The 68,863-nt window shown below is 45.2% G+C and overlaps 1 protein-coding gene across 2 annotated transcripts; it reads left to right on the top strand.

Annotated features, from left to right (window-relative positions):
• The first annotated feature begins 8,564 nt into the window (after positions 1-8,564).
• Positions 8,565-55,329, top strand: LOC126534659 (uncharacterized). 2 transcript variants are annotated; one of them, XM_055072532.2, is made up of 6 exons: positions 8,565-8,693; positions 24,539-24,574; positions 25,600-25,642; positions 38,083-38,160; positions 38,599-38,937; positions 55,004-55,329. In XM_055072532.2, the coding sequence occupies exons 4-6, from the start codon at positions 38,085-38,087 to the stop codon at positions 55,300-55,302; spliced, it is 714 nt and encodes a 237-aa protein (XP_054928507.1). In that variant the 5' UTR covers positions 8,565-8,693; positions 24,539-24,574; positions 25,600-25,642; positions 38,083-38,084; the 3' UTR covers positions 55,303-55,329. The 2 variants fall into 2 exon arrangements, with proteins under 2 accessions (XP_054928507.1, XP_054928506.1); XM_055072531.2 differs by lacking the exons at positions 24,539-24,574; positions 25,600-25,642.
• The last annotated feature ends 13,534 nt before the right edge of the window (positions 55,330-68,863 follow it).

Genomic DNA, 68,863 nt, shown 5'->3' with positions numbered 1-68,863 from the left:
ATCACTGTACCTGTAAACAGGGCCGCATACGTAAAACTATTCTATTCAGGGGCGGAATTCACAAAGCATTTCTTTCATAAATGCTGTTTTTCATTCGCTGATCGCCTTCGCTGTAGTATGTCCTGGCATAATGGCACGGACGCCATTAGCCTAAGCACTTTCTGTGAACGCGGGCCCTGGTTTTGTCCTAATCTTCTGACGTCCGATTTACTTGACCGCCAGCGCAAGCACCAGGTAGTGACCCGCAACGTTTTTTGAACCGCCAGAACAAACACTATCCTCGTTTATCCCTTCTCCTTGGTTTCAAAGCGAATAGCAGTGAATACCTTAATACGTTTTTCTAACATGACTGTCTGACAAGAGGCGAGGAGCGCGCAGTAATGGAGAGGGCTTGGGTGGGGCTGAGCTAGCGTAGTGAATGTTTATAATCAGATGAGGAGGATGGTGTCTGCGTGTGCAATTGCTCCACTTTCTAATTGCTTAGCTTGCGGTAGCTCGCCGACGATCGCAGCGGCGTGCAACGAAGGTTAAAAAATGCAGCTAAAGCATCTTCTGAGCTAAGAAGAGTTGGCAGAGCAATTTCATATACCTGACGAAAGAACTCGAAAATTTTAGACTGCTTCACTAGCTTCGAGCAGCTAGTGTCAGAGCGATAGGCGGGTAGTCATTTGATATATATTTCCTGGTGTAGTGCCAGGCTGCTTCGAATGAAAAGCAGTTTTGTTCGGCATATTAATGCATTAAGGCTTGCGTTGGGGACAATTCGGATGTTATACTTAACTAATTGGCGTAATTGCCCACAGTGCTCACTCCCTCTATGTTTCAATGAACATTTGATAGATGCGCTTCGTCTGTGCAGTTATGGTCCCTGTGTCGCCCCTGTGTGTAACAAGGAAGCATCACGCGGAATCCCTAACACCGTACAACGCTAGAGACAATGTTTTTAAATACTCTTCCTTTCCGCGCACAATAACTCAATGGAATTTACTCCCGACTGATCTACTAGCCAGTATTGATGCCTCTGACAGAATTGCTTATGGAGAGTTGCAGATTTATTGTTTCCTGTTCCTCCTACGTGTCATTCTTTATATATTCTGTTTACTGCAATGTAATTTGCTGTGCTCTTGTAGTTGTTATTGTTGCCTTCTTGTGTTGCCCCTCCTTGTAGGACCCATTTAGGGTCTGCAGTATGCTGTAAATAAATAAAATAATAATAAACATTGCAGTGCTGCTTAATTAGTAGAAGCACACTAATGCATCTTTCGTGTGTACACGTCTCAATGAATTGGTGTGTTTCCGCGGTTTTATATGTATTTCCTCGCTTTATGCAAAAATTATGAGGCATTTAACTCTGTTAAGGTGGTTGACCAGCGAAGCTGTTTAGCACACGACACGGAGGTGACATAATTTTGAAGAAAGGTACGAACTCATTTATTGTTTTGACGGGTGGTCATTGTGACGAAAGGTACGCATACACATTTATCGTCTTGATCGGTGTTCAATATTTCACTCGCAACTGCGATCGCATTCTTCGATAATGTCAAATTCATGCCCATGATGCCGCTGGGTGGTCGGTTGGGCCGGATAGGTGTGGAATCATAAGGGATATGTCTGCAACAAGGAACGCGTAAACCGCTCTCTTTTCGGTACCGACACACCCACATTGAAATCACCGGCGACCACAGCAGGGGTAGTGTCATCGCAGCTAATTCACGCAAAGTGAGTAGCCATGAACCTGACGGGACTATGAGTCACTGCATCTTTTGCTTGCTTACGGGTTATGAGCCATAGCTAACTGTTGTAAGAGCCATTGCTCGCGGGGGTATGAGCCAGTGATGATGAACGTTTTTGACATGCCGTTTTGTATGTTGTATGCGTGATTAGAAGGAATTCAAGCACTGTTCACTTCACTTTGCTGAGTGCTTGTAGCCTCTGCCTTACGAGCCTATGAGCCATTGCATTTTTTGCTTGCTTACGGGAGCATGAATGCTTGATTGAACCATTGATTACGATAGTTTTTGTTCCCGGAGAACAAAGATGCACGGAACCCAAGCCATATACAGCTAGCTGTAATGACTTACATGCGTATAAAAATAATTTACATGGCCTATAAATAAATTCAAAGAAGAGTACTGAAAATAGGTGGATGGAAAAATTCACAAGCTTGTACAGTAAGATGTGATCCTCATATATTTGCCAGTTTTAAAGGGGCCAGAACCACCACTCTGGCTTGGTGAAATAACATAGTGCGCGGGTGAACATCTCAGCCAACCTTTGCTGTCGTTCTGGGCGCGTGGAGCTCGCGAGCGGATCGCGAAGTCACCTTTCTCTCAAACGCTCTCTTTTCAACAGATGGCCCTGTCCTCATTCTCTTCTAGAAGCACTATTTCGTCAGCGGACGCACTATTTCGCCGTTCCCGTAGACGGCTGCTATTGGCGGATAGCTGACATCAAGCTGCGCTCGGCTACATGGCGTAGATACCGCGGCCATCGCGGGGTGCCGCCACGGGCCCACTGGCTAAGCGCACTGCGGCTCGCTGAGGACCTCGTTTGGCTCATGTTAAGCGCTTCCTAGGCACCAAAGGCGATAGTCGTAGGGTCTACGTTAACATCCAAATGAAATTTGAACCGCTTGCCTCAGTTACATTTAGAAGGCGGAGCGTTGTGGTCCCGCCCCACTGCGCAGTAGCCTTCGCATGCAAGGCACTGAATAAGGAAGGAAGCACAGGGGATGCCGTGTTTGATTTCCAATAACTCCGCTTCTGCTGAATGCGGTGGAGTACTTTTTGCGGCACGGTATTTCTGAAAGAGCCTATTTTCACTTCAATTGCCTTTCTCCCAGTGCAAGGCACTGAATAAGGAAGGAAGCACAGGGGATGCCGTGTTTGATTGCCAATAACTCTGCTTCTGCTGAATGCGTTGGAGTACTTTTTGCGGCAAGGTATTTCTGAAAGAGCCTGTTTTCACTTCAAATGCCTTTCTCCCAGTGCAAGGCGCTGAATAAGGAAGGAAGCACAGGGGATGCCGTGTTTGATTGCCAATAACTCTGCTTCTGCTGAATGCGTTGGAGTACTTCTTGCGGCAAGGTATTTCTGAAAGAGCCTGTTTTCACTTCAAATGCCTTTCTCCCAGTGCAAGGCGCTGAATAAGGAAGGAAGCACAGGGGATGCCGTGTTTGATTGCCAATAACTCTGCTTCTGCTGAATGCGTTGGAGTACTTTTTGCGGCAAGGTATTTCTGAAAGAGCCTGTTTTCACTTCAAATGCCTTTCTCCCAGTGCAAGGCGCTGAATAAGGAAGGAAGCACAGGGGATGCCGTGTTTGATTGCCAATAACTCCGCTTCTGCTGAATGCGTTGGAGTACTTTTTGAGGCACGGTATTTCTGAAAGAACCTATTTTCACTTCAAATGCCTTTCTCCAGTTCGATAAAAAGTGGTTCAGGGCCCCTTTAAACTGACTTGTACGTAACGAACTACATGTAATTTGTTACTTTTAATGAATTACTTCTTATGGTGATATTGTAGTTTAGCCATTACATATGTTAGTCAGTAAGGCTCACTGTATTTAAGTTACTTTTTCCAGTAATCTATTACATGTAATTTGCCACTTTATCGCCCAGACAAGCTGTAACACGTGATGCACTTTTGGAAAGCTCAATTTGGCGCGGACTACAGTAGAGCGTCCGAGATTTTTCATCCAGCCACCAGTTCAGACTGGCAAACCCTGTAGCTCAATATTACTGTCATCTTGTTCACGCTCCACCAGATGCTGGCTGAGTAATCAAACCGGGGCTGGTATGCCTCGATATCACTGAAGGTCCCTGAGAACGTTAATGCCAGGATGTCATCTACGGATCATTTTTACAGGTTGCCATTGGCCCAACCAGGAGCGTCCTCTTCAAGTCCCAGCAGCAAAGAAGCGCTGCGCTTCACAGAGGACCCAGATACTGAGTAACGACAATCATGTGCGGAAATGGTCCGTACGCTTCAACACCACTCTGCTCAGAGCAATGAGTATTGCATTGAATGCTGAGTAAAAAGTTACGCGTAAGTGGTGTGCCAAGACACAGCCTGTGCGATACAGTGTTTAGTTTTCCCTCTACTTATTCTGTCAAGGTGCAGCAAAGTCGCAAAACTTCTGTTGTCGCTTAACCTTGGCGCAAATGACAACTTAATGTCAAGGCCTCTAAAGCATTACTTTGAGCGCTTTGACTACTTCTGATCAAACCAGGTGTTTGTACTAAGTATACAGGATACCTATCGCAGGAGCACTCGGATTTCGTGGTAGGTAAGAGGAAGTTATGATATTTTCATTGTCGTGCACTTGTTCTGTGGCAGCATGTGCTGTAGTGTTTCCAGGGATAATGCAATGTCCCATTATCCACTGGTACAAAGGGATTTCTTGCCCTGACTAATTGGCCTTCCTTGACTATTGGCCTTCCTTCCTTGGCGGGTAATTTTAGGAACTTTTGCTTACAAACATTCCACTGTGTTACATGTCGCTTCCAAGTTATCGCTTCTCACATTCCTGTTGTTGAATAGTTCAATAAGCAAGCCTGTGTTTATTCAAAGAAGCTGAAACTAACCGTAAATTTCGGGCACTTTTCAAAACCGACTAATACTGTTTTCTGTAGGTGTGATTAGATAATGCAAAGCACACTTTACGCAGACAACGTGCGTGCTATCAAAATGGACGTCCTTGTTTTCTTACTAAGACCTAGTCGGTGGTGTTAGTTAACTCGGCCAGGAAGTTGCCACATTTGGCGAGAGTTTAGTCACCTCAAACCACCAACTTTGCCTTTTTTGTAGGCTTAAGGTTTTTGTCAGGGACATTTTACTTAGCAGCTAGCGCTTCCGGCAAAATTTTTCGGGTAAGTGCTTCTCGGATCATCCATGAAGTTGACAGCAGAAGCAGCTACACAGCGAGGTCTACGGCGAGCCTCCAGTACGCTCTTTGAGTATGCATGCGATGAAAAGCTGCGCTTTCTGCCCGACGAATCCTCATAAAATAAGGAGTGGTACATTCACCCCTTGTCGTGCACTTCTGAATTTTGCGTGAATAGTGACGACTTTAGCTAAAGTGATGTTATGCTTATGTCTTTAATAAGGTAATGGTAGTAATATGGTTAATCACACGATGCTCAAGTAACCAGTAGACCGCCACAAAAAGTTAACTTTGATTCAATGCATCCCTATCGGGCATGAGCGTAGCAGAAGCACCGTTCACCCGTGAGTTCCGCCTGTGCTTTGCAGCTGAAGCCCGGAACAGTGAATTCCAAAAAGACAACTGGCTTGGTCGACAACGAATACACGGATCAACTATTAAGTCTCGAAAAAGAAGCGTTGCTATCGGTTTCTGCTAACCAATCTGCCCAAAGTGCAGCACGGAAGAAGCAGGAATTGATTCCTTCCGTCTCTGGAGTGAGTGAATCACTGTGAATAATTTTCAGGTGTTGTCACGTCCATGTCTGTCATATTACGGCAAGAAACCTCACTCACCTGTTTGTCCGAGTTAAACACGGCTTCGAAATAGCATGCTTTACAGGTGCTGCTAGTCTTCCATATAGAATCCCACGTGAAGATTACCAGGCAGGCTGGGTACATTGTAGCAACCGCAATTTCAAGGAAATAATAAAATACCACTACAACACTATAAAAGAGGGGAAAGATTGACTGGGATTCACCTTCTGGTACGGCTATATAAGGACCAGAATTTGTGAGTCCTTCTTGTTTTAGAATCGCTATATATTCAATCTACTGCACGTGCAATAAATAGAACGAGCGGAACCCCTTTTTGATATTCATTCACAAGCAATTAAATACAGTAGAATATCATTCTAATAAAAACGATGAAGGAGGACGTGGGTAAAGATGCCTCTAAGAGCAGCTTGACAGGAACCCACAGCCCCCTCAGTACAATGCGATCGGCGATTGCAGCATGTGCGAGACGCCCTACGATATGTGGAAACGCATATCAACCAGCTCCCAATAAAATAAAAGTAACGAAACAGAATAAAGTCACTTGAAGTGCGTAGACTAAAAATAAAGAAAACTCACGTACGTCAAAAGAAGGAAAAGTAACGGGGCGATGCGTTACTACTTAAATTGAAATGATTTATATAGACAGAAAAAAAAATACATTTTAAAAGTTCGTTGTGTAGCTGTTGAAATTAGAATTCCACTTCTGTTGAGTGTATTCAAATGTGTAGTGATGTATTGGACAATTTTCCTTTTGAGTAATTCGCTTTGAAGCTACCACCATTGAAATATCTTTATGTCGAGTGACACACAACGTCACGTTGTGTTGAAGCACGGTAAGGTTGGTCATACATCTACGATTTTCCTTGAATTCTCTTTTGAAAGCCATGAAAGTAACAGCGGTAGTAGATCTGCCTGTGGGAATAGGTCAGATGTACGACAGTCATGCAAAATATTAAACACTGCTTTATAAACTTTTTTTGAGGAGGAAATATTTTTAGCATGTTTGTGAATGTCATAGTACCTCATACTATGAGGCAGTACGCGTAGAATAGAGAATTTTAAATAAGAGTTTTTACTCGGAATGTGAGTAATTTGTTCACCGACGCGCCTTGCCAAAGACGCGGGTGAATTTCAATTAACCTTATGTAATTCAGTGCATATACAATTGTGGTTGTTGCGCACTGTGCTGTCAAGGGCGCTAGGACGTTCCTACTTGTTTGATTTTGCAATGGAAAGTATGTGTTTTTCTACTGTGATGTTTCCTGAAGTGCGATTTTTCATTGAAAACCTTACAGGATATTGCCAGCAAGCTGCCCTGGTAAAGTCCCCCAGGAACTTTAGACAGACTCAATGCTTCGCCACCATCCTATTCTATGGAGAATGTGCGCTTCCAGTTGTCGCTATTTCTGAAGGCACGCTGAATACTTTATTAGGGAGCCATCAGGGTACATCAAGCTGCTCTTCCAGGCAAACCAAAGTATTGAAATGTGATGCTGTTTTAGAAAAGCGGGTTTTTTTCTTGATTAAGATGTAAAACTAAGTAAGTTGGTAGGCCTTCATGTTGAATTTGTAGCGCGCTCACAATGCAACGAAAGACAAAAAGTACACAAGACAAGCGCTCACTCTGAATTGACTTTTGCTCGGAAGCACACCACGGAAGAAAAATAACAGCACGTAGCTAGAGAACATCACGAAAAACCAGAACATTTAAAAATTTGAAAGCTCCCTATCAAAAGTTACGCACACCAGTGGCACTCTATATTTTTTTTTTCGTTTCGCATACCGACCATCCACTGACCTCCGCAGAATGGCAGCTTAGGGTTACAGTGTAAAAAAAAAAAAACTAATAAAATAACTATTAATGTGACATCTATGAGTAAACAAAAAGTCGCAGTTTCTCCCGAAAGGCGAAGTACCGATTGCGATTCAAATTATTGGACAGATATACGATGTGCGGATAGTAGTTTTATTGTCCTTATAAACTTGTATACATGGGCATAGTAACGAAATAAACAAGCATGGTGTCACGCACGCACAAGCAAACATGAACACATCTCACTCAATGACTGCGGAAACTCGCTGTCAAAATGCTGCAGTGAGCAAGCGCTGAAGCAGCAGTGAGAACTGATCTTCGTGCTACTGCTCGAATCAATGCGAACTAAGCTAAGAAAACACAGCGCATCGTGGATTCCGTACCCATCGCAGATGGCCTTCAAGATACAGCGGCCCGGGCGGGTGCGTGTGCCTGCCCGGGCCTCTCGCACAAACGCGCGCACATACAGCATACGACGTGTGGGAACGATTTTATCGCCCTTGGGCTCTATACGAAACCTCACGGCGACCCCGACGGCAGAAATTGCGAATGGAGTGCCCATGTAATCGCTATCGCAATAGTAAACGAATCCAAAACATCAAATATAGAAAATTCCGAGGAAGTCATTGCTAACACGTAGCTACTTCTCGCTAAGAACTGAGGCCCCCCGTATTCAGTAAAATTTTCTTACAGTAGAACCGTTTGTAAAAGCCAATTACAACCAATCCTGGCGCTGGAAATAACATTAGCGATGGTGGCCAGCCCAATGTCAAAGAGCACTTACGAACAAACAGCTTTGCGAATTCTATACGCCGCGTGTTTTCGGCGGCCACCTGGCGACCTTATCAAAGAAATAGATGGCGCTGGATCTAGTACCGAAAAATATAGGAACCCTGGCTCAGCAATGTATCTGAGAGGACTCGTTCTCGCAATTTCTCTAGCATCTCACGCGTATGAGCGCAAAGACAACTGCCACCTGAGCCACAGACACTTTTCGGGACGATTGATGTCTCTCACGGACCCGGCGTTCTCGCAAGTAATAAAGGTATGCGATGCAGCTGCTCCCATATTGCGTTTGCGCGGGATCGGTTCAGCGCTCGAGTGACGTGTGAATAAAAACAGCGAACGCAGTGGAGGCGTGAATAATAACGCCTTGAAACTTGAAGTGTTTCCCAATCAATGGGTTCGTACACACAATAAGCAGCACGAATGCGTTCTCTTGTTTTTCTTGGAGCCAAGTCGTCCCTTTTTTTCTCGTTGAGCTGCGCACGCAACAGTACAGCTAACTGAGCGCATTACGCCGAAAAGCTGCAACTTGTGAGAGCGCGTAACGGCCGCATCTTGCGGCATTTCCGCACGTTATGTTAAACGACTGCAATCGTCGAAGGGGTCCAGGGAAGGTGAGCCGGCGTGGTCGTTACAATAATGTGGCCAGCGATTTAAAGTCTACAGCAAGAGTGCGTTAAAATAGCTACACAGGAGAAAACTCGTTACGGTCCGGCACAACCGCCAGCAGAGAGCCATACTCGTTATCGCAGGCAGGGGGGACAACTGTGCTTTCACAATTGAGGCAATTTCTAGTAGATGCATGCGTGTGCCATAGGAAGACGAGTGTAGCTCTGTTTCTTTGAGGGGTAGGGTTGCTTCTCAAGGTTTCAGGATGACTGTAAGTGCAGTTACGGCTCCAAGCAACGCAGTTACCTGCAAGTGACCGAAATAAATCTAGTAGGTTCAACATTATGGATGGCGTAGAAGTGCGAAAGGCTTCTTAGAAAGAAGTAGATTTCACACCCAGTGCGCGTATGCGTAACATGTTTTCCTTTCGTCCGAAAACGCTGCTCTACCACTCCTAACGACAAGTGACCTTGCTCATACTACTAGTACTACTACTACTACTACTACTACTACTACTACTACTACTACTACTACTACTACTACTACTACTACTACTACTACTACTACTAATAATAATAATAATAATAATAATGTTTATTTCCCATCAAGAAAGATGGAGCAGGCGGCAGGTAAAAGCTGCACGAACAAACGGCAGCTTGACAGGGGGCCGCAGCCCCCTCTACAAGGCAGCAGTAAAAAGGTTACAGGAAAGAACATCGAAAACATACATAAGCACCGAAATGGACACTTGGAATGAACACAATAATCATCCATTGAGAAAGACTAGATACTTTATACATAGTATTGCCGTATTGCAGCATTAGTTATTTTTGGAATATCAGTGGTAGTTTTGTTGTAAATATAATTAGCATAATGTAATTAGTATACGCCTCCAATTCCTCAGCTACCAGTCACTACCGCTTACCGTCGGTGCGGCGAGAAGTCAAGTGACGCAGAAAACGTGTGCAGGCGCCATCATACTTAGCCCGAACACGCCTTAAGCGTTGTTTTGATTGTACGGCTGGGGTGCTAGTGATTTACCTGAATTTCTTAGCCTAATGCGTGTTCTTTCCAAAAAATTTATTATTTGATATTTACAAACAGTGTTTGACCAAGTTAAACTGATCGAAATATGTATGAAATGTATAATAAGTCTGACGGCAGCTATATATGCATAATACGCAGTGATAATTGCTGGTAAGCAACACATAGTTACAGACTTGCGCGAAATAAACATGACATGACATGACATGACATGACAAACGTTCATAGTCCGATGCAGGCTTGGAGTGATGAACCGTGGTCGACCAAGGGAGGCCTATGAAGCCATCGTTTCGAGAAGACGATTTGTCTTCGTCAGGGACCGGTGAAGACAGGTCCGCTTCTCAAAACGTTGGCTCTACAGTTGTTTTGTTTGACCGCTGTTGGCTATGCCGTTGTGATTACTAGAGTAGAAATATGTTAGGCAGAACTGAACTTTATTGACCGACCTTGAACTTCGTGGGGCAAAATCATCTTAAAACAGGTGCTTGGGCACAAAAAAAAAAAAACGCCTTGAGAGGAGCGGCCCCATCACTCACGTGACAGAACATAGGTCCGGCGCAATCATTTGTCGACGCATTATCAGGTCGCTAGTCACCATCATTCGAATTCGCAGCAATGCCGTGACTCAGAAGCTTTATAGGTGGTCGATCTTGCACCATTTACCAGTTGTGTCAATCGATCTTGTCTCTCTCTCTTTCGCTCTCTTTTTAGACATGCCCGTAAAAAAACTGTAGAATATGTTCGGGCTGAATCAAACGGCAAGGTTTGCCAGTATTGAAGGTACATGTAGCTCAGATACCATCTTGACATACTCTTTTTGGGGTATCTTGCACCTGTGTCATGGCACATTCAACGAAACCTGTAGACGTGTCCCATTTTTCGATACATCGATTGAAGTATTGTGCATCTTAAGATACGAGATAGACCTATTAAAAAATCGACGAAGACGCCCAGAGTCCCTGAAAGTGAGCAAATGATGCCAATTATACTTATTATAAAGGTCACTATTTTTTTCTTAAGTCACGTTTGTAATAAACACTTCAGCAAAACAGTGCATCCAAGAAACTATGGACTTTTTACCTTTAACGAATGGCGAGGGGCTGCCTGCCTCCAATTTCTTGAGATAATAGGATATCGCACGTGGCTATTATGTCCGAAACGAGAAAAGCGGTTAACTGAAACTAAAAGCTATCGTTACCATTACCCAGGGGAATATATGATAGAATAGCTTCAGTTTCGAATCACACGGTCTATAGGGATAGCGAACAAAAGGGACCAATTAGTCAGCCAGTAGTCGGAGCAGACTCAAAGCTATTTTACTATAAACCTCGTGCGTTGGGCAAGTTTCGCGAAAGAGGTTTTGAAAATGTATCGTGAAAGAATTGCTCTTCAGGTGACTGCTTTCAATTTTCCAATGAAGTCGCATTATGTGGAAGAGCAATGCAACACTGAATGCTGCTAACTGTTATTTCTTAGTGCCAGTTTTTGTTTGTCACTGCTAAAATACCCGGAAAGACTCTCCGCTCTTGATGTTGGAAATGCAAAAGCCGGCACCAAACACCACATCGGTTTTATTGCATTTGCACCGCTAGACGCGGTTACACGTTTTCCCGCGCACTGCCACGAAGTATAAGTTCACGATCCAAAGGGACGTGGTATCATTCCGCAGTAGCTACATCGAGTTTACTCATCAATTCCCTATCTCGTATGATCTGGGTACAGAGGGTCATAAATTGGAGGCCCTCAGGCTTTGCCAGCAGTGTGAGCACGTGCACAAGAGAACTTTCACTCTAAAATCCGTGTATTAACTGCACGACTTCAGCCGCCTTTTACTATTCTCCACCGCCAAGTCTATGCACTTCTTTCCTATTTTCGTGAAAAACCAAGGCCGTGGACATGGCTCCTCGTTTATCTCAGGATGGTTACTTCAAATTCCTAACACAGGACCAGTAGTTTCTCCACTATTTCCCCACACTACGTACGAAAAGTCGTTACCGGTAAATTTTCACTCATGACACCGCTTTCTCATGGTCACTTATACCATGATCTGAATTCGTGCGTTGATACTGGGCGCTTTGAACTGCCATACTTTTTATCTGAATTTCGTTCTTTACTGTTTCATCTAGCTGTGCAGTGTGCCTATCTAGTATGCAGTTTCCCCATTTCTGACTTTGGGTCATGGCGATACAGTAATATTTAAAGGATAGCGTCATGGCTAATTTTCTGTACACTGAGTCAGCCTTGTTCCACGTTTCTGTCAATGCCTTCGAAGGAGAAAGGGAAGACACTGTATATTAAAGATATGGCTGTGGATAAAGGTACGTAAGATGTTTGCCGTCAACTTTGATTACTGGTGCGTTAGACGGATCCGTTAGTGTTTTTATAAAAGTACATCCGATGTATTTCCTTTGTTGTTGGATGCGTCACGTTAGGATGCGTCGGACACTGACTAGCTAAATACGTGTTTTCCCCGCGCCAGCGCTTATTCTGTGCGTGTTCCGGTGCAGCGTCTCTGAGTCCCACGCAAAGCGACGTTTTCATCATTGCTGCAACGACTGCCGCATTCCTTTCCGTAGCTTTGACGCGCGCTTGCACAGCAAGAAAAAAAATTACTGCAATTCCATTTGATGCCTCTTGACACTATACTATGGAAACGCAAGTTTGTCGCAAATATGCTAATACTGCAATTCTGGCGTGCTAGCAATGCGCTAAATAGATTAGCGCAAATGGGACCGTGTTCTAGCATTCCGCAATTACTAACTAACCTGTGGAAGCCGAAAGTGTGATGCACAAATCAACAGAAACGGTAACTAATTACCCGAAGGCGAGAACCGCAGCTCTTTTCCAAACAGCTAACTCTGCTGACGGCCCTTGGTGCAGCCTTCAATTTTGGCTCGCGAATAGGCACGAGTGACCCTTGTCGTATGGTTTGCTCTGTCGCCCAAATCAGTGCTTTCTTGACGTTTTTTTAAAGAAAAACTGCTTCAATGATACTGCTACGCAGACCAATAATATCAGCTTAAAAATTGGTAGCGCGAGTTACGGCGACGCTTGAGACGCCCTAGTTCTGCATACGTTTAAAGACATTTTCGGCCGTATGAGCTGCTTATACCCTTGTACTTTGATGCTGTTTAGTGTACTTGAAGCAATGAATGCTGTGTAACGTGGTTCTGCAGAAACGTGATTGAAAACAAACATGCAAATGCAATAGCTCACTTCGATTGTAATCAGTGCTAGCGAGCGTGAGAGCTCACTTTTCTGATGAAATATGCTGTGGCTGTTTGAATTCAATACGTTACAAACAGAAAGGTTCGAGTAGAACGTAGGCAAAACGCACAATGATTAGTTTTTAAGAACGCCGAAATTAACAAGAACTATACGGCAATCACTTGAACAATTAGTACTCAGTGGTTAATCTTACAAATACAGAAATGACCAGAATTCGCTTCTTTAAATAGTGTTGCGGTAAAATTTGTCATTGCGGCACTGGGCACCTCGGCTGGACAGAAATTCAGGTGCTTTTTCCATTTCTCTTTTGTGGGCGGTAGTTTGCCTGACGTGGCGAAAATCTTTTTCGCCACTTACACCTCCCAAGGCAAGACGACAGAAAACAGTGCGTCCTCCCCGCAGTCTAATAAAAGTTGAAAAATCGGGCAAAAGAAGCACGAGCGTCCAGATGCCAAATCGATTCGGGAACGGGATCAAAGGTTTCAACCGCCCTACGCACGTGAGCAGCCTCTTTTTGAAAGACACACCTTCTCGAGCGAGGTGGCTCGGCATGTCTGTCGATCATACGACTTCTCCATAATGAATGAAGGCCCAATAACATAAACAAATCACACGGGTTACTACTGATTGTCTCTTTCAAAGGGACGAAACGGATACCGTGAGATGTGAAAGGAAGTTACTTCTGGACAGTTCTTTGTAAAATGACCCAAACATAAAACGAGTCACGACAAAGAATGGAGCGATGTTCTATTGCCTCAGATTGATTGCAAAATCTACAATTTGTATTCCAGGGTACATACAGCTCAACGCTGAACCTTGCGGCATCGGTTTTTCTTTAGTATTTATATTAACCACTGCCTCAAAGCTGTTCGAGCGTTACTCGCTCTTTTTTTTATTGATTCTGGCGTTTAAAACGCCAATTAGTGTGCACTGTGGGGTACATTCTGCTCTACCCTTTCGCGCTATAATGTTTTTACCACCTACAGCTGCTTCTAAACGACTTTTCCGTTAGAATAGTCATGCCTCCGCCGCGTTAGCACTGATTACTGTGAAACTGTACTATGGCTCGTAGATTTTGCCACTTGTTTACGCAGGGTTCCAGCTAGCACGTTAAACTGGAGGAATGTATGCATGTATGATAAGCAGCTCTGTGCGTGTTCTAAAGAGTGTACTTTCAAGGCAGCGCGAATATTGGTGGAATGTGGTTGCGGAGGAGCTTTCTCCTTATGGATCCTAACACGACATAGTGGACTGCTCGCGTGTACGTCTGACGTAGGCTGAGACACTTCGTATTAATATGGTACTCCTTACGAATGCTCCCAATCCGTGCTACCTGCTGCACCATGTGCGAAGCCATTTCCTGGAAATTTCTACCGAAGGGGTCAGCATGGCTGCTGCTAATTGTCACGACATCTTAGATAGCGAATCATATGCGGTTACACGGTCCTGCGCTTTTTTTCGTCTGAAGTAGAGACCCAGCAAACCACAAATATCCTTTGGACGTACCACAAAAGGCCAAATAACCAGGAAATTTAAACACGTCTAGTTCACACCTACAAAATGTTCCACTAGTGCATGGCAGTCAAGGGTCATCCAAAGGACGTCGAATGTCTGTGATTTGAACCTCTCTCGCAGATTAAAAGCTCTCGCTCATTGATTGCACATTGTGCGTTGTGGTTAGGTGAACGCACGATGCCGCAGAAATAGGAGCAAATTGCCTCTAATGCCTCACAATGAGATGCTGAGAGAGGAAAGTCGCGCCGTTGCCTGTTCCAGCCCTGTGGCGGAACAGGCAACTTAGTTTTTCCTCATCATGTACGCACATGTTCGAGATCCTACGAGAGGAAGAATGTGTTCCTCAATTGCAACACATCCATTTGTTCATTTTGAAAAGACTCAGTTTGAAGTATTAAAGCCCGGAATTTCAGTTATGGCCCCATTTATGTTTTTGCAACGTGGTTATGAGCAGCAATCTTGCACGACCTCTGCACGCACTGTTGGACACCGCGCGTCAAAAGCGACAACTTTCGGTTTCGGTTACGTCATTTTTTTCTCATATACAAACTCTCGTTTTGAGTTATATCTGTTAAAAACGCATATTTTTTAACTTGCTGAAATACTAGGACATATTATAATGAAAAAAGCTTGATTTTGCAATATCTTCGAATTCACACCGTCACTGATATCAATTCAGCGGGCGCCTCGACGCAAGTAAAATGACCTAAACGCAAACGCAGGATAATTTACCGCTCGCGAGCAGCATGAAATGTGCTTCATAGGTGTGTCTTTTCGAATTTTGTTCGGTTGACCATGGCCCACGTACGTATATACTAGGCAGAACTGTACAGTTGCGTACTGAAAGATATAGCAGTGCTTCTAACTGCTATTTGTTCGGCTTGTGGAGTGCTTGTAGAAATGTCCCAAGGACACCGTATTGGTGATTCATTTACAGACATATTTGCATAGCTTGGTTTCTCGAGCTCCTCTTTAAGTGTAAGGGATAGTTCTCATTTGCAAACCTTATTTCTAAGTATCTTTCCGCGTTATGTGTTTGGCACTTTTGTGGTGTCACAAGATGTCTCAACAAGTTGCCTGTCAAGATGAGCATTCCATCTTAGGATTGTGCTTGTGTGAATTTTCTTTTACAATGTTTTATTTCGAATCTCGTTGCCCCAGAAGCAGTTCCTAGCATGCAGGCTATGTTGGTTTGGTCATTCATGAGTATGTGATATTATTACCTCCTACTAATCAGTTGTAATATTTTTAAATGTTATTGTGGCATTTTGACTGCATTTTCTGAGTGTTCTGACCCTTTTTTCATTATTTTAGTTTTAGTGAAGCTGAATCTTGAAGAACCATTTTTTAATGAAGTTCTTGATTTTTTTCACTTTTAACCTGTTTCTATACATTTAGAACTTGCAATGAATGTTTTCATACATGCGCCTGGCTGGGGCCAATCATTTTGTAATAAAGCTTTATCAATTGCGTAAAATGAAAAAGTGACGTTGATATGACATTGTTAGTCTCAGTTGTGTGCTTCACCTAGCGTTTCGTGAGCTCACTTTTTTTGATGTAGCCATCGTAGGATTTGTAATAATTCATAATGATCAAAATGCAGATCTACGATTTTGTGAGCCTAGTTTTCACATATTGATGAGCGCTAGAACTATACATGATAAGAAAGACACGTTTCAATTTATATTTTGACACTTACACGTTTGCAAGTTAACAAAACATTTCGAACAAGATCATCAGCTACTTGCCAACCATCGTGGTAACTGGCGTTAGTGTGCCTCAGCAGATGTACCATCGTGGACAAATGAAATGCAAGCAGTGGGGCGCCTGGCCGAAGGACAACTAGAGGTACAGTGCGCACCGTCGGCCAGTCATTATGCACATGTGTGAGCCTGCGGGTCTCGCACTGAGGGCAGCGCTGCTTCACCTACTGCGAGAAGCGTCACCCGTATTTTGTTCGAAAGTCGTTATGTCATCCTGCCACAGTGGTGCCATTCCCACATGGCAGTGCACTGTCATGGTGGCTAGCACCATCACCGCATCTCTAGCACGATATAGTTAGCACGCGCCCAGTTTCCTAACATCTGTTGCTTGGCTTTTGTTTCCACCGTTAAAGCTGCCAGTGTCTAATCGTAATTTGAATAGCGCCAAAAATGCATTACACTGGAGGAGCAACAGCAGTGCTAGCCACCTTGACAGCAATTCCATATGTGCGATTGCACGGCAGTGGCCCTGCACGACAATGCAGTGTACATGGTGAGAATACAAGCTTCAAACAAGATACAGGTGACGTAGTCGCACTATAGGGCAAGCAGCACCACACTCCGAGTCGAAACCACATGCACCTGTATCTGGCAATGGTCGCTGGCCGGCTCCGCACACTGTGGTATCAGATTTTACTGGGGCCACACGTTCTGGTGTTCGCATTTCATTTGTATTTGACAGTACATCTGCTGTGGCATTTGCAGGTGTGCAGCTCATTATTGCGTGAACAGGAAAGATCCATTAGATATTCTTTGGACCTCCTACATCCGTAAAATTAACATCTATTAGGGGTCAGTTTGGTCCAGCTGCGACATCCTTTAAACGTTACAGCAATGGGATCTGGATGAGACTTAGGTTAACCAGGGTACGTATTTGTAACGTTGTTCGGGAAAATATAGATATCTATAGGATGTGTACCATGTCTAAAACATAATCTTCTATTTACATCTATGGGACATAAATGGTACACTGAGGAAAGTGCAAGTACTCTTAACATTTTCCGACACAATCACCACAGGCACGCGCAGTTAGGCAGTCTATAAGCGCTGGTGCAAACATTTCCTGCCATTTTCATTCAGGCCCGTTTATACTGCCCTTAAAATGAAGCACGAAGTTCAGTTTTTAAATGATAAGCATCACTGTTATGTCTGTGGAGTACTTGCCAACGTATTCAATGCGTAATCTGAAGCTTGATATAAGTGCGATTACGAAACTGTACTTATAAACAAACACGCCAAAAAACAAGACGTAGTAGCAGTAGTGCTCACGTCACTATAAAGGTAGTAGGAAAAAATCGCTGATAACGCAGCGTACCTCCGTTGATCAGGGGTGGTATTTTCGAGCAGCCGCTCTCGGGGACACCATCATGTTTGCCAAATTTCGCCCGACACGACACTCAGCGCTATGTTGTTTACGGATGACAGCTTAACTGGTTCCATAAAGTTTCCTACAAGAATTATTGTATGAAACTATATGCCTGGTTCTATGCGAGGAGCGCTGTTGGCCGTAGACGCCAACGCATCCGGTGCTGAATGGTGCGAAATGGCGATTGTGTATACGTCCACGTTCCGGTTCATGCGTTTCCTATAGAACCATTGTGATGCATTCTTTAAGAGGAAGCTTTACCTCGGGCCCAACTTCAATGCTGACTATTCAAATACTGTCACGTAGTAGCGACGGGGAAGAAGACAGAAAAGCTGTGAATGACGAAAATAGCGTTTTATTGGGCGAACCTGTGCCCTCAAAAACAGGCGACACTCAAACAACAAAAATAGGGGCGAACGCAGTCGGCGATCGTCGAAAACCTCATCTGCGGGGCAAGTGCATCGGCTTTTATATATGAGTCATTTAAGGTTCCAGAATAATCCCTGGTGACCGCATGTCATTCAGAAAGTGCTACGCCATTCGCGTCGCGCATACATGCAATCAGATTACACAAAGTTCTGTGACAACAGACAGCGGATAGTACCATCGATAACATTCGAGAAACTTGCGATACATAAAGTCGCGTCCTTCGCTTAGCGATACCCGCCGTGGTTGCTCAGTGGCTATGGTGTTAGGCTGCTGAGCACGAGGTCGCGGGATCGAATTCCGGCCACGGCGGCCGCATTTCGATGGGGGCGAAATGCGAAAACACCCGTGTACTTAGATTTAGGTGCACGTTAAAGAACCCCAGGTGGCCGAAATTTCCAGGAGTGCTCCACTACGGCGTGCCTCATAATCAGAAAGTGGTTTTGGCACGTAAAACCCCATAATTTAATTTAATTTTTCGCTTAGCGATAACATTTGTTAGACGGTGAAACGCGGTCACCCGATAAAGATAAACAAGTGCACGTGTCAATAACCCTCTCTTAAAAGCATCGTCCCGTTGCTGCAAACGGGGGAGCGAAAACAAAAGCACCATTAGTTAAAAAAATTAACAAAGGAACAAATTTCCAAATTTCGTTAACGCTGGTATAACGGCTTAAGGTGCACAACATGGGCCATTTCAGGTCGCGAGTGGCGCCGCTGTGATTGCGAAATGCCGTCTGGCACAACCTCATAGTCCAGTGCGCCAATGCGTCGGATGCATCGCAATAGTTTCTCGCTGTGTTCTCGTCGGCGTATAGGGGTACAAACACAAACACAAACACGGTCGCCAGTCTGATGTTCCATGTAGCGTCGTCAAAGATTGTAGAGCCGGACGTCGGTCTGCTGCTGGTTCTCGATGCGCAGGCGGGCGAGCTGTCGGGCTTCTTCGGTGCGCTGGATATAGGCGGCGACGTTGACATTTTCATCGTCGGTGACGTGCGGCAACATGGCGTCGAGAGCCGTCGTCGGGTTCCTTCCGTAAACCAGCTTGAACGGCGTGGTCCGTGTTGTTTCTTGCACGGCCGTGTTGTAAGCAAAAGTGGCGTACGGAAGGACGGCATCCCACGTCTTGTGTTCGACGTCGACGTACATCGCTAACATGTCAGTGAGTGTCTTGTTCAGTCGTTCCGTTCGGCCATTCATCTGCGGGTGGTATGCAGTGGTCCTCCGGTGACTTGTCTGGCTATACTGCAGTATGGCTTGGGTAAGCTCAGCTGTGAAAGACATTCCTCTGTCAGTAATAACAACTTCTTGCGCTTCATGTCGTAGGAAAATGTTTTCGACGAAAAATTTGGCTACATCAGCTGCACTACCTTTGGGCAGGGCATTCGTTTCGGCGTAGCGGGTAAGGTAGTCGGCGGTCACTACTGTACACTTGTTTTCAGGTGTTGACGTCGGAAAGGGTCCCAACAAATCCATCCCGATCTGCTCAAACGGAAGTCAAGGAGGCTCGATCGGCTGTAGTAAATACGCTGGCCTTGTCGGTGGTGTCTTGCGTCGCTGGCAGTCACGGCATGTCTTGACTTAGCGGGCAATGTCGGCGGTCGGGCGCAGCAAATAGTACTTCTGTTATATTCTAGCGAGCGTACGAGAAAACCCGAGGTGCCTGGCTATCTTATAATCGCGCCGGGCGTGCAGCATTTCTGACCGGAAGGCTGCGGGAACAACGAGTAGTTAGTTTGCGTGGACTAGTGGAAAAGCTCTTCTTTACCAGTGTGACGTTTCGTAAGAAAAACGGCAACAATACGCGGCTAAATACCCTCTGGACAATGTCGGGCTTGCCTTGCAAGTATTCAGGAAGGCTTCTGAGCTCTGGGTCCGCTCGCTGCTGCTCGTCAGAGTTGTGTGTATTTATTTTACGTAAAAAGGCGTCCTCGTCTTGGTCATCTTGAGAGGGTGTGTTCACGGGAGCGCGAGACAGGTAGTGGGCATCAGTCCAGATAGCCAGATACATCCATTAGATGCGCATAATATGGTGCACCTTGGACATTCAGTACGTCCATAAGACATCCATATTTATTAAGAAAACTTTGTATGGGTGTGCTATGGATCATCGCAAATGCATCCAGAATATGTAAGTGATACGTTGTGTGGGTGTCTAGGCTGGATATATGTAACACTAACAGACATACACAACGTCCTGTATATATATTTATAACATCTAATAGATATCCATAGCATCCAATAGATATTTACTACTTCTAATGGATATCTATATTAACCACACTTACGCCCATAGCGCATCCACTGTACTACGTATGGCTGTATCTGCAACATCTAATATATATCCACATTGATATCAACTGGATCTGCCTTGTACTATTTTTGGCTGTATCTTATATTCGTCGTGCATGCATGCACAGGGCCTCTTCAATTTGTTGTCCCAGACTGCCCCAGGCTTCTTGAGACGCTATTACAGCCAGTGATTGTTGGCGTGCACAGCATTTCGGACAGTCCTAGACTGTTTCAGACAACACATAACGGGCCACTATTACTAAGCCAAGAAAAACTGAAGTTGTCACCACCAGCATCTCTATTTTGAAACATATTATTTGTCTCAACCGTTTGACAAGTACGTAATGATGTACGCAATATTTGCAAGTAAATACAACGGCATACTGCAGACATTACAGGAAACTAAATTGCTGCACATAATGAAAAAAATGCCTCTGTCGCATGAAAATGAAGTGGACACTAAGAATACCACATAATGCCATCTCTTGGTTTCTGAAAGGCACAATGAGCGCTTAACGCTCGAGCCTATACAAAAATATCAGATATGCATAACAGCTAAGGATAAATACACTAAAGCATAAATAGAACAAGACACTAAAAGCAACGCTTGAAAAGCAACCCTTATAAAAAACGAGAACTTCTTAGGAGCAACAGCGCAGTGTTAGCTGCATTCTCTACGGTAAAATAGAGCTCACTGGGTGCATTATGAGACTTAACTCTGATGAAAAAAAAAAGGCAGAATTCACATAAGGAAACATTAAAGCGTTATTTGACCAGCCTTGTATACAGCTAAAAGAGAAAGAACGAATAGAAACAACTAGTGAAACATAAAGGAAAGCAACAGCTGAAAGTCCAAAACAGCAATGAAAGCAAAACAGTCTATAGTCTATAGTCAATAGGAAAAACAATATGAAAACCACCAATATGCTAGTACGATGATAAATTGTGTAAGAGAAGTAGGCAACCTCTGCAGCCAAATGGTGCCAAATGAGCTTCTCCATAAAGGAGAAAAAGTCTGTACACAGCTGCTGCATAAAAAATGTAACATATTTTTATCTCTTGCAAATGGCACAAAAGCTGTAATAATTACGAAGTGTCCTAATTTTTGTCTCATTTTTCTTGAAGTAAGCAAGCATGCAGTCTAGGTACAGCTATGGTATGCTCTATAAATGATTCGAGTAGAATTACTGTACCATATTTCCATGCGAGTGATACTACAGCCAATTCGTGTGTAGATTCATGACTCATAAGGAATGTCAATGTAATTGCAGTTAGTGGTTACCTGGTGCCACAGCACACTTGGTAGGCACCAATCAACCATGGGCGGTGGCACCACGCCACACCATGCTGCTGAGGGTGCTGATCTATTTGCAGTAGTTTCAAATCAGCCAGTTCCATTTAACCCATCTGAATGTTTTCCATGCACTCAGCCTGGCACCAGGTAACAGGATTCTACATTTTTCACATTTTTGAAAGCATACAGCCCTCCTTATATTGCAATCAGGCACCACGAAAGGACAAAGCATTGATTCAGCTGATGCTGGCGACGAGCTGCTGCATGTATATCTCCGTAGCATTATCTGGTTGGTGTTCGCACACTGGGCTCAACATAGCAGCAATGGTTAATTGCGTTGGCCCCTGCAGCAGTACTACCTAGGAAACATGTTGCAGTGAGTGCTCATATTCAGGCTGAAACTTCAGAAGGAACATTCTTGTGTCTGCTCAACATAGTGAGGTTCAGCCTTGTAGCCATTACCGTGACTACAAGTTAGACTGCTACCAGTTTCAAAACAGGAAAAAAATTGTCAGCACTACTAAAGGCACATGGCACGATGCTATGTGGGGCTGTAGGGCGAATCGTGCTTGGAAGATTACTCTTTTGCTGGCCTGGCTTGGGCATCCTAAACATGAAAGAGAGGACATAATCTGTACAAGTATGCAAGCACATCGCTTATTACTTACCCCGCATTTAGATATTCACCCTTACTTGATTGAGTACATTAACAGAGAGAGTATAAGAGTGGGGTTGAAGATAAGTATGCAAAAGACAAGGAGGAGGAGGAGGATGAAAAGGAAGAAAGGAAAGGTAGGGAGGTCCGCCGGACGCACGTCCGGTTTGCTAGCCTACACAGAGGAAGGAGTTTAATGGAAGAAAAGAAAGGAGAGGGAGGGAAGAAGGTACAATCGGTGTGAGTACATGCGGATGTTCATAAATTCACGTCTGAAATCGGTCACTGAGGACAGTCGCTTTCATGAAACACAGCAGTGCCCGCGTCGCTTTGGAAGCCTGCGAAGCATGTAGCCATTGTCCGATGGTCTTAGTCTCTGAAAATGGTCGGTTATCCATTCGGTTTAACACCCTCTGAAGAACTTCGCGTTAGTTTTCATAGAGATCACAAAAACAGAACACGCGATCAATCGTCTCTTCACGGTTCCACGAGTCCCATATCGGTATTTCGGACATTCCAATAAGAAATGAGTAGGCTTTCCTAAAAGCCACCCCTAACTAGAGACGGCACAGTATAGTTGCATCACGGCGGGAGAAGTTCGATGAAATCTGCAGCTTCAATGTAAAATCCAACTGGTGTAGACGGCAGTTGGAGAAAATCGGTGTGTTACACAAAGCTTCAGTCTTGGTATGAGCAAGCAAACGAATACCCATCGCAGTATATGTCCTTGATAAGGGTATAGGAAGTGTCAGGGTTTCTTTATGGGCTGACCGCGCGGCATCGTAAGCAAGGTCATCTCCTACGATGCCACAGTACACCGGAAGCCATTGGAAGATGATATCATGTCCGTTTATGAGGGCTTGATGGAGAACCTTACTGGTCTCAAACACAAGTTGGTCATGGGCCTTGAGTCGTAAGGCTGACTGCATACTCTGAAGGGCTGCCTTGAAGTCACGAAAAACGGCCAACGTTCGAGGTTTGGCTTGCGCAATGTAATTAAGAGCGGCACATAGAGCGGCAAGTTCTGCCGTAGAGGTTGTTATATGGGACACTTTGAAAGTAATTTTCATTTGTAACGCCGGGATGATAACAGCACGTGTGCAGCTGGTGGCAGGGACAGATCCATCAGTGTAAATGTGCGTTCTTTGTTCATACGCCTCGTTCAGTAATGACAGTGTGAACTGACGTAGAGCGACTGCTGAATGACGGGTCTTCTTCGTTATTCCCGGAATCGTGAGGCGTACTTGTGGTTCTCAGATAGCCACAAACATCCGATAGATGTACCGGATTGATCCAAACATCCAGCAAAAAATGGGATGCCCTATGGACACCCTTTGCATGCACATACGTATAAAGGACGTACAATGGCATCAAAGTTTTGGATGCCCGATGAACATCCATTTAGTTCATTCATCAGATGTACAGCAGACAAAATTTTGGAAGTCCATGGAACGTCCATAAAGCTTGTACTTTAGACGTGCACTGTAGGCCCCCAAAGCTTTTTTTCGCGTTGTCTACGCGCGCTTCTATGATTTTGCCGTGAACGATGCTGCGCAGTTGGAGCCTGTAGTTTGGTGCGACGATTGCGCGGTATCATCAGTGATCAGGTAATGGATGTCCATAGACGTCCCATGTTTTTGCAATTAATTACTTTTTTATTTCCGACTTTGGAAAAAGTAATTGAAAAAACAAGGTACAGCATGTTTAGGAATGAAATAATATATAGTAGAAAAAACAGCATGAAAATTATATGAAGGTACTATACCTTTGTTGAGCACCACCAAACTCTTTTAAATTGTGGCAAACTTCCAGTGTGATAGTGATTGCGTGGCCTCCGTCACTTGACACTCGATCTCAGAGGCCATGTGCTTCGAAAGCATGCTCGAAAGCAAGGAGCCGGAAGCACGCCACAAATTTTGCACTAAATGAAAAATGGTGTTTAAGGACGTCAGAAAAGTTAAATGATTAAACGAGATTTTAAGCAGCAGTATTGTCCCATTATTCTCAGAGTCGCGTGCCTCTCATACTTCACCATAAGAGCAGCCATTGGAATGACGCAGCAAGCAAGCGTATGCGGGAATGTGTGAGCTTGTGTTCCAATGCTGGCGCTGAGATCTCTCTATGGCTGAGCAGTGCTACTCTATGCTGTGCTCCCTGAAGGGCTGCAAAAGATAGCGCTAACCTTTCCGTTCTACAACGAACCAACTTTAGGTTGCGGTGCTAATGCTGTGACACTTCATTTCTTATTCTCGCCATGTCTGCAGTGGTGTCCGGTCACCAGCAGGCACATGGTTTTCAAGGTATGTCAGTGGTTTGTTTTTGTACTTTCTTCTCTTTTATGCCCGTAATGAGTGCTTAGCATGGGCCGGAAGAGCTGATGCACAACGCAAACGCCCAGCGGTTTCGGCAGTACCCTTCAAGGCATGTCAGTGATGTTTTTTTATCGGAATAGTATTAAACAGAGCCAATTGGTGCGTACCAAAGACTAGTTTGAACAGCTGAAGTGCAACGCGAAACAAATGGCGATAGAGAAGCGACATTGCTGTTTGTCTCCCTTTGTCCTGTGTTTCAGTTCATCTTCTCATACTCGTCCTAGTCTTCCTTGTACTGTACGTGCTTCTCGCGGTCCGCAGGTTTTGAGCACAGCGGCACTGTGGTTTCAGTGGTTCTGATACACATTTTCGATAGTGATGTAGTCACCGTTCATGCATTGCTTTGGAGGTATTTTGTAGTAAGGGCTGTCTCTAGAGCTATATGATATTTTGCACGCTTTATTGCTCCTTTGTACGGTTACATAGCTCCTGTGTATAGCGTGCAGTATTACGTGTTTGTATCATTTGTAGGCACAAGCCATGCACTTTCACGTGTTCTTGAACAGTCGATTTTTTGCACATTATATAAAGGTTTGCTGTGCTCTACTGCTTGCAAGGACAATATTATTGTCAGTGGTACTATTTAAGCAGATGCCTTTGATCTGCCTCCATGATGAAGATGCTACAAGTGTGAATTTATTATCTGGGAATTTAAACTAATCACTGAGTTTGGAGAAGCTGAAAACCGGGTACTTTAATTGTCTTAAGCTACCTTGTATCTCTTACCCACGCATTCAGAAATGTGCCTTAACTTGAAGTCCATGCTTGATTTGGTCGAGATAAAGCCCGACGCGAACGCACCCAAGGAGAGCCAGTGAGTGTCTCTGGCACGTTTGCACATGTCGTTATAGTGACAGTCAAGCATGGGCTTCAAGTAAGGGTGAATGTCGAGATGCGGGCTAAGTATAAGCGATGTGTTTGCATAGTTGTAAAGATTCTGTGCTCTTTTTCAGGTTTAGGATGCTATAGCCAGCCAGCAAGAGAGCGGTCTTCCAAGTACGGTTCGCCCTCCAGCCCCACATAGCATCCTACCGTGTGCCTTTAGGAATGCTGACAAATTTTTTTTCCTCTTTTTAAACTGGTAGCGGCCTAACTTGCAGTCACGGTAATGACTAGAAGGCTAAACCTCACTGTCTTCAGCGCCCAGAAATAATATTCACTTTGAAGTGGCAGCCTTAGGATGAGCACTCACTGCAACATGTTTCCTTGGTAGTACTGCTGAGAGCGCGAATGCAATTAACCACTGCTGCTATGTTGAGCGCAGTGTATAAACACCAGCCAGATAACGCTGCAGAAATGTAGATGTAGTAGCTTGTCTCCAGCATCACCTGAATCAATGCTTTGACCTTTCCTGGCACCTGACTGCATTTTAAGTAGTGCTGATGTTTTCAAAAATATGACAGATATAGAATCCTGTTGCGTGATGTCAGGCTTAGTGCACGGAAAGCAGTGAGACAGTTTAAAAGGAAAGGGCTGATTTGATACTGCTACAAGTGGCTGAGCACTCTCAGCAGCATGGTGTGGCCTGGTACCACTGCATTTGGTTGACTAGTGCATGCCAAGTGTGCTGAGGTACCAGGTAACCACTAACTGCAACTACATTGACATTCTTTATAATCCATGAATCTACACACGAATTGGCTGTAGTCTCACTCGCATGGTAACATGGTATAGTTATTGTACTAGAATAATTTATAGAGCATACCATTTCTGTACTTATACTGCATGCTTACTTATTCGAAGAAAATTCCTCGTTATAACAGTCTTCATATCTAAGAGTCAGAACAATATGTTAAAACTATTTCTTTATGTAGCAGCTGTGTTCCAAATTTTTCTCCTTTGTGGAGAAGTTAATTTGGCACCCTTTTGCTGCAGTGGATTGCCTGCTTCTCTTACAGAATTTGTCATTATGCTAAAGTATTAGTGGTTTTCAGATTGGTTTTCCTATGCGATATATTGGTCTTTTGGGCCTTCAGCTGTTGCTCTTTATGTTTCACTACCTCGTTTCGATTTTTTCTTTTGCTCAATACATGGCTAGTCAAATAGTGCTTTGATTTTCCATATGTGAATTTTGTTTTTGTTCATGAGAATTAAGTCTGGTAATGTGCCATTTGGGTTTTATTTTACTGGAGAGAATGCAACTAACACTGCATTGTGAGAAGTGTTCCTTTGCAAGCGTTCCTTTTAATGTCTCATTTTATTTATCCTTTAGTATGTTTATTCTTAGCTGTTATGCATATGTGGTATTTTTGTAGTGGTTCGTGCATTAAGTTTTTATTATGCCTTTCAGAAACCAAGAGATGGCATTGTGTTGTATTTTCACTGTTCACTTTATTTTGATGAGATAGGTGCAGTCTGCCATTGTATTTCACTGCAAATATTGTGTATATCATTACGTACTTGTCAAATGGTTGATACCAGTAATAAGTTCCACAATAAAAATGCTGCCGATGACAACGAAGTTTTTCTTTGCTTGTAACAGTGGCACTTTGATTTTTAGTCCCAAACAGTCCAGAACTGTGTGAGAAGCTGCGTACGCCAATAATCACTGCCTGTAGTAGTGTCTCGAGCACTCTGGGGCAGTCTGGGGCAACAAATTGAATAGGCCCAGTGCATGCATGCATGATGAATAAACGAGACAGCTAAAAATAGTGCAAGGCATATCCAGTTAATATATATTAGATGTTGCAGATACAGCCATATGTAGACAATGGATTTCGTGTGGATGTTGTGGATATCTACTGCATGTAATAAATAAATCTGCAGGATGTTGTGGATGTCTGTTACATGTTGCATATATCCAGCCCTGACATCCCCACAACGTACCAGATACATGTTCTGGATGCATTTGCGATGATCCATAGTACATCTATAGAGTGTTTTCTGGATAAATCTGTATATCCGATGGACGCACTGAATGTCCAAGATGCATAATATTATGCACATCTAATGGATGTATCTGGTTATCTGGTTTGTCGTAGGGACCACAGGGGTAACAGTGGTCTTGCTGCTGGTGTAAAGTCCGACGGAAGGTAGCCTTGATGTGTCGCAACAGATTTGAAAAATGTGGCTTGAGGTCTTTGTGCTGGCAAAGCTGCAATATAATGACTGGGTACGCGACACATGTCGAATGTGTGCTCTAAGTCTGTCAATCGTTATATACGTGGGAACCAAGTACAGTCTCAAGCAATCACGATTGTTGCGTGAGTCGAGGCGCATCGTGGTAGTCCAAGACATGTCCGTAGAGCCTGGCCTTGCAAACTTTCGAGGGTACGAATGTTTGTTTTACATATGTTCGCCAAAACTGGCAAGCTGTACCGTAAAAAGCCCAGAAACAGTGCTCAAGATAACGATCAATAGCCGTGCAAGGGAACAAAAGTTCAGGATCGCCAGTTCAGGATCGCGTCTTAATTAAATTCACCTTAATTAACACTGTAGGCACTGTACTCGACTTCCACCAAAAGTCAAGAGTTCGACTTCCTGTGAATGTTGGTGCCATAGCGCCGGACGGCGTAACGCCGGAGATCGGACTTTTCGTCTCATGAACCGTCTAAGGCTTTCGATTGAATAATTTACACAACGTAAACTCACTATGCTCTTGTTTGAGCCTGAGTGAAGTGTTGTTACCGCGTTCCCGCTTAACGAACAAATGTTAAAATATCAACGCCCCTTCCAGTCCGTGAAGATGGTCGAACAGTTACAGTTAGTTACACCAAGTGTTACATCATGCAAGTCAAACATCGCAAGCAGTCTATATTGGAAAGCCTTTGTTTCACCATTCTTTCATCTTATTTTCGCTTTTGCGTGCTTTGTATGGTGAGCATGCTTTAGGAATGCTTCTTTTGCTTCTAAGCTCCATATATTGGGCGCAAGGCACACCACTGGAGAGGAGGGCGCTGCAATCGTTTTGACTATTGGTTGGACTGGTTTGACATGGCTGCCGGCACTTCTTGCGCCAGTATCGCGTTTTAATCGCTGGGCATCGCTTGTTGGCCGCAAACCACCAGCATAAGGTTTCGTTCTTTCGCGGCAGGGTGGAATTTTTTGCCCATAAATTCGATGCCGACAATGCACCCTGTGACAACCGTATAAGATTCGCGTATAAGATAGCATTCTCACAAGAGAAAAGGGGTCACTCCAACACCTTTCTCTGTACTGATCTCTTTTCCTCTCCCACTAGGTGACGTGGCGCCTTTTGTTAGCGGAGTCCGACAACGACGGCACAGGGTCCACATAAACAGCTTCGCTGTAAAAAACTGATTTCATTTTCCATGTACGCAGAGTTCCGACTCGATCACCAGCCGCGTGTGTTTCTGTCGACTTTGAGGCACCAAAGGCAATAGAACCAGCGCCCATCTCCGAGCCTTTGTGCGCGCTTAGAAGATCGGCAAACACGCACGAAGTCTAGCACGTAGGCGGCACTATAGCTTGTGGTACTCTGTCGAACCTTCAGAGCAGCGATTATTCGTGCCCTCTGCCGCCTTTGTTCGTCATAGCTGATAGGCGCCCTGAATTCATCTTGTAATGACGGCGCGGATTATTCAGGTTACCGAGGGTTTGCTAGATGACACGATGTTGGCATTCGATCGTAAATGTGTCATTTACATCCATTCGCAACAAGATCCTGCGACACGCGCTTGACAAATGTTGCGCACCTAAAGTAGCGTGTGCCATACATTCAGAGTCATCATGGGACGGCGTTAGAGCTCGTTTAGAACCTTTAAAACTAGTTATCAAAACAGCAAAACAAGCAGTCGTTAATGAACTTGTATAACCCTTCGTATCAAAATTCGGCGCTGCACACGAAGTCACTCGGAGCTATAAAGCCAATGCGAGAGCCTAAAGCGCGCCGCTTTGCATTTGCGTGTATTCACTCTGCGAAAGGTTGTCTGCTGCATGCACTGAAGCGTAGTAGGCGGCGCCGTGGTCGAGGAGGGACGGCGAAAGAAATGAGAGACGAGGAGAAGCGAACGCGTAGGAGGGAAGTGTCGCTACTTTACGAAGTTTCAGTGGTTTTAGCGCCGCGGGGATGCCGTCTACCCTCATGCAACACCTGACGCGCCAGCACAGCAGCATGCTCTTCCTTTTCGCCCGCTTTGCTCCGTCGAGGTGTGCATGTGACGTGGCGTCGCAGCTAATGGGAATTGAGCTGACGCTTCCCTACTATAGACGCCGGCTGTTTCGCGTAGGGAACCGTTTGATGCTTTCCCATAAAATAAATAACCCGCACCAATTTAATCAGAAATCTCGATTACATACCCCGCAGCAAAACTCGAACACATGACAAAATTGAAATCACGAAAACATGTTCAAGTGGACATTAGTAGTTTCACACTCACAACTCGCAAGAAGTGCTTAGGTGTCCTCAGATTTTCTTATTTTGCACACATATTTATTGGTATTGACAACAATCGTAGACGTGATGTATGAAGTATAACAGCTCAACTCTTATGTAATGCATTATTATTAGCCCAACTGACATATAATGGATATGTAAATAAATAAACAACACTGAAATCACCTATGAAATTCTACTTAAATATCAGGACCTCTTCAAATCTTGGCCTGCTCACCTGGTGTACCTACTGAAAATTTCTGGAATATTGAAAGGCCAGTATTCAAGGGCGAAATTGACATGTCTTGCGGCAATGTAGCAGAAGACAAAATATGTGGCTTTGTGAGGCCATAAGAAAGGTTCAGCTGCCGCTATGTTGTTGGCGAAAACACGCGACACAGTTCCGTTTTATTTAGAGATAGTGGATAAAATGACAAATGGTATTCAGCGGGTGCTGCCGTCATCATGACAAAACCACTGTGTCGATAAAGCACGCAAGCGATTGCAATAAAGGGATATTTTTAGCAAACGCTCACGTGCCTTTCTCTTGTTTCATCAGTGGTTCAAATAGGTTAATACCAAGGGTCGAAGCAACATTTTCACAAAATTACCGAAAAATTTCACAGGTACTTATATCAGGGTGCCATGAAATTTCTCAGCAGGAGAGTAAAGCAGTGAAAAGCAGAATGTTAGATCAACTGTGGCGATTGTAGCCGAAGACAAGGTCTTCGTGCATAAATTTGTGGGCGTAACTAACGAAAGTCGCAGTTCCGCCAAAAAGTCGAATCATCCATCGCGATAGCAAATTAGTCGACACCTATACGAAGTAGAAAGAAGTTTTATCGGCCGTGCAAACTAGCAAACATAGGCATACTAACTAAATTAACAAGCATGTCATCTCGCGCGCACAAGTTAACATGAACACACCTCACTCGATCACATCGGAATCTAGCTGTCAAAACACTGGTGTGAATAAGCGTGGCAGCAGCAGCGAGCGAACTGATCTTCGCGTTGCCTCTCGCATCAACGCGAACTAAGCCGCGAAACACCGAACGGCGGACTGTCCCCGTCGCAGATGCTTTCAAGAAAAAGCGGCCTGGAGCACAACGTGGCCCCCTCTTACCCTCCTCCCAGAGCCTTGCGCTCAACGGAAAATGGCGCGCTTCCTCCCCACATCCCTCCCTTGCGCGCGCGAGCTTGAGCTGTGGACGCCGGCTGGTCCTTGCTCTTTATACGGAACCTCACGGCGACGGCGACCGCACATGGCACAAATGCGCCTGGAATGTGCATATAATTGCTATCGCAATAAAAGAATCTGCGGTTGGAATTGTTTCCTATTTTTATATGACAGGCTGCATCAACATACTCGTGTGTCTCTTCCAATTCTTTTCATTACTCTTCGTTCGTCGTGCTACAAAGATATGAAGTCCTCTAGTATTTCTGAAATTTCGTGAAGCTATATGGGAGTCACTCAAATGATAAGACATGTGCGCTGTCTACTGACCATGGAATTTTCAGGTTTCAAGGCGCCGGTCTGTACTAAGCGAACGAGCTTCTGCAATAGTTCGTGCAACTTTAATTTGCACGAACACCATGCACGCAAAAGTCCTTCCTTGATATAACGCAGTAAACACCATAAAATAGCTTTAACTTCGAGTGCATTCTTTTCCACGAATACTACGTTTGCTGTTGCTGGATGTTTTTATACTTTTATACATTTCAATTTCACATACTAGAACCAAAGCCTTTATTCTGGCAAATTTGAAGCAGCATAAGGGTTACGCAAACACCTATTTCCCATTACATGACTGCAGAGCCAAGAAATGTTTCTTAGCAATATCCTGTAAATCTTCCCATTAAGAACGCAAGAAGTTTTCAAAAACATGTTTTTTTTTATTAGTTCTCTAAGATACCCTAAATCTAAAAGGCAAAAGAAGTTTGGAACCACGTTGGCAGTTGCCAAACAGCTAGGTATTTCTTGTACGGGAAAGTTGGTGCAGATAAATAGGAACAAAACAAGAACCAGGACACTAAATTACCTGCATTTCGCAACAAGTTATCTGGCAGAAAACCGCCAGTCTAAGCAGCAAGAAAGCGATAAAGAAATGATAACGAAAGGTCAAATACAAAACCAGGAGTCATCACAAAGAAAGTTAGACAAAGAGAGATAGTGAATTAGATGCACACATTCTGTCAGACATTCTGTCACACATTCTGCTTCGCGAAGGGCTATCTATGTATGCCAAGTTCTATGAACATGTCATATGGTGGGTCACAGGGATCTTTAAAAGACAGGAAACGGATTGTGTATGGTGTGGTGTCTAAATCGTTTATAGTGGTCTTTGAAGAATGTCTCAGAACACGACATCCCTACAATGTACAAAACAATCGCCAATCGTTTGGGCATGTGGACATTAGCCCTATCCTTTAATAGGCTAAACACTCACACTTGCTCACGGTGAACATACTGTCTGAACCACATGAATGTGTTGTAGCAGCAACACCAAACAAAGGTCACAGGAGAACAATTTCTATGAAGGCTTTGTTGAAAGATTTGGTGATAGCGGAATAAAAGCAATCTCTAGGATCACATCTGGAGTCGATGTGGAGCGTCGCAGGCATCAGGAAAACTCCAATTTTGTGAAAATGTATTGCCAAACACGCCACATCCCCGATGCGTTTCGATGGTCGCGATGTGCCTTCCGTTGGGGCGTTCTATCACCGACAGAAATGCAACCAATCTTTGAGAGCTTATGTGCTTCACGTCGCAAAGCACAGACAGACAAAACAATCAATGAGTTGATACGAAATGGTGAAGGGTTCTATGTATCTTATCACGGTTCATAGCGGTTCGACCCTAATGGATAAGGTGCTATAGAGCATTGAGGGCTTATAATGGTGATGGCAGTTATGATAAGGTTAATAATTACTGATAAGGTTTGATAAACGTCGGCTGCCATAAGGTTGAAAAGGACCGATTATAGTTGATAAGAGTAAAAGCATATCCGATAACGTTGATAAGGACAGATAAGAGTTGACAAGGATCTGATTGTGTCCGATAAGGTCTATAAGGAAAGATAAGGGTTGATGAGGCTCAGGTCTAGTCCGATAAGGTACGACCGATAAGGGTTGATAAGGGTTTATACTGGTCGGATCATCAAGTTTCATAACATTGATAATGACACCAGGCTGTGTGAAGACGCATGCTTAAACAACTCCCACTGCAGTTTCTGCATGAATTTTTTAAGCATGCCGCATCCAGACTGCAATGTGTTCGACTCGTCGAAATTTCGACCTCGAATGACTGTGCTTCGGAACAATCACTTGATAATTCGGGCATGCTCTTTCCTCCCCCCATCTTTTGTTCCGCCTCATCACTCGCTCCTCAATTTGGCGGTGGCCGGACGTAATCGAAAGAGCAATGGCTACGTGTGGCTCACCCCATGGCGGTGGAGCTCAGAGCTGCCTAGAGAAATGAAAGGATGAAACACGGGGAATATGGGCTAAGTGGAAAGCTAAGCAATATGACAGAATCATCTCCCTGGCTGGGCAAAAGTAATAAAATGCTCGTAATGTCTCCAACTAAATAGGAGGTGTATTAAAACCTCACGTTTCCGAGCCACGGAGGCTTCTTCCTCAGTGGAAGGCTGCACGTCTTTAGACATTTTTTGATGATGGGAGTAGGGAAATGCAATAAAGTTCTGTTAACACAGCAATGCATTGAGTTTTCGGACTCAAGGACAATGAAAATTCTCCTCTGCTTCCCTTTCTAAATTATCAATCACATCTAAAAAGCCGCTGAGAGCTGCTGAGCGTGCACAAAACCACAAACAGCTTAAAAGTTACAACTTCGAAAAATAAACGGACAATTTACACCTGAGGAAGGAGCCGAATTGACTTTGAAACGTATGGTTTTAATAAATGCGCGATCTTGTTAGAGACGTTATTAAGTTCTTAATGTGTTAGGATAAAAAACTGTTAAACCTGAAAGCGTCCGTCTCAAGGAGCTGCGTTGTGACATCTAGGCCGCTTAACTTCCAGCTTATGCTTTACATAAATGCTTGGCTTCTACTTAGATGGTCGCTTCTATTTTGTAGTGTATGTACGGTGGTGACATTAGTGCATGTTTATATTCCACACATATTGTTTGCCTACAGAAACCTGACACAATGTCGTTGGATTTTTGTGTGGTGCTTTTAAACGGAATGTGCTGTATGTTCATGACGTTCATGCAGCCGTTTTGTCAAGTGGTAGCGCTCGTAAATCTTGTACTTCTGCAGCCTCGCCCCGCACGTAAGGTTTACAGATAAAGTTCGCAATGTTTGTATGCATAAGATTGAATATGGGAATGATGCAAACATAGTACAAAAATATTCAAAGCAAGAATTCAATATCACACGGGGTTCTCTGACGCGGGTGTTCTTTAAATCAGTTCTAGAATATATGGGCTGTCGCAGCTATCATGCACCAATTTGTAAAACAACGAAAAAGAAAAAGTGACGCCTTCTGTGCGATGAAAGCAGTTCTACGTTGTTAAGAGCAACCAGGAGAAGCGTCAAGTATACCTCGTGCCCTTGATTAGTTAGGTTGTATTGAATAATGAACAAACCTTTATGTGCTATGATTGCGGCATATATTTCAATGCGAGGTTTCCGAATCCACTTGAGAAGATCACCTGCAATTGTTTGTGGCGTGGCTTCTTTCTCGCGGGTGGACTTTCCGCTTTTAAAAGGGGGCCGGCCAGAAAAACCTAAATGAACAGAAATCTGACCCGTCTTCTGGATTGCATGCCGCAGCAGAATTCTTAAACTCGCCGCAGCATAATTAAACGGGCTCCATGATTAAAACGGCGTGCAATCGCCGTCACAGGGTGCTTATCATGGTATAGCCACAACGTTTGCGCCAGTGGTGAGCCTCGGGTCTGGGCAGCGTGTCCGTTTCCAGTCATCGCAAATTGCGCCGCAAGCATTGATCTGGCGTGAGGGGCCAACCTAAATAAATGCATGCACGTGGCTGCCACTTCGAAGAAAGGGGACATGTAATATTTATGACCGGAATGGTCCGTTAGCCGGCCACAGATGATCGCCACGCCGCGTGCTTGAAAGCAGCATTGCGGCTGTGCGGAAGCCGTAAGTTGTTCGGCTTTTTATTTTTCGCCGCGGGCCTTCATTTAAACGCGAAAAAAAGAAATGAGCCACTTGACATAGAGCGCACCAGAAAGAAGCGAAATGGAAGTTCTTGGTCATTTTCTGAAGCTTAGAGCTGATAAACTAGAACGGTAGGTAAATATCCGCTATAATCTAATTAAATAAATAAATAAATCTAATGATTTAATAAAGAGAAAAGATGATACTGGAGGCTTCCTTATGTGGCAGCTAACGATATAAAGTTGGTTTCATCCGCATAGAAAACCACCTTTCTTTAAAAAAAAAAAAACATTGTGCATGCTAGTAAAAACAGGCTGGAGACTAGCACGGGGTCACATTGTTTTGCACCCGCCGTATTGGTCATATTGTTTTGCCGTAGTGGCTATGGCATTGCGCTACTAAGCCCGACGATGCGGTGCTTTCTGATGCTCAATATGTGCTACATGAAAGTGTTTTTCCAAGCATGAAAGAAGCCCGCGAAGAAGCCCGTGGCAAGTGCCTCCAGTGGTCAGTCACGCGGCAATTTTGCGTGTATTTGAGGGCTACTTTCACGCTAAAAAACACATTTCTGTATTGAGCAACAAAAAACTGTATCGGGAGTCTCTTATGTTGCTGTACAGTTTTCTCTTTGATACTTTTTGCCTATACATAATATTCGAGAACGCGAATAATTAATTATGGTTAATCATATAATTAGGTGGAATGCAAGAAAGAATCTGAGTCTCGAAGCGACGGCAAACAACATTACATTGGTTCTGTTCAGCTACATGGCATTTGCACATCTTTTAAATCTTGGTGCATGATAGTTGCGAAACCCTGCATACACGCCAACTCCTTCCCTTCTTCTAATCACTGTATGTTCACTCTTTCCCTTTTCGTCTATGCAGTCTAGCAGGCTCAAAAAGGCGTCAGCTCAAGCTCACCTCTCCACTTTTTCTGCAAATAAATTCTGTACGCTTCTGAAGCTCTGCTACGAAGAAGGGAATATCGTAGGAAGGGCAAGTGCGTAAAATATTAGTAGTATTTAATACTGACCGTATTGAGCTGGAGCCCATCAGGGTAGCGCTAGTCATCAAGCATGTCGCAAAAAAATTTTACATCCGTGCCAACGCCAAAGAAGAAATAAGCATCGACAGATAAAAAAAAGTCGCTTCAACCATTTTTATCAAGGTGAGCATTGCGATAGCAAAATAGCGCTGAAGCCGTCGGATATTGCTCCGTTTCAGAAGTCTATTGAACTGTGACACCCATTATTGTTTTTAATACATTGCCCCATTCTAGCCGATTTGGTGTAGGTTGGTAGGTACGTAGTTTCTGTCTCACCTGGCTGTATTAGAAAGAAAATAATGTGTGACCAATGGTGTAATCGAACCCCTGTCATCGAGCATAGCAGCTCTGTGCTCTATTCATTAGGCCACGATTGCTTTTTTGTTTATTTTTTGAATGAGACCACGATCGCATGCTTACTTCTCTCGTTGCGAAGCCAGGCACATCTTTGAAACGCTCGACACGTACGCCCCGCGCCACTTCCTCGTTTTTGTTTGTGATAGCTCACGCTCTAAGGAAATGTGTTAGACTGCGTTATCTCCGGGACCAGCACGCTTGCCGCACCATTTTCGTCGTAACAGGCTATTTATCAATTGTGCGACGTTGTAACGGCTTCATGATCGTATATTTAATCCTTTAAAAAAGAACTATGAGGTCTTTCTTGCCAAAGCTGCGATTTGATTAGGAGGCACGCCGTCGTGCGACACACCCGGAATAACTCAGACCTACAGGAGTTCTTTAACGTGCACGCAAATTTAAGTACCAGGGTGCTTTCTCATTTCGCCCCATTGGAAATGCGACCACTGTGGCCTGGGATTCGATCCCGCGACATCACGCTTAGCAGCCTAACACCATAGCCACTAAGCGAGCACGACGGGCACAACGGGCAATTTATTCACGCTTTAACATTTGTTCGCCAAAGTATAAATGCAATCTTCGCTTGCACATACACCGCATAACATTCCCGTACGGACATACGATTGCATGACATGACCAGCAGTCGCTGTTGACGTCACAATCCGTGTTTCTGGTGCTTACGGTCATCCACTACCTATGCAGAAAGCAACAATGGTCATGCTGCATGCTCGCGACAAATGATCAGCGTAGAAATTATGTCGTTGCCGCAATACGATCGTCTTTAACGGACTCGCCGTTGTTATTAGGCAGTTTTAGTTACACGTACCTAGAGGGTTTGCGTACGTAGAGCTTCTACGTGTCAGCAGTGCGCATGCGTACAACGTAGCGGGCGCGCGCGCGTCTCACGGGCGTACGTAAGATTCAATTCTTTGCGTGCGTTTCTTGCGCACGTAGACAGCTTCGCGCGGGAGTTCCGCGAGATCACGAACAAGCGAGAGCGGGCCGCGCGCGCGCAGACGGCTTGCATCGAAACACGGCGACAGGATTGAATTGGCTACCGCCGTGTTCACATTTCCCGATAGATGTAGCTACGGGGTCCCTCTTGGCATGCGTAGCGTACGTGTAGCTAGAAGCGTGTCAGATGGCGAGCACGTAAGGCAGGTAGGCTTTTCACGTTTACGTACGTGAAGCCTCTACGTACGTGTAACTAAAACTGTCTATTCTGTCGTCACAAACGCATACGCTCGCGACCCACACGCACGTCCGTTTACCTAAAGACGTTAGTTAACCTGGTATCGCTTTGCGGAATCCCAAACACTGCAAGAGAGCCAGGTACCTGCAAAATTCTTCGCACTAACATTGATTCCCGCAGTGCCTGCAATATGCACAATTTTGACTACGCGGAGTTATCTTGTTTATTTCGTTATTTGGTGCTGATATCGTGTCGACTGCACCTCAATTTAGTGAACTTCTCCTGATGTAATAAGTGCTGCATTTATGTCACGTGACTGCAATCTTAATCTTTAATCAAAATTTCTCCTTTTATCCAGGAATGACCAGACGAAGTGCACCACCGGCAGCGACATGCGTCGTCTCTATGGCTTTCTCGGTGGTTGCAGTATGTCCAAGTAAGACTGAAAGAATCTATAGCATTTTGGAAAAAGTTGGTTTTTCATGGGGTCATTTATATTCGTTAATTAGTAGGCTGTTGAAATTACGTAGAACGTAAGGATTACGGCAATGTACTATAGGTATTTGGAATTCGTGGAGCAGTTGTAGTGTTGCTATAACCCTTCAGTATATTTCGCAATCTTCGCAATGCACATAAAAGTTGATTTGAAAAGATGTTCTTCTGCTGAGAAAAGCGAATTTGTTTCTTCTTCTCACATTGGGCAAGTTAAATGAAAAGACGCGATCAAACACCTTGTTACCGATCAGCACGCAATACCCCTCATCTACGCATTTCAAGGACGTGCTTGGTTCGGTATCTTGCATTCAGCTGTTGCTCGTAAGCTATAAGTTTCTCATAACATACTTTCGTCATCTAGCTTGCTTTCACTTCGCAGTTTGGCCTCCTGTGAGCGACCTGACCGTGATGGAATTGCTGAAAATTGCACAGATGCAAGGCCTGCAGCAGATAGCCTTACCCGGCGTCACTGGCAGAGTGGGCGGTTACGACTACGCTAATGCCACGGCCAGGCACTTTAACGTGACACAGCTCGGTCGTGGCAAGAAGTTCTTGCGCTACTGTCGCTTCGGACGGAAGGACACGATCGAAGTCCAGTACCGGATTTCCGCAATTCTGTCGACCCTGTGGTGGAAAGCACCCGCGGACCGGGCTTTCGGTGACAACGAAGCTAAAGCTACGAAGCGCCCGCGGGTGCGTCTGCGTCAGCAGGCGTTTGGTGAGTTACGAGACCACATACCCGAGCACATGTGGGTTGGACCCTCCCGCGTGTAGCCGTGCGCGGCTTAGCCTTGTCTGGGGAAATGGGGATCCTGGGGGTTGAGCCGATGCTGGGTGTTTGGACCTTTAAGGCCTCCCGGCGGAGGCAACACACCTCTTTGGCCTCTGCTTCACATAGACGACACCTTCAGACTTACCCACCTGGAGGAAACCGGCCGTCGTCTTTTCCTGTCCTTCTCTTCAATCTTCGTCTGTCTCTCTCACTTTCAATCTTTCCTGTCTTGTCTTCACTTCTTACTTCCAGATTTCCAGGTGGCAAGGGCTAACCTGGTGTAGTTATCCAACCTTGGGTATATTATATTGGGTTATAGTGACTATGTACAGCTGGCGTCTTCGTTGCTTTTTGGCTTCGTAGCCTCCCCTTGTTGGGCTCGCTGGTGGGCGGATGGCATAGCTACCGAAGTTATGTTTATTTTGATGGCTTTTTCATCATTCCCCCGACTCCCTGATCGCCCTCTTTCCACGTGAGGGCGCGCGGATGACTCCTTGAAACTTTTTGACCAGACCGAAGAAGCTTATCCAAAGTATCATGCCGTAAGGTGTGAAAACCCTGATAAAACTGCAAGAACTCTATCACCATTTGTTGTCGCAAAATGTCTTACTCAAAAACTAGGTCCCGGCTACAAGGTCACGAGAATGGCCAGCGGTAATCTGTTGCTCGAAGTTAGTGACAAGAGACAGTTCGAGAATCTATCTGGACTTGGAGAAATTAATAGTACCCCCGTCTCGATAAACCCACATCGTTCATTGAACAGTACACGCGGAGTCGTATCTGAACAAGATCTTCTGGACTTGAGTGAAACCGAGCTGCTTGAAAGCTGGGAGGAACTGCACGTGACAAATGTCCAAAGAATAAAGATCAGGCAGGATGACAAAGAGATCCCCCCTAAACACCTAATTTTGACATTCTGCACAAGCACTTTACCAGAATATATTGAAACAGGCTATGTGAAAATCAAACTTAGACCCTACATTGCAAACCCGCGCCGCTGCTTTAAGTGCCAGCGATTTGGTCACGGCTGTCAGAGCTGCCGGAGCCGTACTACATGTGCAAATGCGCGTCACACGAACATCCTGCCGATAGTTGTACTGAGGCACACCGCTGCGCAAACTGCGAGGGTGGCCACCCTGCATACTCTCGGTCATGTCCTTCTTGGAATAAGGAAAAGGAAATAATTACACTAAAGATCAAGGAGCACATTTCTTTTGAAAAAGCGCGAAAGCATATTTCTTTCCTCCATACCGCAGAGTATGCTGGTGCGGCGCGTAGGAGGGCGACACTGCAACAGACTGGGGCATCAGCCCGACCCACAAAGAGTGTGGCCGTGGCAGTGCCCCAAGCCCGCCCAGGCGACAGCAGCGAGCACTGATGCTCCATCTCTAAAGAAGGGCCCATCGACCTCTGGGTTGGTGGCCTCCAAGGCTCTGCTTTTTGAGGCAAGGCCTACCTTGAAAACACCCAGCTCTAGTGAGCGGAATTAAGTCCAGCGGCTCCCAGGAGTCGATGGACACAACTACAAACGAGGCTGAGCATTTAGCAGCCCGGAAGCGGCGGGCTTCTGGTGACCGCTCCAAGAAAGACAAAGCCCGGTTCACGGGGCCAGGAAACGCTCCATAAGCCAACTGACTCCTCTTGACACACAGCACGTAAATACAAACAGTATGGACACGCACATATTTCACTGGAACGTGAGAGGTCTGAACCACAACCTCGATGATATCACGCAGCTCTTACACAAATACGATCCAAAGGTGCTGTGTGTTCAGGAGACACATCGTAAATCTAAGCAAGCAAACTGTCTCAGGCAATACGCTATTTTCCGGAAAGACCGAGATGATGCTGTTGCATCGTCCGGCGGGGTAGCAATAATAGTCGACAGATGCGTTGCTTGTCGGCAACTGAGACTCCGAACTCCTCTTGAGGCAGTTGCTATCGGAGCAGTGCTATTCAATAAACCAGTTAGCATCACGTAAGTATCCATCCCCCCAAGTTATCAACTCTAGCACACCATTTGAAAGCTTTATTGATGAGCTCCATCACCTTTACATAGTCGTCGGTGATCTAAACGCGCATAGCACACTGTGGGGCAACTCTCGATGCGCTGCGAGAGGATTGCTTATAGAAAACATCCTATTCTCTTCAAGTTCCTACTTTCTTAACAAGAAAAAGCCGACATTTTACAGCTCTGCACACAAAACATTTTCTTCGATAGACCTAAGCACAGCATCTAGTACGATTGTGCTATATCTAGAGTGAGATTTCATTAATAACCCTTATGGAAGTGATCACTTCCCCACCGTTCTAAACATTAAAAAACAAAGTCAGTGTCCTGCACATTTTCCTCGATAGCACTTGATTCAGCCGACTGGACAAAGTTTCGCGAACACAGCTGCCCTGGAATGATTATGTGAACTTAGCCTAGACGATGCAGTAGCATACATAACAGCGTTCATTATTCATGCTGCATCAGTATGTATCCCCCAAACAAATGGGTCGCCCTCGAAACGACGTATTCCACGGTGGAATGAGGAGTGCAAAGAAGCCAGGAAAAAGCAAAACAAGGCTTGGAATCGCCTCCACACAGCTGCCCTGGAATGATATATGTGAACTTAGCCTAGACGATGCAGTAGCATACATAACAGCGTTCATTATTCATGCTGCATCAGTATGTATCCCCCAAACAAATGGGTCGCCCCCGAAACGACGTATTCCACGGTGGAATGAGGAGTGCAAAGAAGCCAGGAAAAAGCAACACAAGGCTTGGAATCGCCTCCTAACTACCCAACCACAGAGAACCTAATTGATTTCAAGGCGATCAAGCCGAAAGGTAGAAGAACGCGCCGCTGCGCTAAACGGGAAAGTTGGAAAAACTACATAAGCAGAATCAATTCATATACAGATGAACGAATAGCCTGGAACAGGGTGAACAAAATAAAAGGCCGCGAAACTCATCCTTTACCTTTAGTAAATACACAAGGAGACACTCTTAAGGACCAGGCAGATTGTCTAGGAGCACATCTAGAGCACATTTCTACTACATCTCATTACACAGATACATTCCTAAAATACCAGCGAATAGCAGAACAGCTGTATTTGGGTCGGAAAAGCATATCCAATGAAGTATACAATCGTCCATTTAAAATGGCTGAGTTCCAGGCCTCACTGAACTGCTGCAACAAGTCTGCTCTAGGAAGTGACAGAATAATGTATGAGATGATCACACACTTACACCCCGAAACCCCAAAAAAACACTACTGTGACTCTTCAACTCCATGTTCTCCGCCGGCTACACTCCGTTTGCCTAGAAATAAGCAATCGTAATCCCTATTCTCAAAGAAGGCAAGGACCCTTCCCCACCCAACAGTTATAGGCCTATAGCTCTGACAAGTTGTCTAGGCAAACTATTTGAGAAAATGATTAACCGTCGCCAATTCATTTTCTTGAAAGCAACAAGATACTCGATTCCTTACAGTGCGGTTTTAGGGAGGGTATACCCACAGCAGATCACCTTGTCCGCATCGAGACAAATATCCGTGATGCCTTTGTCCACAAACAGCTTTTCTTGTCAGTATTTTTAGATATAGAGAAGGCATACGACACAACCCGATGCTTTGGAATCCTCCATGATCTGTCTGAAATGGGAATTCGAGGCAACTTGCTGAACCTGATTCAGAGTTACCTCTCCAATCGCACGTTCCGTGTTAAGGGCAAGATATACTCCGGCGTAACGCGCGCGCGCGGCCACGCGCGTCGCGGTTAAGCGACGTCGGTGAAAAGCGCGCAGTCTACAGTCCGGCGTCACGGCGTAGCCGGCGTGCCCAGGCGCGCTTGGCGAGCACAACGCCGCCGGCGCGGAGATAGAGCGTGTTCTATTTCACGCGGCTGACGCTAGACCAGAATGCACTGCGCGCTGCAGCGGCAGCGAGCAGAAGGCAGAATGGCGGCCTGCGGTGCGCGTATTGACAGTGCGGCTGTGGTTTTTTCAACATCCGTGTGGGATGACAGCGCGAGTGAAGACGCCTGCTTGAAGCGATTCGCAACCATCCATGTGTATACGATGTGAAACGCATGGACTACCGCGACACAGAGCGGAAGAACAACGCGTGGGAAGCTATACGAAAGCAGTGTGGTCTCGCCACCGGTAAGCTGCATTTCGCAGCTCTGTACTAGCTGGTGGTAGTCGTCGAGTTGAGGGCGCTTGTCGAATAGTTTTCGTATGTACATGGTCCGCTTCCGTTTTTGACGTAGGCGACGTACTAGCGATATGAGTGCGATGTTCTGGCTGTCAGGACAAGTTAACGCCATGCCGCAAAAGTTTTCGTTTTAGGCGCGCGGAAAAAGAAAAAGCGCGCGCGCTACCCGAACGGCCCGCTATTCGCCGCAGCCGTGAAGTTGCGCTCCCGGACGCAGAGATGGCGCCAGCCTCGAGCTGCTCGCGCACGCCGAACTGTAGAGGAAGCATTTCTCCGTGCATTTCTTGCACCCCTGGCGTCGCTAGCGCAGCGTATCAGACTTCGCCTGCCGCGGCCGGGCGCGCCGAGTACGTCTTAAGGCCCAACCACACGCAGCCCGGGATACGCGTCTCGCTACGCGTACACGCAAGCGTACGCGTCTGCGTGCGCGTACGCGGGTGATGAAGGGAAGGGCATCCAGCCACACGATACGCGCACACGTGCGCGCTTTGCTGCGCGTAGCACAGGGCTGACAGACCAGCGGCCCAGCGATGGCGGAAACGGTCGTCTTTGGCTTTGAGAAAAGTTTATCTTTAATTTCATTATGGCTAGCCATGTTTATTTAATTTATCAATGTTAGAGCTAGTACATTGTTTTTAAGTTGAGAAATGCACGCTGTTCGTATCTATACATCCTTATGGCAAGAAAAGCTACATCAATTATCAACATCACGCGCGATAGCGTCTGCTTGCTCACAACTGCAGCTGACATCTGCGCGCGACCACGCACGACGTTGCTGCCGAGCTCTTGCTTAGCCGCTTGCTTCGCCGGCATCAGCGTTCTCTCTCCGCAATGTACCACATGAGAAAGAAGCTTTTGCTGCTGCTGCTCTTGCAAAGGCGGCGGGAGCGCAGAAAGCGTCTGCGGCCTCTGCGGCGACGTTGGTGGGTCTGGCCGGTCTTTCAACTGCGTAAAGAAGGACTTTACGGCTGTGAGTAACTTTTCCTTTCGATGATCTACAGTGGTAGAACTAGGAGCCAGTGTTTGGACATGGGGACTTATCTTCGTTAGGACAGCAATTACTTATCAGCGTTTTTAAGTGCGCGCATAAATGAAAGGGTTAAAGTAGTAATGCGGGGATCGTACTCGCAGCGCGCGAACGCCCAATTCGCATAACAGCATCGCGTCGTCGGTGCAAGGTTCGTCCAGGTTGACAGCACCGATCGAAACGATAACGTGACGTACGCGAACAGGGGGAACGACAAGAGCAGGGTGTAGTTCGGAAAGCGCGAAAGCATAGGCGAAGATCGGGCTGATTAGCCGCCGGAAGCATACAGATAGTATATTGGATCCGTAGTGACGACACCTCACGACGTTTCAACCGCCGTCAGTCTAACCCGTGTATGCCGTACGACATACGGTCATTAACTGTTCAGCTTCAGAGGGGAAGAAGCGCTTGATTCTATTTGACAATCTGTAATACTAATTTGGAGCTCCCTTCATTATTAACAGTAGACCGTACTGTTTACACAGAGCTTGTGTAGCACCCTCTCTTCTTGCACAAAATTTGTAAGGATTAAGTTTTGTAATACATTTTCTGCTATTCGATATTTTATTTGATATCCAGATTATTTTTTCTTCATTTGATTCGATTCTAAACCTACTTTTCGGTATTAGCACACCCGTACAAAAAGCTAAGGACTGCTAGTTATATTAGTGCCATTAGTATAGCACATAGATTCAAGAACACCTTTTTACACATGTTGGTTGTCTTATATGAAGCTTGTGGACGAGATACGATTTCCTATATTTTCTGTCTCTCAGAAGTGTGACTGTAGAATATGAAGTGTAATGTAATTAAATTGTTACCTGGGGGGCAGGTTAAAATTCTGTGCGACTAATTTCGGAAGTTTCTTGGCAGTGGCCGCACGATTTTAATATACCGTTGACTGGCTCTCCTGTTTTGCCGAACCACTGTTTGTATTCAAGCACATAAACAAAGCAGGGGGTAAAATTAATGATGGCTAGTGGCTATACGTGTGTGTCAGTGAAAAGTGTACAGCTCCTGATACCTGCGCGTGTATGTGGGCAGGGCATGGTCTTGCTGCCAGGCAACAATGCACCATTTTTTACAGATGCAACGGATACGTCAGGATGACCACGGATTTTTCAACAAATTCTTTCGCAAGGCGCCGCAGCTCTTGGACAAGCTATTGAGCTTTTTAGCAGAGGACCTCACACGGCAGCACCACATTCGAGAAACCCCTGGAGCCTGGAGAACGACTTGCTGTAGCATTGAGGTTGGTAAAGGACAGTTGCCCCTAGAGTAATAATGTGCGATTGGAGGAATACAGAACACCGTTTCTTTGTCATTTAATGTATCATTTATTTTATTTTATTTACATATTACTGCCCGCCGCCTTTTGGAAGCCAAATCAGGAAGGAGTCACAAAACATTGAAGCAAAACAAAAGAAAGAAGGAAACGACTGACAATGAGCGTGCATAAGAAATACTAATACATAATAATAATAATATATTAATAATCACAGAATACAGAATTATACACAACTAACTATTTATCAATTCATAAACGAATAAAAGATGGGACACGAAATGCTGATACAAAACGAGAAATAGTAATGATGGTACTGACAATGCGCGTGAAAAGAAATACAAGAAAAAAATGATCGCATGATCACAGAGACTGAAAGTTTCCACTTACTGCATCACCAGTGTAACAGTTACGGCTAACTCTAAAAAAAACTGCCATCGACTGGCATCGCACAAAAGCTACCTCAGTGCTTTTGACCTTGCGCAACCTGTACAACATGCACTGAGGTATGCTTGCACATGTAGTATTAAACAAAGGTGGTAGCTAACCTACACAAATGAATTTTGATCGTATGTCACCCGAAAAGGTCCCCCACAGCCATGTAGATCATTGTCAAGAAAAATCATGTCATCATAGTTAGTATTCAAACAATTGAGACGTGCGTACAAATTTTTTTTCAACTTACATTCAAGCTACTTGGCATCCCGGTAAGACATAAAAAACGTTACCTTGACTTACTGTGTGGGGATTGAGGCGGCTAGACTCTGCAGTGGTGTGTAAGTCATATAGTGGCGATCGTGCCTGCAAAGTATTAAACAACTGCAGAACAGCATGACAGCCGCAGAAATTTCTTAAATTGTTTTCAGCTTAAGAAATTTTTTAAAGCTCACATGCTGTTCACAGCTCCCGTCAGGTAGCCCTGCTTCCTGCCAGAGAAGCAGGGTCATACGTATAAATGTCTCATTTACACACTGCCTTCAATGTCACTGATTACGTACAAAGACTTTGACCAAACATCCAATGCAGAACATGCAAAATCAACTCTGGAACTGAGCCACAGAACACAAAGAAAAAAAAATGCAAGGAATGTGGCTTGTGGATGATAGTTGTGGGAGAGGTAGAGGTTGTCTATGTTGGCAGTGAACCTCACCTCCTGGCTATGTGGTGGCAAGACTTTTCCCTTTCTGCTACCTCTTCTAATAATAATAAAACAATTTGAAAAATGCTTGCGCTGCTAGAACGCCCCGACAGGCTTTACAACTTGCAGCATATAACCGAAATTTTCAATGGGGTCTGGTTGAAAGTTCATTACATTTCTTTTTATTTACAGGCATGTACAGGCATCTCTAGATGCATGCACAAACTCTACATGCACAGGTGGTGAACTCAAAAAGGTTCATTGCTGCAAGACAGGCTGAATGAGTAAACACAGATGAAAGCGATAAACATATCTCTTGCAACAACAAACCTTTAGTTGCAAGTCAGTGCTTCTTTATCGTAGGTGTGTTGCTAAAACATGTTCACACATCTCTACAGCAGCAATGGCCAGCCAACCAGGCCCACAGATATCAACTTTATGAAATTCTTGAATACCGCACAAAAATATGGATACAACACAATGTAAAATGAACATAAAAGAAGAGCTGAGGGGCTTTGACATGACAACAACAGACAAGGAAACGTATATAAAGCATAAAGGAAAATAACTGTCATTTTATTTGTAATGTCAACATCACAAGGAGAAGGGAAATGAAAGTGGACAAAATATAACTTGCCACTGGTGGGAGCTAAAACCAAAACCAATTGAGCTGGAGGCTATTCCACCATCAATTTCATAGAATGTTTATGTGTACTAGATTAGGCTCTTGGAGTGTTCTTGCACGAGTAGCACTGGCTAACACTACCAGGGTGAGATCTAGTACATGCACATACAGCCCAAGAAAGTTTGCAGAGGGATAGCCATTGCTGCAGCTCTACTGGTAAAGCAATGCAAGCATAATTGAAAGGTTGTGGGTTCCTCTCCCATTAGTGGGAAGCTACCTTTTCATATACTTTCATTTTCCTCCTTATTTTTCCATTTCGATATAAAGTAATTAAATTCATCAATGATTTCCTGTTGTTTCATTGTCTCTTGGCTTTATTATACAAAAAGTATACATTAAAAAACATTAATCTTTGAATTACTTTCCTACTTGCATCAATTTAATTTTCAAGTCGAGATGCGTATCCTCACTGGCCTCTCTAATGTGTTTGAGCAGAGAGACGGCAAAAGTTCGAGGTGGTCCTGTGGTTTGCATCTTTTGATTGCACTTGAAACATTGCTTAATTCCTCCGATATTAACTGACTCTAATTTTTCTTTTTCCTCCCCCTTGACTTTGCTTCAGAAGCAATGCTTCCTAACGTATCCAGCCTACGACTGCCTGCTGAAGCCAGCGATGCTTCTGACTGCGGACTGCTGTGGTGTGCCTCAGAATCCTCAGGAACCAGAACTTCTTGAAACATCGGTGATTCAAGAGATTCCAAAATGTCCTGAGACTCCACAGACTCATGCGACGCCGAAGACAGAGTCGATGCTGGCGCTTGTGACTCTTCACTTGACGGTGATGGCACTTCAAGTGTTGCCAGATCAGAAAACTGGCACATTTTTTGTTAAGATGTCTGCAGCACTTCCCTCCTCACTCGATGGGGCACTGGTGGAAGGTTGGCGGGCATCCTGCATGTGAGCGTAATAAGGTTTGCACATACTGTCAATGTGTAAATAATGTGCCAGTCTGGATGCAAAAATATATGAAGGCTCAAATCCGTCCACATTTGTTTTAGTGTGTGATTTTATTAGAGTACACTGAAGCTCTGAATCAGTTTTGTAGGGACAATAGTGGCTTGCCTACACAACCAGAATGAACAGTTTCTGCATGCGCGTAAGTGTAGCTTTTGTATCTTTTTCTGTTTTTGCTTGTGATGCATTTAAGCAGTTCTTACAAGATCTGCATGCCTGAAGCCTAGTGATTACTTCTACTCAAAACAGTTTGTGATATTTGGAATGTTTCAGTTTTGAAATAATTAGCAGGAAGCATTCCACTACATTTACTCAGTAAAACCACTTAATAAATTTCATGTTGAAAGACCTTGCTTGCACTTTCTAAACATAGAGTAGTAGTACTGTTAGGTCTTGCTTTAGCATAAGGCTCTCTCCTGTTCTAGTTTTTCTACTTGAGACGTTCTTGGCTTGTAACTTTGTTTTCCTTTCACTTGTTTGTAAACTTCATCTCATTCTAAACTGTTTTTCTTAACTGAATGTACGTCTAAACACAGTGTGAAGCTGTGTACGTAGTAGTCAGTGCATTTGTTGTTTGTATTTAGGAAGTTACGTCTAATAATGTTTGTCTTCTTGCCATCTGCCTTGTAAAGGGTGTTTTGGCCCAGCAAAGCTGACCTTAGTGAGCAAACCCTTCCAGAAGGTTTCTTACAGCCAAGCTTTTTTTGCCTCTTCTCTGGACTTTCCTACCACTGCTCCTACTGTCTTGCCAAATAGCTCGCCTCATACTGATATTAATGTAGTCGTTGAACCATTGTCATCCCAGCTGACTACTGGCTACTGTGTTGCACGAGTGACCAGTACTGGACGTAATACAAATACCAATTAAAATAATGTAACTAGATCGTGGTTTTGGCATGTAAAATTTCAATAATCATATTTTGCACAGTGCGAATGTGTTAAACTGGATCATCTAGTACTTCCTTGGAAATTTTGCTAAGCAGGAACATCGTTCTCTACAAACATCGTGAAAGCTTCGCTTAAACCAGTAACCACAGCACCTGGGATCTGCAGAATAACCGCAGACTGATAATTAGGTAAGGACACTGCTGAGCAGACACAAAAAGAATTATCAATTACACAGCTGACAATGTCAGTACTATGGCGCATTTATTCCTACAGCATGATGACACTGAATGAATCCCTAAGCAAGCTAGGTAATATTTGAGGGTCTGTGATGAAGCACCGATTTGCACACTGCTGGCAAGCAACAAAATGCAAAATTAAAACTGTGCATTGAAGTGCCCAAGGTACACGTGAATATAGCAACATTCAATACTCAGTTAAATACTGGCCATTGACTTGCACGCTGCCTTCTAGGATCAGTGCACAGAATAAAAAAAAAAAAAAAACAACTACTTGCATGTTTTGTGTTTTGTTTTTGTGTGTGCATCATGCAAGCCCTTTTCTTTTTATTCATCCTGCTAATTTGTATGTGATATTCTCTGTACTTCTGTCTTATGCTTTATTGTTAGGTTTTTAAGTGCTATTTTACTTGTTATTTTGTACCTGTATTTCTGCTTTCTCTGCTCCCCACTGCAAAGCCAAACTGGCTTTGTGGGTACCTAAATAAATAAATATACAAAGCTATTCTTGTACTGCTTGTATGTCCCCTTACGGATCACATTTAACAAAATATGCGATAATCGGAGCGGCGATGCAGCACAAATATTTTATCGGCAATTAGACAAAGCTGAATATAATGCATACTGTGCGTCGACTTGCTTGTGTAAGCACAATTTTGAGTCGATTCCCATAAGTGCGGTGCATTGCCAGCTATAATACAAACATACGGCATCGCCGGTCAACGTGGTAAAGGAAAAGCACTAAAATCCCGTGTTTCATTTTTAACAAGCCGGTTAAGATGGAAACTTCAAGATCACTTACGGTCTACGCTATATTGTGTAGCGCAAAAACATCATCTGGTCGAAAAACAGCCAGATGACGTCGTCGTGAACGTCGACTGGCACGGCGCGGCTCTTTTCTTTTTGAAACGTCTTCCCAGGCGCCGAAATTTATTCCCCAGGGACTTCCATCACTTCTGCAGCGCTGTGATAACGTCATCTGCACAGATGAAACGCGTTTGCGACATCTGCGAGTCGGCTGATGAGAGAGGCAGCTTATACCAGTGCCACACAGCTAGGCTTTCGATGGCGATCGAGCGCGATCAAATTTCTCGATCACGATCGGTTCTACGCAGACTGCGCGGTACAGGCAATCGTGATCACAAAATCCGACCCCGATCGGGCTCGATCGCGATCGAAACTGCTCCGCTATGACGCCCGTATAAAATTCCGAGCACTCACCTGTTCGGCAGCGTTGGGCATGACGATCCACGACCACCTCGTCAAGTGCTTGTTCTAGTGGCGCTTGTGCCTCAACGCAGGCGATCAGCGCTTCGTTGTTGATCGCCTCCATAGCCTCTGTGCTCTATCGACACGAAACCAGCAGCGACTCCCGGCGTCTCCGCACGATTCTGAAACTTCAACAACCTTTCCGAACCGCCGGAAGTGTACATGCGACCCACGTGACGTCGGTGCACAAGCTGCCACTTCCGTCGCGTACGCTCAAAATGACGCCCAAGATCAAGACCTCCCTGACGCGCGCGTTTCCTGCGCGTCTGCCCTCTCTAGACGCGTAGGACAGGCGCGTACGGCCTCGCAGACGCGTGACGCGCAGCCAGGCGCGCACGATTCACCGCGTGTGGTTGGGCCTTTAGAGTTGGTAGCGTTCTGTCTCGTCCATTTAAGCAGGAGGCCGGTGTTCCACAAGGAGGTGTGCTGAGCTGCACTCTTTTTATTGTCAAAATGAACTCGATCCGGACTGCTATGCCACGTACTATGTTTTATTCTGTATATGTGGATGACATCCAGATAGGTTTCAAATGATGTAATCTAAGTGTCTGCGAGCTGCAAGTACCAGCTTTGCATAAATAAATTCTCCAAGTGGGCGGACAAAAACGGTTTTAAGATAAACCCTCAAAAAAGTACGTGCGTCCTGTTCTCTAACAACAGCGGTATACTGGCGGACCCCGTAATAGATCTCAACAGAGAACGGTTATCTGTGAACTGTGAACACACATTTTTAGGGATCTTTTTAGACAGTAAGCTAACTTTTGTGCCACATCTGAAGTATTTTAAGGCAAAGTGCGTCAGGACTATGAATCTGCTAAAGCTATTGTCACGCACAGCTTGGGGAAGCGACAGGAGATGCCTTATTAAGTTGTACAAAAGTGTAATATTAACACACATTGACTATGGAGCCATAGTCTATTATTCTGCTGGACCTAGTACTCTGAAAATGCTAGATCCTGTCGACCACTTAGGCATCCGCCTTGCAACAGGCGCCTTTAGAACTAGTCTTGTGCAAAGGCATTACGTCGAATCTAATGAATCGTCTTTATAGTACCAAAGGACATATTTTTCTTATGCCTTCAAGGTAAAATCAGCTGTGGATCATCCATGTCATTCAATTATTCACGACTCCTCCACGGCCAGGCTGTTCCGTAACCACCCAGGTATCCAGCCTCCTCTGTCCCTCCAGTTGGAAGCACTCTCAGAAAAAAACAGAGGTCCCTGTTTTAGAGAATGCCTTAATGGATCCTACTCGACTTCCACCACCTTGGGAGTGGCAAACTATCCAATGTGACATCTCTTTCTTAGAACTATCGAAAGGCGCACCTGAGGCTCACATACAATCACATTTTCTCGAACTTAAAGAGAAGTATTCCTGTGATGAATTTTACACAGATGCTTCAGTCTCCTGCTGGCGCTACTTACGCAGCTCTCAGACCCTCATTTTCAATATCTCGGGCACTAAACCCACACACCAGTATCTTTACAGCAGAAGCATACGCTATACTTCCCGCTATTAAACACACAAGGCTCAAGTATGTCGCTAAGGCTGTTGTCCTCACAGACTCATTAAGTGTCGTGAGAGCCCTAATTAGCTTACGAAAACATAAAAATTCCGTTTTAAATGAGCTGTACAGCTTGTTCTGCTCGCATATTTGTGCAGCCCAGTGATTGTCTTATGCTGGGTACCATGCCATAAAGCTATAAAAGGCGATGTAGCTGCTGACGAAAACGCTACGTCAGTGAGTTTTAACGACACAGATGGTAATGTCCCCATACCTGCCACAGACCTAAAGTCTTTTCTACGTCGTAAACTGACGAGTCAGGGGCAAGCAGAGTGGGATGCACAAACATTGAATAAGCTACACATTATAAAAACGAAACTGGGGAATTGGATAAGTGAGAAAACAGCGCGATACAAGGAAGTACTTCTTTGCCGGTTAAGAATAGGACACACTTACGGTACTCACTCTTACGTCTCGACTGCGGGGGAGGGGGTTATTCTCCGACTTGTATTAGATGCAGCGATAACCTCACAGTCCTCCATGTTCTTATCCAGTGACCTGCAATAGAAACAGAGAGGAAAGGTATTTCCATTCTGCATATCGGGAAGAGATACCTCGTCACCCGGCATTTTTCCTAGATTTCTTAGTACTAGATTTCTTAGCCGAAACCAACACCCTGAAAATAATTTGGCCAAGACATTTTAACACGTGAATTAACAGCCCTTTTATTCGAGGTGCCGCCTTCATGCTCTAGTGTAACCGTTATTTCGTTTTCGTATGTTTTTACCAAAACACAATTGCCATCTTCCACATCCCTAAGTAATTAGTGTCATTATTTTAGTACCTATATATTTTGCGCCGTTTACAGCGAGAATCTTTAGGCCCTTATACAGCCATATCACACCTACTATGATGAATTCACTCTCCACGCCATTCACAATACATCCTTAAAATTACCATTTGTCATGGCGCTCTTTGGCCATAACTGGCGCTTGCGCCATTAAAAACCACATATCATCAAGGTACGCAGCGGACTCGAGTTAATTGCCGAGACAAAACCCACGTTCCACGCAATCACGCATCGTTGTTACTTTAAACATTGCCCGAGAGATCGGACCGTGCGTGGTGTGTCCAGAATGCTCGCCTGATATCGAGTGCCATACTTGAATCGAAGCGCAGGCCGTCCAACTCGCTTTAACGAACGCTATCTTACGCCGGGAGCTTTCTATTCAAGGCAGCCACCACAAGAACGACTTGTTGGCCTAGTTGATGCTTGCTAAGAGACTGTGTTGCCTTTATGTGTCTTCCCTTTGTGAGTGTTCAATTGCGGCAAAACACAAGAACGACGTTGCACGCGTGCTAATATAGGAGAACAGTTTACTAAGTAATAAAACTTCGAGGCACGTGTGCGCGTGCCAGTTTCTACTATAGATTACAGGAGCGAGAATGAAAAGGGCGAATAGTCAACCTTCCAACTGCCTTTGGCGTCGTACTTCTTTCTGCGTACGTACAGCTTCGCTCAACATGCTCCCTTCGATAAACACCGAACATAGCCTTCATTACCGTGGCATCATTAGAGAGTTTCGGAATATGGGCCCCAATAGTTTGGGGCCCCAAAGAGCGCTGTGGGTGTTCGTGTTGGGGCACGCAGGAGTGAAGAGCTTTAGAATAGGGCTTTTCGTTTGCGGATAGCTTCTTGAGCTGACAGCGCCACTGCGTCGTCGAAGAAAAGTTATTAGAAATAATTGAATAAAATATACCATTTTATGATAAGAATAGTAATTTTGACTTGCGTGTATTCGCGTTTAATTACAATTTAGAGGTTATTCTGTAAGCAACGAACAATTGGTTGCGCTTAGTTTTGAACAAACCAACTTTACGTGCCCCACCAGCTAAGATTAGCCGTGTTAGGCCTTCGAGCCATAAAATCCACAGTCGAATTTGGAATCAGCGGCATCTAATGAATCAATCTTGATAACACATCCAAGCTGAGAGAATGCGACAACCGCAGTCATTTCTCCTAGCTTGCGAACTTCACGCGTTAGCAAGAATCGAACCCAATTTGGTGCTAGGTTAGAGCCATGGCTTCGATGGGTACCGCCATGTTTGCTGACGCAAAGCTTTTGGGGCCGCTATTTGGGCTGCCGCTAAAACGGTGAAATAGCGTTTCAAACACAAAACCCAAACGCAGTATGCGTCTTGCGCATGCGCAGTGGCTTCGACGTTATTTCTTTGGGGCCCAAAGACGTTTTGGGCCCCTATTCTAAAGCTATCTATTGCTGCCGTCACTTTACAGAGTGCATTTACATGACCTGCACTTTGCATATCAGCACAGCCTGTGAGCTGTGTAGTCAATAAACATGAACACTGCTTCACATTATGGATGTGACCTGTGCGGTACATAAACATGAGTATTTCGTGCAAGTACACGGTGCATGTGGTAACGATTTTATGAGTGACCTCACCGTGATGGACTAAACTAACCTAATCGCTTCACATAAATTTCAACAGGTGTGGTAAAATTGCGTAATATTGTAGTACTCTTTATTTGGAAATGGGGAAATTGAAGGGTAACGTGCTTTCCTGCGAGCAAGCCATATCCCCAAGGCATATTATTCTTGGCAGACCGTACTTAGTATTTGGTCATTTAGTGCTGTAGCAGTTAGAGTTAGTGCTGTAGACTTAGATTCCCTTCTACAACTTCCAGAGCACCAAATGACGTATGGATTGTGGAGGTGAAGCCATTAGCCAATATTAAATAAAAATTATGCATACGTCAGCGTTTTGCTCTTTATAATTTTACATTCTCTTCTTTTTCCACAGAACTGGGCGGTGCTTTTGATGCCACAGTAGAGGACGTGGATGTCACCGTTCTATTCGTTCTCCGCCGAAGCCCACGAAAAGGCACTGTTCGGCTCTGTGCCGATGAGGTTGATCTGAGTACCATCGGCGCTCCCATTGCGGAAGCCAAATCTTTCAATGGAGAAGTCGACAGATCCCTCCGACATGCCGCGAATCAGATGTACGCTAGCGAAGTGGACAGACTTACCAGTGGCCTGCGTAGGATTCTAAGAAGGAGTGTTTTCAGCTGTGTTGGGCCTGTGGCTAAAACAAGGTACTAAAAAAATAAAGGTACGGTAGCAGTTGTGTTCCTGTTGTTACACAACTATCTAAAGCTGCGATAAATAATGCGCACTAGAGGCTGTAGAACATCATTGTATATCCTCCATGAAACGTTCATGAAGCGGAATACAAAGAAGGCCTAATTCACCAATATTGTGTGTCTGATCAAGTCCGGCGTGAGAGAAAAAAAAAGCCTAGAAAATCTACCAATGCATATGAAGCCTTCCAAAAGAAATGATACGAGATTCGCATATTTTAGGTTGTTCTCGAATATCTTTTTCTTCCAATTTGATTTTATGTCCATCTTTAAAAATTCGTGGCAGCATCTTCAAACAACAAGGATATTAAGTAATCAAGGGTCTCCAAAGGGGCTGTCATGTGGTTTGCTGGCCCCAAAATAGCAGAGATTTGGGTGTGTTAGTACATTATCTTTGTACTGCGTAGCACTAGGCGAACAACAACACAAGAGAGACAAACAAGACAAGGTGCCATACATCTGGCTTGTGGGTTGTGCATTCAGTCTGCGAAGCGGATGTTTTTCGATCGTTCAGTCTTTGATACCTCACAACTCAAAATTTGTACGTTGGTTTGAGAGCCTGGCCATAACGGCATGACTATGACCGGCGTGACAGAATTATTGGGAAGCATTGTGGCGCTCCTATTTTTGAATTTCCAGCGGTGCCAGCCATCGTTTTGGCACCCATATTTTAAAATATAGTAGGCCACGTGACTCTTCAAGCTAGTCCCCACTAGCACCGTGCATTACCGCACCGAACGGTTCTTTGAATACGGCAACGATTATTATCATGACAAGCCTATTTTGTATCTACTGCAAGTCGGAGGCCTTTCCGGCTAAGATGTCCAATTGCTTTGTGCCAGACTATTGTATTATATACTTCCAAATTAATTAACATGTTGCCTAATACTATGCCACTCCGGAATGCATTTTTTCTTTATAACTCAATCTGTTACTATAAGATACCTTATCTTACCTGCCTCTAAGCGTTACATGGCCAGCTAAACTATGCAGCCATGTTATGGAGGTGCGATGGAGTCGATATAGACAAACGAGCATAAACTTTTATGTTTTCCATAGCGTTATTTGCTGTTTGCTTGATGTGGTTGTAACTAACAAAGAATCAAACCACCTCGGCTTTTTTTTATCTTTTCAATGAAGCATGAAGTGTAGATGAAATAACTGAGTGCTTCATTCACTGAATAATGCCCAGAAAGCAAAGCTTACGGTGTCTTGGGATGGTCGTTTCCGAGAGCTCTACAGCGCTTCCATAAGGTCCATCTGTTCGGATTGTCTGAAAGGGGCGCTCCGGCTACATTCGGTTACATTGCGGTCATTTGACTCCAGAGGAGAGCACCCAGAGGCACTACAAGTATCCCAGTCCGAGGCACCAAGATATTATGTCGCTTTCCGGTCACGTGACTGCACACTTTCCTGTGGTAGCGCTGGCGAAATGTAAACTCTGGCTCCGTTCACAGTAGCAACGATTATCATCAGGGAGGATTATTATCGGTGGTGATGCTGGCCGCGTTACGGGTTGGTTCCCTCAGGTTTCAGTTCTTTCGCTCTCTCTGCTCCAAAACGCAGCTGGTTGTTCGGTTGGCGCATATCTCTTGCTTGGAACCACAGTGGCCCCAACAATTCGGAGAATCAAAGCGAGCATTCGAAGGTGCCAATAATTTACGATGACCGCGACAAGCATACTCCATAGTTGTAGAGTCGAATCCTTCCTTCCTTCGCTATTTATAAACCTGCAATCGTACATTCGAGTTCAGTGTGTGGTGCTAACGTAGATTCGAAAATCTATGGCACTGCCTGCGTCGCGCGTACAATTTGATTAGACAGGCCTCTCACCCTACCGAGTCGGTGCCGTTCACCAACTGATAATATTGTTCAGGTGATCTCCGGCAAAAAAAAAGGCAAAACATAACACATGTGGCAATATCAGATACATTCATTTGTTCTGCGACACACTATGCCTTCTTCGTGTCACCAACAGTTACAAATATTTTTCCGCTTTATCATTCGTTGCGTGCTCCATTCATTTTTAATAAGTTTCTTTGTTATGCTCTGAACTTCAGCCCAGTAGGTTAACTGGTAGACTGTGTTAACTGCATAGGTTTATTTTTCCGATATCGGGCAGCTGTCCCTCATGACACCAGAGTGCCCACCGTACGAGTTCCAATCCATTCGTCCGAAAATGTCATTCGCATCATCCAGATTCCTTGTGAGTACTTGGCCAAGATTAACCGACTCTTATAGAGCTTCAAGAAGCTTGCTACTAGGATTCAGTTGTTCGCAGGCTAGGCTATGCAATATTTTCGAGTATTTCGCATCTTCCCCTTTACTTATATTCTTGCCCCGCACGCGTTTAGTGTGTTGCGACACCACTAGCTCGAGCACACGAGGGTTGGACCATCCCGCGTCTAACCATGCGCGCCTTAGCCGTGTCCGGCGAAAAGGGGATCCTGGTTAGAGCCGATGGCGAGAGTTTGGACCTATATGGCCCCTCGGCGAAGGCAACACGCCCCTTTGGCCACGGCTTCACGTCGACGGCACCGCCGGATTGACCCACCTGGGGAAAATCGGTAGTTCACTTTCTCTATCCTCCTCTCCAATCTTCGTCTTTCTATTACTTTCCATCTTTCCTTTCTTCTCCTGATTTCCCTTTAATTCCAATTTTCCCAGGCAGCAAGGGTTAACTTTGTGTTGGATGACCAACCATGGTTATTTATTTATTTATAGAATACTGTCAATCCCCATGGGGATTTTTATAGGGGTGAGCAGCAAGTGACATCAATTAACACTACTAAAACATTCCATAGAAAAAGAGCAAAAGAGCACATAATGATTGGAGACTATTCAAGAATAGCAGCAGTACATTCATACATAATAATACACACAACGAAGACAATGTACATGACTTGTACATAACATAACTATGTACATAACAGATTTCGTTACATCAGAGACGTACAGTTGGCACCTGCAGGACCTGTTTCTTACAAGTGCTGTGGCGTCCCCTTGTTGGGCTGCACTGTGGGTGGTAGGCGCTGCTGCCGAAATCTGAAATATACTTATGGAGATATCTTTTCTAAACCTTACTGATATCCCTCAGAAACTAGGGACACCAGAGAACTCTTCAAGTTTTTTTCTGGCAACCAGAAGGAAAACTTCCGGTGGTTTTACAGGATCCATACTGATCAATAAAAAAAGACGGTGGGGATGATCTCACCATTCCTCTTGTCGAAATGTCTGACTGCAGGTCTTCGTGGAGACTATACAGTAACGAACATGGCAAGCGGTGATCTCCTTTTGGAACTCCGAGATAAGAAACAATATGACAAGCTCCCTAGCCTATTGTCGTTTGGGGACATCCCAGTGATATTATCACCCCACCATACCATGAACCACCCATGGTGTTGTCTCCGATGGGGACTTAATGGATCTAACTGGAGTTGCTTTATTAGAAGGGCAGAGTGAACAGAATGTCATTATAGTTAAACGAATTAGGATGAGGCGTGGGGGCCAAGCGATGAAAACCAAGCACCTAATCATTTTTCTTCGAGTGTACTGCCCGGTAGTATTGGGACAGGTTGCCTCAAGATCCGGGTCAGGCCATTTGTTCCAAATCTTCTGCTATGCTTTCAATGCTAGCTATTCGGCCCCAGTTCACAGAACTGCCGAGGCCAACAGGCATGTGCTAAATGTAACTCCCACGCACAATCAACCTCAACATGTGAAAACACTCTGCATTGTGTAAATTGGGATGGCGAACATGTCACATCGGTTCTGCCCGTCCTGCAAGAGAGAAAAAGAGTGTAAGAATCAAAGTGAAAGAAAAGATTTTATTTAAAGAAGCATAAAGGTGGGTGTCATACCTTCCAACAAACAGCTCTGCCGGAGTGACGCGTCAGGGGGCAGCACCACAACGGCACCCGGCAGCTGTCAGGCCCACGTGCAGTGAGGCAGCGGCAACGCCATCTGCCCCCATGGCGGATGCAGCCAGCGCTGCTCTGCCATCCAAGAAGGAGTCAGCAGCCTTCGGGCTAATGGGATACAAGGTCTCGTCCTTCGAGGCGAGGCTTTCGAAGGAAACAAACCACTCGCATGAGCGCAAGACCAGTGCCTCTTAAGAGGCGATGGAAACAACACCGAGCGCGACTGTGCAGTTAGCGCTCAAGGAGCAGCGCGGTTCTATCGGGTGCTCAAAAAAAAAAAAAAAGAAACCTCGCGTCCTGGCGCCCGGAAAGGATCCCGTGAGCTAATGTTCGTTTCCTAAGCACACAGAACAAAGACTGTTCTTAGTGTACAGACGCATATACTATCATAGAATGTAAGGAGACTCCTTCGTAACCTCGACGATACCAGAAAACTGCTTAATAAGTATAATCCAATGGTGCTGTGTGTTCAGGAAACACATCTGAAACCAACGCACCCAAAGTTTCTCCGACAGTACGCCATAGTTTCGCAAAGACCATGCTGTGGCTACCGCCTCATCTGACGGTGCAGCAAAAATCATGAACTAGTCTGTTGCTTGTGAACATTTACCACCACCGTCACCACTCGAGGCAGTGTCAGCTCGGGCAATCATATTAAATAGATTGCTCACTGTATGCTCTCTATATACTCCTCCTAATTTTAAACTCCCCAAGACACCTAGGTTTTCATGACCTCATTGGCCAGCTGCTAGAGTCCTACGTGCTCGTCAGGGATCTTAAAGCTCACAATACTTCGTGGGGAGACTCCCGGTGCGACTCGAGAGGTCGCCTCACAGAAAGCTTCATTAAAAATTCTGGTGCATGCCTCTTTAATAAGAAGGAAGCCACCTATTACAATCTACAACATAATGCATATTCATCCATCAATTTAGCGCTTGGGTCGTCCAGACCCTTTCGCCACCTGTAATGAAATGTTATTTACAGTCCTTAAGGGAGAGACCATTCTTCAATAATGTTGAACATGGTCAAGCAATATGAGTCTCCTCCTTATGCCCCTAGATGGAAACTAGCCTCCGCCAATTGGGATCATTTCAAAGAATCAACCTATTTAGCACGAGACGTTAGTAATAATTTTAGTATCGACGATGCAGTTGCATATTTTACAGCTTTTATTGTTAATGCTACAGAAATGTTTATACCAGAAAGACAAGGTAAGTCGTGTAAAAGGCGTGTACCATTGTGAAATGAAGAGCGCAGAGAGGTGCGGAAGAAACGGAATAAGGCATAGGGAAAGCTGTGTCGATGCCCAAATGCAGAAATTCTTTTTGTCTTCAAAGACATCAAATCAAAGAGGACGCGGGCGCGGCGGCAGGCTAGGGGAGCAAGCTGAGAGAGGTTTCTCTAGAACAGAAATTCTTACACGAAGGAGTCGAAAGTTTGGAATGGCTTTGAAGGCTGAAGGGGCGGCAAATCCACCCGTTGCCCTCTGTTAATGGCCAAGGGAGTACCTTGGAAGACCAGGCTGACACCCTATGAAAACATTCCGAGTGTGTGTCAAGCTCTATACACTACCCGAAATCATTCCTTAAACATAAAGAACTAGCAGAACTTAAGCCACTGGAACATAAATGCCTACCGAATGAAACGTGCAACCGTCCTTTTAATATCGCGGAGCTGAGAGCTGCCTTGAGTATATGCAGGAGCTCTGCACCAAGAGATGACAGAATTATGTACTGCATATTTAAAACCATCCACATTGACACACTGATGATGCTTCTTGCACTCTTTAACTCTACTTGGGCTGCCGGATACTTTCCACCCTCATGGAAGGAAGCTATTGTTATTCCAATTTTGAAACAGGGTAAAGATCCATCCGCCGTAACAAGTTATCGCCCAATAGCTTTCATAAGCGGCATTTCTAAGCTTTCTAAAAAATGAAATATCGTCGCCTTTTACATTGCCTTAAATTTAACAAAGTACTTGAGCCTTTGTATATGCCGCCCTTTAGGCACTGGCGCCGCCGTCTGGGTGGTTGTTGTGACTATAGCCTCTTGCGAGGCGCCGGACACGTGCTCTTGCGAGCGCTGTGTTGGACGTGAAGGCCTCGACGCATCGGGCTCGACTTTTGAGGCCACCAGCCCGGTGGTCGATATGCCGCTTCTGCTGTCGTGGCGGAACAGTGCTAGCTGCAGACGCTGTGATGGCAGATGGCGTCACCGCCGGCTGACTGCTTGTGGGCCGGACAGCTGCCGGAAGCCGTTGTGTCGCTGCGTCCTGGCGCGACACATCGGCAAAGGTGTTCTTTGGCAGGTAGGATATTTGCCTGCGTGCCTGCTTTAAAGTTATATTTTCCTTTATTTTATCTGTTACTATTTCCTTTGCTTTTATCCCGGATGGACACGACCGCGAGTATGCGACATGGTCCCCATCACAGTTCACGCAGTGTAGCGAGTTTTGACAAGACTCAAATGAATGTTTATGACCACTCCATTTGACACAAGTTTGGTGGCCTCGCCATTTCTGTAATCTATGTCGGAATCGCTGACATTTAAAACATCTGAGAGGATCTGGCGCGTATGCAATGACACGAACAATGATTCATGCTGCCTCGATGGATTCATGCAGAACACTTGAGCCGCAAGTTTGCACCAGATGCTAGGTCGGATTTCATTGTCGTAGCACCTCATCGTAATTATTTTAACGTTGATGACATTCTGTTCACTAAAGCCCTCCAAGAGCTCAGACTCAGTCAGCTCCTGTAAATCATCCTTTGAAAAAAGCCGCGGGTGGTCTTCATAGTACGGAGTGGGGTTAATCCTACTGGGACGTCTCCGAGTGACACTAGTTTGGGCTGTTTTTCGTATTGTTTATGATCGCGGAGCTCCAGAAGCAGATCACCGCTTGCCATTTTCGAAGCTTTGTGACGTGGACCACTAACTTCTGTCAGAGATTTTGAGACGAGGAAGGGTGAGGTCATTTTCACTACCTTTTGTGGCTTATCAGTGTGTATGACGTGAAACCGTGGAAAGCTTTGCGTTCAGTTGCCGCAAAGTTAAAATAGAACATCTTAGGTGCGCCCTCGTTTCTGAGGGCAATCAAGGAGTTTTGGGAATGTGTTGTCCACCAGTACACCTGGGGTTTTGGTAGCGATGCCAACCACCCACCAACGTAAGGCCCCCACGTGAGGACCTGACAGGAGTTCCTAGTAAGGAGGTCATGCACATTACAGCATTACATCGCCGCTGTCACCAAATACAGCATAAGCAAGAGTGGGTAGCCACACAGGGTTAACGCTTGCCGCTCAGAAAATTACAAGTAAAAGGAAGTGACTGGAAGATAGGAAAGATTGAAAGGGAGAGAGAAAGACGAATGTTGGAGAGAAGGATAGGAAAAGGCGACTGCCGATTTCCTCCAGGTGGGTCAGTCTGGAGGTGCCGCTTATGTGAAGCAGACATCAAACAGGGGGGGGGGTTGGCTCCGCCGGGGCGCGTTAAAGGCCCAAACACCCTGCATGAACTCAACCCTCAGGATCCCCTTTTCCCTAGACATGGCTATACCGCGCACGGCTACACGCGGGAGAGGCCAACCCTCATCTGCTCGGGTCTGTGGTGTCACAACACACCAAACACCTGATGACGCCAATGCCCCTATCGGGGATGCTCGAAGAAAGAATCTAGCTTTCAGAAAACATGTAAAACTGAAATGTGGCCTCTAAATATGGAGTGCCCACTTATATGATTCTCCGTAAGATGTGTATAGGACCCATCTTTATCAGTATTCCGCACCCGGAATAGTGAATGCGTGATCTTATGAAGCTCTTGACCGATTAATCCGGAACTTTTTTCACTAGCCCAGGTTGTTTGTAATAATGTTTTCAGAATGGCATTTAAACATTTACCCTTCAAATACTTTAAGCGAGCAATGAAAGTTAGTCCTGAATCAAGCTTAATGGCTAAACACCTGGGCCCGTATTCACAATACGTTCCTACGCTAAAAGTGTTCGTGCGAGCCAATAGGGGTGTAGGACATACTATTAGTGAAGACGATCAGCCAGCGAAAAATAGCACTTACGAACGAAAAGCTCTTTGAATGCGCTCACTGCTTCTTAGCTGACGGGTACGTTTTATCGTTGTAGTTTGATATTGCTACACATTTGTGGTATTTGATTGTATGAACGAGGCGCGTCGGCGCCATCACTCGCGAAAAGAGGAGGAAGAACGAACTGGGCTCGCGCTGTAAATCTAACCGGTCAGCGCGGCAACCGCTGCTGTAAATATAACCTGTATATAGTTGCTCGTCTTACTGACTCATCCTGCCCATAATATTGTGGTGGAGGTGGAACGTTCCCCGTCCTCGCCACGGAGCTCTGAAGCGGCCCAACCATCGTCTTCTCAGCCATGGCTTCCGAGGGAACCACCCCGTCGCCACCTACACCTGCGGCTCCAACCACAACGTACGTTACAGTTCCAAGTCGTCGTGATCCTGAGACATTCTCCGCCCAAAATGTCGTCGACGTCGACGACTGGCTCAGCATGTATAAGCGTGTTAGCCAAAGCCACCACTGGTACCCTATGATCATGCTTGCCAATGTGATCTTTTATCTGGATGGGACACCGCGTGTCTGCATTCGAACCTATGAGATCGAGCTCTCCAGCTCGGACATTTTCAAAGAGCGGCTTCGGGATCTATTTGGCAACCAGTCAGGTCGACTACAGGCTGCGCGAAAAGAGCTTGCCACCCGTGTCCAGTCGTCGACCGAATCGTATGTCTCCTACATACAGGAAGTGCTCGCGCTTTGCCGGAAAGTCGACGAGCACATGACCGAGGTTGACAAGGTGGGTCATATCGTAAAAGGCATCGCGGACGATGCATTCAATTTGCTCGTCTATAACGACGTTTCTACCGTCAATGCCATTGTCAAAGAATGTCGCCGCTTCGAGGTAGCCAAAGGCCGCCGCGTCGTCCCACAGCTTTCCCGGCTCCCAAACACCCCTGCCACGTCCTCTTGCTCCGCTCTTACCGCCACACGACCATTTAAAGAGAACGTCACACGTATCGTTCGCCGTGAGATTGAAGCGGCGAGTCCGGCCCCATTCATCCACGACCCCTTGACGGTACCTTTGACCAAGCGGCCCTCACTATTTCCGTTATTCAAGCAGTTGTGCGGCAAGAAATTACAAACCTTGGCATCGCCGTCGCCTCAACGCCGTCGCTCCCCGTCCCCCCAGCCTCGCCGCGTTTCCTCGCCAAACCAACAGACGGAAAGCTAGGCCATGCAGCTCTTGGAGGTAGTGCTGCATCACATTCGCCCTGTCCAAATCCTCCGTTGGTGCTCCTCACTAACACGAACCTAATTGAAGGATACGTAGATAGTGTTCCGTTGACGGAAATAATTGATACTGGAGCCCAAGTTTCCATAATGAGCGCTAACGTATGTCGTCGCCTGAAAAACGTTCTTACGACTGCCATCACTCGAGCCGTACGCGTCGTCAACGGCGATACTGTGGTCGCCAGGGGTACGTGCACTGCTCGCATAGGAATTGCTGGCTGCCAAGTTCCAGTCCTGTTCACCGTGCTGACCAGTTGCCCTCATGACCTAATCTTCGGGCTCGACTTTCTGACGACGCATCCTGCCCTCGTCGACTGTGCCACCGGCACGCTGTGCCTTGAGCCTCCTCTTCTTTCAGACGTTCGTCCCGAACAACCGAACACACTGTGCACTACAGCGTTTGTCCGCTTACCTCCAAAAGCACTAACCTTCGCCGAATCGGCCTCAAAGGCAACCGTGCCTCACGGCGACTATTTCGTCGCACCTGTTCCTGATGTCCTCCTGGCGCGTGACATCTCTGTGCCACACCCCATCGTAACCGTGCAGCTAAACTGTTGTGTCTCCCTGTTACCAATTTTGGCTTGACGAAGCAAAGGTTATCTAAAGGCATAGCGGTGGCCGCGCTCCGGTCAGTGACAGACGACCACGTCACTACTTTCGCAGCCAACTAATCTCCAGATCCTCCTGCTTACCCGCAGGATGCCTTGAACCGTGACGGCCCATTACGTCCCATCGTCGCTCCGGACCTCGCACCTGACCAAGCACCCGCCCTATATCGCCTCTTGCTTTCCTACCGCGACATACTTGACACTGACAATCGACCACTTGGTCAGACGTCCCTTGTTAAGCATCGTGTAAACACTGGTGATGCTGTGCCCATTCACCGCCGACCGTATCAATCGCCCTCAATAACACTCTCACAGACATGCTCGCGAAATATGTCTCTTGAGACCACACTGACTGGTATCTCGTTCTAGAGTTTGTCACATTTGCTTATATAATTCTTCGCACCACGACACAGCCAGTTATTCTCCATTTCTCATTCTGTTCGGCCGAAAACCAGCGCTGCCCCTCTGCACAACCCTCCCTGTTCACGCGGCACCGACCAGTGAATATGCACTTGACGCCATCGCCCGCTGGTCCCAACCAAGAAGTATTGCCCGTGACCGCCTTCTGAAATCCTTAGAGAGTCAAAGGCGTGCACTTCGCGCCTGGTTCTTTGGTGCTTCTATGGTCTCCGTCGCGTCAGCTCGACCTGTCAAAAAAACTGCTGTCTCGTTACACAGGCCCATACCGAGTGCCTGGTGCCGTAACTCCTGTCACCTACGACATCGCATCTGACGCCCCATCTGCGTCCTAGTCAAGTGATATCGTGCACGTTACACGAATGAAGCAGTATCACCCTTCCATTGATGACATTTAGACGCTCCGGGACGTCGCTTCTGCCGCCGGTGGCTTATGCTACACGCGTGTGGTATTTGATCGTTTGAACGAGGCGCGTGGGCGCCATCACTCGAGAAAAGAGGAGGAAGAACGAACTGGGCTCGCGTTGTCAATCTAACCGATTAGCGCTGCAACCACTGTTGTCAATATAACCTGTAAATTGTGGCTCGTCTTACTGACTCGTCCTGCGCGTAACATTATTTGGCTGAAAAATTAACAGCCCACTTCCTCCCGAGAAAAAGACACAGGAGCTTTCAGGGCGGTTAACCTTAAATCCATTTGTTCCTGCCCATTTAGCTATTTCGCTCAACTGTAGTTGCGCTTGTCGTGCGGGTACATCCCGAAGGTTAAAGCTGGACGTACACATGACAACAACAAGCGCCGATTACCGCTTCTCCTGGTCCTATCTACATCGTGGCGTAACCTTCGCGCTGTACCCTCACGATAATGGATCACGAAAGAGTCCAAACAGTCATGCTGCTAAGCTATATTTTAGTTAACTGGCACAGGTCGTGTGTATCTGCTCATGGTTCTACCCTTCGCACCTTCGCAAACGCCCTGTGTCGAGACTGTGCCTTCTCCATTAGTGTGAAACGTCTCCTCCGTGTTTCTAGGCCTTCTGCGGCGGAGTTGACCGCTTAACTAGCCACAGTAGCCAAGTAGGTAAAATCATTAGGCATAGACAAGCTCGATCGCATCGACAATTCCTCCACCGTCAGCTACGATGAGTGTCTGGAGCCGGCATAATTAAAATGGATTTCAAGCAATACTTGTCACACATTGAGCACACCGTTAATCGCTTGTGATCGGGCATGCTCCGGAATGCACATTCAAGGCTTCTGCGAAGGAATGGTTTGAAGGTGAAGTGCCCACACGTTGCGACTTTGTTATTGATGATAACGACTACGCAGATGCAATGCACCTTGTTGTTTCTGCATACAGCGACGCGTTGTTTATATGTGCACAAAAAGTGCTGACACCTGGGTTAGTTTTCGTGCTGCTGCAATGTTAATGCAGGGTCATGCCGAAAGCCCTTGCCGAACTATACGATTCACGTTACAAGCTGTTCAAAAGCGGTCCGTTTGAATTTCTTCGGGTGCAAGCACATTTACTCTCGCGCACCCGTTCTACAGCATATGGCACACGTGGCGATCCTCTGAAAAAGCTACTGGACGATGATGGCACAGTAGAGTTATGCATACATTGTAATGTAATGGCTAGAGTACTCAGCTGCTATGGGGGGGGGGGGGGGGTGATGGGGTGACGGATGCCCGATTCCATAGTCAGACATGTAACGCAGTTTATTTTTAACTTTGAGCTATTGGGCAAAACAGGAGCAGCACCCTCATCAGCCACGTTCCTGTAAGTGCGGGAGGGTTCCCAAAGAAAGCTTTGTTTTAAAAGCAATGCTTCTCCTTGTCTTGCTAAGTTTTCGGTTACCCTTGGCGCTGTGACGTTAACCAGCATCAGCGCAAAGGGTTGAAGAGGAGGAGAGGTTCTGTAGTCACGTTTCAAATTAGGCGGCGTTTGTAACAATATAGCGCTTCAAGTTTAACTTTGAAGTCTCAGAATCTAGGTACGCAAAGAATCTGGTTGGTGAACTGTACTCAAATTCTCCCTATTTCATCGGTTTAGATACCTTCGTAATACAAATGCACAGCTGTTCCTTGGATGCGAACGCTACATCTGTAATGATTTTTCAAAGCTGCTACTTGACCAAATTATCAAGGAAATCTTCTAGAAAACTTGCTGGTGTATAAGGGACAAAAAACACTTACTTTATAAGAGCCAACTTTAGATACACAAGAAAGGACAATAAATCCTAATGATCACATCACTCAATACACAGCTAAAAAAGAATTAATGAACCAATATGAGCTAGCCTGTATTATTTTTATTTACTTCCACAGTGCTGCTGCCTGAAATTTTCATACTTGCAGAAATGGAATCAAGCAATTCACATGCAGCAGTAGAATATAGGGGCTGAGAAGTACATCAGGGAACATTCTGTTGCAGCAAACTCGATATACAATAGTGGAACTCGAACAGCACGCAGCGCTATCTAAAACATCTGTCTGTAAGACAGTAATCGCTAAAGAGATTAGATAGGACTGATTACTATATAATAAATGAATCACTAGCGAAACATGCACAGCACATTTATATGTGTGAAAAAACAGAACACTCGTCAGCATCCTGCCTACACAGTGGCAATGTATTTCAGTCTGTAATCGTGTAATGGGGGAATGAAAACTTGATCTCCTTAGTGTGGGCCACAGTGTAGTTCCGGCTCTAAAGCAGGGTTGTCAGATCGCTCCAATGGCCTCCGCAGTAGCCGAAATGTAGCCAAAAGCGAAACTTTTGGGTTGGCCAAATGTAACCAAAAAGCTTTGTCTTTTTGTGAAGTCATTTCTGAAGCATACTGAATTAACTTTCGGCAAGAATACCTCCATATTAGATTTTTCAGGCATGACCGCGCATGACCTCCCCGCGCATCGTCACGGTGGCCATGCGGCACGGAAAACAGAAAGCGCAAGAAGTGCAGAAACGCAGGCATGCAGGCAAATTCATGATAAGGCAAATGCGGTCTTCATTGCAAATGCACTGTTTTATTTTTCCCAGAGCACCAAAAAATCACGAAAAGAACAACACACAAATAGCGCCACGCAATAAACACGCTAAGCAATGGCATGCATTCAGGCATTCAGTATTATTACTTACAGCTCATGATAATTTCGCTTGACACCACGCAAAAGAAAAAAAACTACAAAAAATTGCGAGACCAAGTCTAATACAATAAGTGGTGGTTGGTACAAAATCTAGTACGATGT

This window comes from Dermacentor andersoni, chromosome 7 (assembly GCF_023375885.2).
Source record: "Dermacentor andersoni chromosome 7, qqDerAnde1_hic_scaffold, whole genome shotgun sequence".
Lineage (NCBI taxonomy): Eukaryota > Metazoa > Arthropoda > Arachnida > Ixodida > Ixodidae > Dermacentor > Dermacentor andersoni.
Note: the sequence above shows the minus strand (reverse complement) of the source record. Positions and strands in the feature narration are given on the sequence as shown.

Excerpts from the sequence above, each read along its gene's own strand:
- LOC126534659 (XM_055072531.2), top strand. The coding sequence starts at position 38,085 with ATGACCAGACGAAGTGCACCACCGGCAGCGACATGCGTCGTCTCTATG. Across the intron at positions 38,161-38,598 it reads GGTGGTTGCAGTATGTCCAA|TTTGGCCTCCTGTGAGCGAC; the intron begins GTAAGACTGAAA and ends TTCACTTCGCAG. Across the intron at positions 38,938-55,003 it reads TCTGCGTCAGCAGGCGTTTG|AACTGGGCGGTGCTTTTGAT; the intron begins GTGAGTTACGAG and ends CTTTTTCCACAG.